Source organism: Phragmites australis, chromosome 2 (genome assembly GCF_958298935.1).
Source record: "Phragmites australis chromosome 2, lpPhrAust1.1, whole genome shotgun sequence".
NCBI classification, from domain to species: Eukaryota; Viridiplantae; Streptophyta; class Magnoliopsida; order Poales; family Poaceae; genus Phragmites; species Phragmites australis.
Window position 1 is genome coordinate 44,651,970 of NC_084922.1, and position 69,582 is coordinate 44,721,551.

Here is a 69,582-nt window from a genome sequence, read left to right on the forward strand (position 1 = left end):
CGACGCCGATCTGCTCCCGCCGCCACCGGCCCGTCCCGGAGCTCGCCAACGGCCCGTCCCGGAGCTCGCCAACGGCACAACGCTGGCGGGCATACGGGTTTGCCCGCGGGTGTGCCCGCGGGCAGCGGGCACGGGCGGCATTTCCTGCCCGTGGCGGGTGGCGGGCACGGGCGCGGGCACATGAATTAACTCGCGGGCGCGGGCGTGTGTAGCCTCTGCCCACGGGCATTTTACCTATTGCCAACTTTAACTACACTACTGGGACTCCTCTCTAGTGTGGGACCCTAAGGGGGAGGAATCAACTGATCCATCCTCAGAGGTGGTGGGGGTGTTGAAGCAGATCCTCTTGCGCGGGGGCTAGTGGATAGACAAGTCTTTTTCGTCATCTTCAGATTCCTCTTGATTTGCATTTTGTTCATCCTCAAGGGAAGCGGAGACGAAGGCAAGGTGCTGGTGAACTTCTCCCAACTCCCATAAAGCACAGTTGAGCTCATCCTCCAAGGCCATGGTAAGGGCAACTTGCTCTCGTAGCTTGGGGTTTTCTCCAAAGGTGCTCTTCACGAACGGTTCGTCACTTCCCCGAGTTCTGCGGGGACAATAAGTATACGGAGAGTTGTCCATCTTGTTGTTGTATTGATCACGAACACGGGATATGGCTTGACGAGCCGCATCTCGAACTCCAGCGGTGAAGGTTGCTCTCGGGACCATTGCTGAGTGAATGCCCACCACTCTCCGAACTTCCATACCCTCGTCTTGACTTCGCTCGTAGTCATAGATAGCGACTTCAACCTTCCATTCCACATATCCAGGGTATAGTTTCTTCACTCCCCTGTAGACTGGCTTCTGAGTATGTCCAAGTCCAGAAAGTATCCCCCAAAGAAGGCGCGGAAGATGTCCAGCATGAAGACCATCACTCTCATAAATGTCAGGAACGGGATCCATATTCCGGAAGGTGGGGTCATCAATCTCCTCTTCAGTTGGCACACGTGGTAGAATGGGTGGACGTCCTCCGGTTGACTTGCGGGTAGTAAGTAGCTGGCGAACCATCTAAAAAGGAAGAGATAGGATGTAAGAAATAGTCTTATGGATAGCAAGAGACAAGTTTGAGAACTATGGGAAGGCTTGGATGGGTTTAGACGACTAGGCAATTCCTTAGGACGACCATGCTAACTAGGCTTGCGATCCTACAGTCAGTATGGCTCTGATACCACCTCTGTCACACCCGGTTTTAACGGCCAAAACCAAGTGCGGCTTATGTGTGCCCAGAAAGTTTAACACACATAAGGACGTCATAGGTGAAGTAACAAAAGCAATACTTTATTCAATTAAACGTTCACCTCTTACAATAAAAGACTTCACCTAAGCAACTTCAAAATTAACATAAGCGACATCATCTAAACGACGGCAGCGGAACGAAAGCATTGGCGACCAAAACTCCACAGGCACCGACTGGAAGACACGCTCCTTAGAACACCAGGTCGTCGTCTTGGAAATCCTCAAAGTCTTCCACTAAGCAGCATATGTTTTTGGTAGGAGAAAGCAAGGGTGAGCACATAATGTACTCAGCAAGTGTGAAAAAATAATGACATGAAGGCTTATATCAAGGATAGGCTGACACAAGGTATTATTTGCGTAAATGCGAGTAATGAAAACACATTTGGACTCAAAAGCATTAGACATGTATTAAATGAATGTAACTCAACAATCCATCATCTAGCATACAAGGTTTCCCCACGCTGCATACCACAACCGTCTAGTACTCCCCGTACTAAGACCAAACCACAACATCTAGTACTCCCTGTACCAGAACCAAAACCAACCCACCATCTAATCATGTGAGGATCCAAGTCTCTCATATCCGTGAGCACGGCTGTTATAATAGTTTTACACTCTGCAGAGGTTGTCCAACTTTACCCACGAGTCAGTGAATTTCATGTTGCCGTGTTTGCAAGACACTTAACACACGCTAGTGGTGTGCCGCCAAGAATCACTGTATGACACTTTCCACTAACCAGAGACTAATCCAGTGCATGTCTGCCCACTAGGTTTCACCGCCAGGCTTTACGCAAGCAAAGCTCCTACCCAGAAGCCTATTTTTGTGCTGACCCAACGCACACTGGACAGACTCTAATCAGTATATCACCTTACCCATATCAGCCTCGTGGTTGGTACGTTACTTCTTGGGTGGTCGCTCCACGAACCGGTCCTTACTTAGGTTACTTGAGCAAACACTAAACCAACGTCATAACCATGACAACTATCACCAACATCCATATGCTCAAGACCTAAGGTTCCATGTTGCTAAAACATTATCATATTAACCATCATTACTGTATTTGTTCATTAGTCAAAATTATGACACTTCCCAATATCCCAAAAGCAAGGCTAAGCAATCTACCCATAAAAGACTCCTAACCATAAACCATCTAGGTTCCAAGGGATGATAAGGAAATATCAAGGGAAAAAACCCTAACATAGGTGACTACCCATCATATTGACAGATATTGCATGCAGTTTTGTAAAACAAAATATTTAAAAATGTAGGTTCAATATGATCAAGGACACTTTCCTTCTCCTTGCTACTGCTCAGTGTATTCTTGCTCCTGGTCTTGATGTTCTTCAAATTGATCCGGGACGTTATCGGCTAATCGCATAATTACCAGCAAACAAACAAACAAGGTACACTAAGAATATAGCACAAAACAAAAGAACAACGAGATAAAAAAAAAACTGGCTAAAAAGAAAGAGCATTGAAAAACGAATCCATCGACGCAAGAATCGCTTAAATCGGAGTTACGATGGAAAAGTTAGGGCTAAAACAAGTCTAGGGTTAAATCTGGAAAAAGAAAAAGACTTAAATTGAATTATCAGAAAATCCAGGGACCTTTTTGTAAAAATAGAGGGACCAAAATGTAATTATGAAAAAGTATAGGGACCTAACTGTAAAAAGATAGGGCTATTTTTGTTATTTTAGAAAAGTTTAGGGGCTAAATTGCAAAATTAGCAATTAAAGGAATTATCAAATTTATTTTTATACTGAAAAATGTTTGAATTACTGACTGGGTAGCTCAGGCTGACGTGGCATGGTGACAAGGGTGACACATCAGCAGAAAGGTTGAGGTGGCGGCTGAGGTGGATGGGTGACATGGCATGGCAGCTGACTGGGATAAGTGGCAACACGTGGCAGCTTCTGATTGGTTGACCGAAGGGGTAAGAACAGATCTAATCTAGGCCAAGGGCTTCGGATCCGACGGCTGGGGAAGGTTTGGGCGGTCGGCAGGGTGTTCTTCGGCGGAGCCGAGCTCGGGCACGGCAGCAACTCGCCGGAGACAAGCGCAAACCTCGTCGCCGGCCTCGGTTCACGACGACAAGCGGAGGAAAAGCATCAGGAGGGAACGGCGATCTCGTTTTGGGGCTTACCGGAGGCGGCGCGTCACGGGAAGGTGGTCGGCGACGGAAGGGGGCTGCGGCTGCTTCGGGAGCTCGTCGGAGAAGGCTCTCCAGCGGCGCAGAGATCAAATCGACGACGGAAAAAGCTTCTGTGGTGGCAGGCACTCGCGATAGTGGGCTCAGGATGCTCTGTGTTGCTCTGGAACGGCGTGGCGGCGAGCTCGGCGGAAGCGGCGGCAGGGCGGCGCGGCGAGCTCTAAACTCAGCGTCTAAGGCTCGGGTTTTGGCGAATTCTGGTTTAGATGCGTTCGGGGAGGGAGGCTCTACCTATATAGGCAGCTTGGGGTGTCCAGGGCGACGGCGCAACGCATTTGACTCGGACACGGCGGCGGAGGACCAAATCCGAGCTCGGTTTCCCCGTTTAAACGCGGAATCCTTAGAGATATGGTAGGTTAGAGATAGAGGGGATCCCGGGGGTTTGATTTGGCATCTCTCTATAAGCTCTCGGGTTCGGTTTGGCCTCGGATTCGAACGGAAATCAGCGGCCGACGTGTTCCCGTCTCTGAGTCGGAGTCCGACTGAAGGAGGAAGATGGTCCTGACATGCGGGACCCGCATGTCAACGACTCGGGTGGGTGGTTCGGCGCGCGGGGATGGCGCGCGGAGATGGGCCGAGGCAGGCGGCCTAGGTGGGAGAGAAGATCGGCGGCGGCTGGGCCAAAACCGAGGAGTTGGGCCGAAAAGGAGAAAGGCAGCCTAGGAGAAGTTTTATTCTTTTTTTCTTTTTCCTATGAATTCAAATCCAAATTCAAATTCAAAATCCAGGCAAAAACTCTTCAATAAATTCATCAAAAATCAAATAAAAATCTTATTTGCCTAATTCAGCATGAATGCAAGATATTCACTTATATCCTATGTCATTTTCTTTTTCTTTCATATAAAATAGGGTTTTCTTCTCTTTTTAAAATAAAATAATTAAACTCATTTGAACTTTAACAAATATTGAGAACAATTTGAAATTAGAAAAATTAGGGTGTTACATCAGGTGCGAAGGCTACGCAACCTCCATCAAACTCTTTCGGAGGCGGAGGATGAGGATTGTCACGCCTGTTCCTTCGAACAGGGGAGTCACGTCAACCGTCCCGTCCTAGAGATCTGCGCTCATTATAGTGTCGGTTGTCCTCACGGCATTCCTCACGACAGTTGTCTATCACTCTCCGTAGATCATGTCGATTGTGAGGGATGCAATTTCTTAGGTCTTCCTGATTCATGCGCCTATGAATAGGGCAGTTACAGTCGAGCCCGCAAGACTACGCTCGACCCTAACCGCATGAGCTTCCCATCTGCAATTCTTCAACTCGGCGATGTCCGCATCATTGGCTCCTCGAACCGACGCCTTGCCAACTCGGGTGCTTAGAACTGTCAGGGTTGTTTACTTAAGTAGCCTAGATCTGAGCCGCATCGAGTAGCATCCTCACTTGATTAAGCATCGGGAAAGATTCACCGGATCCAACTCAGGGAAGGATCTTATAATCAGATGAGCGTCCTGGATGTTAGCCTCTAGAGTACTAAAGACACCACTGCCGAGGCTTGGCTGCGGTTGAGTCGATGAAGCCCCATGACAGTTGTCCAGAGAGCATCTGTTCCTCGACCTCGGGACCGGTGCTGATGGAGGGGTACCTACAGGAAGTCGTCATTGAAGATCAAAGGGCATCTGACCTCCTTGGTTCATCGATGATTAGTAGTATTATGAGCTAATTAGGCACTAGCTACAAATGTTCCTGGTGGTATATCTCCGGTGATGCCGGTACCGTGGGCGGCGGTTGCCGCTGCTAGGTTCGCAGGGACCCTGACGCCATTATTCTCTGCGGTGTTTTGATCTACCGCCATAGGGTCATCAGGCGGGGTTCCGACTCCTCAAGCCATGAACACGAATCGATTCTTTCGGCTGCTCTGGCTATTGATCGAGTTGTCGTTGCCACTCTCTCGATCTTCGTCCACGCTGTCGGTGTCTATACACTGGAGAACGTTAGGCTCCTTGCGATCCCAGTCGAGATGTCCTACCTCACGGTATGCGTCCAATGGGCTGGACTCGAGGATACTACTATGGATCAGTCTGCCTTGATTGTCCCAACAGAAAATCATAGCTCCGAAGAGGATCTCAGATCCGACAGGAGGTGATGAGTAGATGGCTTCCGCCGACTTGAAGTGGTCGTAGAAACCATCGTCAGAGAAACCAGTACGAATGTGAACTCAAGACATGATCAATCCTGAAAAGCAGAAGAATGCCTCTACCTAGCACGTCAACTGTCGAATATTAGTTCTTGACAATATGTCTATAATTGATTGAGGTACATTCAAGATTAGGGATTGAACACGAAATGAGACACACGATGTGAACAGGTTTATGCTCCCGGTTGGAGTAATACCATACGTCATGATTAGATGATGATGTATATGTATTCTCTCAAGTACAAGCAATATAGCTAGACCTATTACAAGGAGCAAATTGGATCTAAGCTAATCTAGAACTGAAGTTGCCGAGTATTTCCTATGATCTTGGTGTTTACGTCGAATTGCAAATGCATGAGTTCTCTCCTCCTCTCACTTTTTCTCCAGGGGTTTAGGTTCTCACTTTATATAGGACTGATATGTTATCTTCTATCCAGCCGTAGTCGATAGTAAGTCCTCATCTTGTCTACCAAGATAAAACAGATTAATCTGATTTGAATGCTAGTCGTTCTCGAGTTGAGCAACCAATCAAAACATTACTAGTATACATCTTCTAGATTTCCGAGCGTATCAGGTACCGCAGATTCGGTTTTGTAGTATCTAGAATTATTATACATGTGCATGATATACCTATCCATATCCTTATACGTATATACTCCATATTTAGATATTCGACACCGGTGACTATGGATGTAACCCTAGAGCCTACCAGAGAGAACAATAAGAGGATACCACATTGATGCAGATAATGCTCATGCAATAGGAGATAAGATTAAACGACAAAAGGCCTTACAAATAGCAAGTGTTTCCCATCCCATAGAAGGAATGCAATTAGAGGGAAGCACCACAGCAGGACTACAAAGGATGAAGGGAAATGGCCACCAGACATGGAACAAACCTTAGTCATGAGAAAGCAAGGTTATACCAGCATTTATGAATGAGAATGGTCACAGAGGGCAAAAGATGGTCCCAAATAGAAACTTGAAAGCAAGATAACTTCTGGTCTATCCTGATAATTGCAAAGCAGAATATACAATCTAATGAAAGTAAGATTAACCAACTCCCAGCCTACCGATTATTGTACTAACCGATTATAACACGCAGATGACAAACACATTTTCATGTTCATAGAATACGTAGCTGCTATAAAGACAAGTAATATTCTGGATGTCTTCAACAATATCAAAGTGCCATTTGGAAGACAGGAATCTAGCCGTACACAAGCCTGTTGGACAGACAACAGCAGCAAAGGTGACCTAGAAAGACTGATCTCTGGTAAGGATGACTTGTACAGGAACCCAAAAAGACATGAAGCTACAGTAGCTTCTGCCACCATCGTTTAGGATTTATATGCTTTCTAGAAGATATCTGAAGCGAGAGATAAAATGCCACAGGATTTAACATGCTACACCAAAGCAATGCAAATACATGATAACACTTCCAGATAAGATACAGTGGGGGATTCCCCTGCTGCTTTCCTTTCAAAAAACACTACCAGATAAGAAATTATGTCATGTGCCCATAGAACAGGCAAACTGCTTATTCTGTTTCAATTCAACTTAAAAAGGGAACATTCATGTTTCCAGAGAAAGAAAACTGCATCGTGACAAACTCGCACACCACCAGAAGTATATAGCACATAAGTCATATTTCCAGAGTACATCACCTTTTAGTGATCATACCCCAATCAAAAGGGAAATAAGACAGAACATACGTGTTCACCAAAGAGGCAAAGAGATAGGCATTAGCCAGAACAAGCAAGAGAGAGAGAGAAAACAGTTCCGCACAATTACACCCCTCCCATTCACGAATTGTGCAACTGAATACAGTTAGGGAATAAGTAACACAATGCTGAAACTTTTTCAATACTATGCATTTGTTCAAACCAAATTGGGTAATGCTACCAAAAGATGTACATCAAACATTACACAGACACATATAGCAAGTTAAACTTTTTAAAGAAAGAAGATGAATCTGCAGACTTGTGAATGCAGATATTAAAATATCTTTGAGACTTCCTTTGCATAGTACCTTTCAAAAGTGTTTTAAATTTATTCCAATCAAAATATAGCAAAAGGTATGAATGACATATATTTACATCGGGTCCTCAGTTAAGGAAAAGTACTACATCTCCATTGGCAAAGAACATAAGATTTGTGAGCACAGTTTGTTTCTACTTCAGAAGCTTTATGGATTGTAATTATCCAATTGTTTTTCAGAGAATGTCGTCAGACACAAATACCGATGTAAGGTGTGTTGTTGCTTTTAACTATAGCATGTGCTGCAAATGATAGCTGGGACTAAGGTAAATATGTATGACATGCAAGAAAATGTATTCAAGCAAACCATATGTAGCATGCAAACTTGAAGTGTCATCCATGACAATCATAACCTACTGGGCAATCATAACATAGTGGACAATGTAACAAATGATCAATAAAATAACATGCAAATGAAATCAAATCACTACCCCATAGCTACTGCATCATTACAATGTTCTATTGTTAGCTAAGTAATGGAGACTCATTTGAAATAACTCAAAGAAGCGGCCATAAGTTAGCAATTTACTTTAGTTTGAAATATATTCTCTTAAATGATCAATCCCTTGTCAAAATATTTTCGGTGCTTACTTATTTTAATTTGAATGCCCCGTGATGAATTGACAATAACTACAAACAACAAATAAATGGCATGTAACTGGAATATCTCAGATTATTTTTTCTATAGCGCAATATACAAGTACAATAACTTAAGCAGAACCTCCACGTGCAACACAGTAGAATTCCTATTATAGACTAACACGGTAAAATACTATGGTGGAAGCAGCGGAAATAAATATGCACCAAAGCCAGTACAAGCAAATGCATCGTCACCAAAGCCAGTGAAGCACAGGATTATAATCACTGACTTGACCTCATTATGTCTGAATATAACGAACAACTGCAAAATATTCCGACATGCTAGTTCACATGATTCCTACTTTGTCAGGCTGGCGGAAACGACTGCAATAAGCTACTGGCGTCACTGCTTTGCATACCACTTATCATCCAGGCAATGCTGCTAATTTCTGATACCAATGAAGCAAAACTACTATTTAAAATTCGTGGATGATCTTCAAACTCTTTGAACTCAGGACCCAGCAATGAATTGTTTCGAGGCTGCTCCTGAGCATTGCAGCAACCATGTCCACATTTGTTTGGCACGTCAGCAGCAAAGCATGTAGGGTCAACAAACTTGAATACCTCACTTTCAGGATTCAAAGCTTTAAGGGTTGAGTCAAACTTGAAGACAGACCTTGGCATTTCCTGTTGGGTTGATTCCGCATGTCCTAGATTGTATGGTCTGAAAGCTCCGATCTTTGCAGCTGGTCGGGCCAGGTAAGGTGGATCAACAGCTTCTGTAATACAATTCTGACCTCCGATGTGCCATGCCCCAGCAGAACTTTCAGGCACTGTTTGTGCAGGAGCATCCCTAACATCCATAGCGTTGAAGGAACTAAGATCCCCTAAAGGCCAAGGTTCTTCTGAAACTTCCCTGGACACTTCCGGGATACTTTGCTCCACAGCAGCACCATGTGTGCATCGGCCACTGTTGCAGTATCGACGCCTCAGGGTAGAATTCCAGTGGTTCTTGATTGCATTGTCGGTTCTCCCAACCAAAAGCTTCGCGATAGATGCCCACTTGTTCCCATGGACTGCATGAGCGGCTATTATAATGCGGTCCTCCTCTTCTGCAGCCAAAGATCACATATTTAACAAGCAACTATGACAGATATGCACACAACATTCACACGAACTGAGTGCACAATGTATCATGTTCATGACGCTAACTAAAAACCAGCATAGCTACTAACTGCAATTTCGAAACGGATAATATTTCAGGCCAAGGTTAGGTCTCGGTACATTCCCCATGATTGGGCTAAAAATAGCAACACATAGATTAAAAGAGGGTGTACCAGTGAAGGGCTTGCGCTTGACTTGGGGGTCGAGCTGGTTGCACCAGCGCAGGCGGCAGGACTTGCCGGAGCGCCCCGGGATGCCGCGCGCGATCAGCGTCCAGTTCCGCGCTCCGAGCTTCTCCACCAGGTTGCTCAGAACCGCGTCCTCCTCCGGAGACCACGGCCCCCTCACCCTCTCCTCCATCGCCGCGGACGCCGCCGCCGCAGCGTCCCCTCCAGCGAAAGCGCCGGAGATAGCCGCCCCCGCCCCGTCGTCATCCTCCACCGAAGCAGGCGGCGACGAGCAGTGCGGTTGGGGCTGGGGCTGAGCATCGGTCGGATTTTGCACCTCGTAGGCCATGGGGGTGGAGTTGGAAGAGTCGGCGGCGGCGGGTGGATCCGGCGGCGGCGGCGAAACGGCGGTTTCGGCGGCCGACATGGTGGATGCAGCGAGTGTTCCGGGGGAGTGCCGCTTTGTCTCCGCGTTACTGACACGTGGGTCCCACTTGTCAATCTCTACTCTCTCCTGCTTAGTGTTTCACGTTGGGCCGTTTTAAGGCCCTGCAATTAGTATATGGGCTTGTCGAGATAGTCTGCATTTTTGTTGTTGAGCCCAGTATTGTAAAAGGATTCAAAGCCTGAGTTTTAACCCATCTCCCTCTTCCTCTCAAAAAATAAATAAATAAATCATCTAAAACAATAAATAATAATAATGCGTCCCTCTAAAAGTCAGTCAAACAGCTCTGTGCTGCTACGCTACGTAGACACGTAGTACGTACACGAGGTGATGCACGACATTACGTGCTCGTGAAAATGGAATATGCATTGTGTTTTAGAGTTACTAAAAAATGAATGAACTCGTATTCCTGAATAATCTAAAAAATGAATGAACTCGTATTCCTGAGTAATCAATAAAGCACTCACTTTCAGCACAAAAAAAAAAGGAATATGCATGTACATGTGCAATTGTGGTTGCTTTCTTGTACCAAAAAAATGACACGAAGACAGTTGCTACTGATTGACAAGTCGGTAAATAAAACAACGAGACATTTCTCTCCACCAGCCTGTCTGCTACGTACGTTTCTTTCACTTCGCTTTCACCCCGGGTACTGCTCGTAGCAAAATCCATCCCTGATGTCTGATCACTGCTGGTTCTTTCATGGACTTGTAAACGAATGCACGGTAGCATGCAACACGAAGTTCTCCACCAGCTTGCGACAATCTCACAACCTTGAGCACAGGAAAAAACACACGTACTTCGCAATCACTGATTCATGATGGCCAAGTCACGGAGAAGGTTGGTGAGGAGCTATCGACAAATTGCTGGAAAGCATGAAGCTAGTGGCAACTGGGCAACCAACGAATCCTGATTCTCGCAAAAAGACGTCTTGTTGTGTATTGTTTTTACTGTGATTCTGAATAACCGACTTTCGATGCATTTTCTCAACCTTTAATGCAATGTCATGGTTGGTTGTCTATTCTCATAGGTTGAATTTTTTTAGTGGCAACTAGGCAAATCAGACATAGACGAAGTAAATTACAAATTGAAGGCGTGTGAGTTTTTTTTTTTTTTTGAAAAATAAGTAGCTAGAAGACAAAACTTGCAAGACTTCTAGGGCATGTGCTTAATGCCTAATTAAGATGCATAAGAACACGTACAAAATGCTACTGAACCATATAGAGTTGTGACTTAGTAAATAAGCTTCAGATAAAATTTGGGTCCATCAGGTACCACAAAAGAATATATCTTTGCAAGTTGACAACTGTTGGCAAACATATATTACCTACGGATGATGCATGCTCTTGGATCGAGTTCGTTCAAACTGAACGCAAAAGATTCTACGAGTATACGGTATATCTTATGTATAGAAAAGTTAAACGACACTGGATGCGCGCCTGATGAATGGATTCGCCAATCTCAGTCATCTGTTAAGTGACAGCCAAGAGGTAGAAATTAAACTCCGTAGTAGGTAGTCTGTAGAAATGTCTTAATTGTACTCACTCCAGGACTCTGTTCCAGGTCGTCATGCACTCACTGGCTTTAAAAATTAAAAGCGTTCAGGAATACTAAACACTGCATGCGTAGGCATTTCTTTGAAAAAGCTTGTTTATATTTTCTGTTCTGCTAATTTTCAGGGTAGCAAGTCCCCTGGAGAGTTTCGAAGATGTTTCCTTGTCGAAAGCATAGTGCAAGATTACGCTGCACGAGGATATATCCAACGCTACTGCTTCTTGGAAAATGACAGTACAGATAAGGAGTGGCAGCAATGGAGATGCTCTTTGCACTGCATATATTTTTGTTTATTTATTTAAGCCCCTTTATAAGGTCAAGCAAATATTCTGTTCAAACTGAAGAAAGTTTAGAAAGGCCATTCAACAGAAAGGTTCTTCCAGAACAAGGTTGAATCGGCCCAATCATAGCGGATATTTCTGGTAAAGGTTAATTGGCTTTACATATATGATCAATCATCAAGACATTGAAACTTTTGTGTTTATTTTGAATTGTTCTTTAATATATTTAAATATCTGTGATAAAATTATAATACAAGTTGGACACAATTGGCTAATGTATTCTTCCTAAGCAAGCTCTCAACTACAAGTCTAAGGCTGTGTTTGTTTGCTGCTTCTGAAACTGCTTCTGCTACTGACAGAAGCCAGAAGCCAGAACAAACGAGGTTCTGGAGAAGTGGCTTCTGGAGAAGTCAGAAGCCTGTTTCTGAGGAAAATGAACTAAAGCTGAGAAGCTCGCTGAGATGTGCTTCTCTGAGAAGCTATGTGCTGAGAAGCCAAAAATTTATTGTAGAAGCCAACAACCTATTTCCAAAAGCAGCTTTTCAGAAAAGCCAAAAGCACTGCTTTTCAGAGAAGCTCAAACAAACACGGCCTTAGTTCATTTTCCTCAGAAACAGGCTTCTGGCTTCTCCAGAAGCCACTTCTCCAGAACCTCGTTTGTTCTGGCTTCTGGCTTCTGGCTTCTGCCAGTAGCAGAAGCAGTTTCAGAAGCAGCAAACAAACAGGCCGTGTTTGAGCCCCAACTTACATCGTTATTTTTGTTTGAAACTAACAGACCCTGAAAAAAACATAGTGGAAAATCCACATATAGCAATTGCATTGATGATTGATCATTCTACAATAACTATAAATACCTTTATTTTGATTTATATAGGATGTCGCAATAATCAAACACTTTCTTTTTGAAACAAGAAAAGAAAGCATTGCCATTCATTTCAAGGAAAGAGTACATTGGCCCTAGGCAATCATCAAACTTTTACAAAGGGATGCCGATGGTTACCATGGTCATCCATGATCTTTACCATGATCAAAGATTTCAATTTCGTTTTACAATCTTTTTTTTACTGGCGAAAGGATCGAAATAATTTTTTGTCTTCTGCTATGTGAGTTCTACGTGTTAGTGAGAGAAAATTCTGAAATTAGGTATTTCATTCCCATTCAAAATTCCCGAAATTTTGAATTTCAAAGAAATTTTAATCCCTTACCACGGCAGCCTCTTATGCACAAAAAAATGAGAAAGAACAGTGCAATGAGTAGGGGAAGCAAGCAAGCGCAAGGCATCTCATGCAGGTCAAGTCAACGAAGTAGTTGGTAGAGTAGTTGTTCAGAATTAGAACAATCTAATGCTACGATCATCACGTGGAAAATTGTTCACAGTTGTGGTTGTGGAGGCCGTAGTTAGTCACTTGAACATCTCTCGGTCCTGAGAGATACCGAGAGAGTTACCATGCTAACTATTTTTAATCAGGGGCCGAGGTATTTCAGTCGGGGCATCAATTGACTCGAAGAGCAGTCTAGCCAGGACCTTGAGTGTTACAGTTAAACTAATTAGATAATTAAATAAATAGCTAGGAGAGTCAACCTATTGGAAAGAAATTAGCGACTAGAGTGGATGAAATCAATAGCTGTCTCTTATTTGGATCACCTAATGCACTAAAACTCAAATGAAAGTAAAAAAAATTAAGATACATTTTAACAAGAGAAAATCGAGGCAACACGATTCTACAGATAGTATATGAATCATAGGTTCAATTTAAGATTAATCTATATATTTTAGCACTTGAAATATCACAACTTGCAAAAAAAAACAAGAAAAAATAAATACTGATTAATGAAACTCTCCAAATTGATTATCTAGAGGCAAACGAAGAATGACCTCGTAAGGTGCTAAAATTTCAGTCCAAAAATCAAAACGAAAATCAAATCCGAAAAAAAAAACTTACAAACTTGCAATGGAACCAATAGAGTGAAACTAGACAGAGGTGAGCACAACATGAAGAAAAATAAATTTTATTGCAGCAGAGGTCAATCCTATTTTAGATATGCAAAGCTCCCATCTAATACATAGGATAAACACTCTTCTTCCTCACCTCAAAAATTCTAGCACAACGCTCTCATATGGATGACACAAGGGACTCAAAATGGCTTATTCCTCCTCCTATAACCCTACCCTTTTGTTTATAAAGCTAGAAAACTTGGCCCCTAAATTTTATAGTTTTTTCACTAAATATCTCTCTCTTGTAATACACTCATACCTACCATTGAGAATATTTTGGCTCACTTTCTTCTTGATTTATCAGACAGCCGCAGCGCCTTCATGACTTAGCTTCACCTCGACGCAAGCTTCGTGATGGTGCTACATACTCCTCCAGTCCTCCTACGGTTTTGAGCCCAAGCCGCGAAACCTTGGCACGCTTCTCAAAGCGTGATTCCCCACTTGCTTACACCTTAAGTAAATGCTCCGATGTCGACGTGTGTACTCCGTCTTGCGATTCTAACTACTGGCAAGTCTTTCTCGCTCTCGATCCCTCGGGCCACTTCATCACTTGCATCGACACCCCTTTCGCTTGACTTTATCAATATGCCATCTTCATTCGTCTTCCATGCTTTACTTGACCTCTACGTGTTCAGCTAGGATCACCCTTGACTCCGTCTAGCCTCCTTAATCGTCCAGCATCAAGCACTCCGCTTGGCCCCGATCATCCTATTATCAATCGTCAAATTGTATTTATTACCTGCACACTATGAGGCAATCAAACACATATCTCCAATTCTAATTCCAATTAATATATAATCAATATGCTCAAATAAAATCACAAATCAGTTCAAATCACATTAAAACTCATACAAAACTCAAAATCATCAAACTAAATAAATATAAATATCAATCACTTATCATAAATAAGCTAAAATACATTTCAACTTAATTTCTCGTACCATATACTCACAGTGTTTGACTACGTCGTCGGCGCAAACATGTATAAAAGGCACCATCATCGTAGGTTGAATCACCGCTAGTAGCTGCTAGTCTGTTGATGCCTTGCATTTTAGTGAGGTCCACAGGAAGCTCAGTTCAGGGTATCGTCATCACAAGCTGCGGTCTTGCAAAACTAAGTCGAGTCGCATGCCGCGTTCTTGGCTGATCCTAGTGTTTGCTCTGTCTGCTGCTGCAGCCGTTGCTCGATCTGCTACCGTGGAGCATACCTTCAATGTACTCTCTCTCATCATAGTTAGTTTTGTCGATGTTTGGTAGTAGTTCTAGTATCTAAGTGGATGCTGATTTGCCTTTTTAGGTTGTTGTTTTGGTGTGGTTGTCTGTTGTGCAGGATTATGTCGGTTTTTTCTCTAATTAATTGTATGATTAAGAAGTTTTTGGACTCGATTTTTCTTATCAATTAAGCTAACTTTCTTTTTCTATAAAACAAATTAGTAATACTCTTACCGTCGTTTTGAGAGAAAAAAACTATCAAACATCCAAATTTATAATTTATACCCAGACAAAACTCTGTTTCAAAGATTTCGGCCATCTTTGATTTTCATGCCCATTCATACACGGTATCCTTAAATTTTCAGGTTAGGACATTATCACTGCCCCGTGTTTGCCAGCCGGGGAATATAAGCATCACTGCCGTGAATGGACGAGTACCCGGTCCCAAGATCGAAGCTAACGAAGGCGACACCGTGGTGGTCCACGTCATCAACGACTGTCCATACAACGTGACAGTCCACTGGTACGTACGTAATAACTAATCTACCATCACCAGGGCCACGATTTCAGCCAAAACGATCGATCGAGCCGGTGCCCGATCCGCTGATCATCAGCCGCTGACTGATAGGGAGCGATGCAAGTTTTATACTTTTAGAGTTATTATGTTAATCTAAAATAAAAATAATAAACTAAAGATTCACTCCCACCTAATTAAATTAGGTAAAAATAAATTAAATAATGATCTAAACCATCTATTAAATACCCACATGCATGCATCTATTAAATTAGGTAAAATTCTGATCTCACCATGATCTAAACCATCTATTAAATTGCGTGACGTTGAACCGGTACGTACTGACCAAGCTACGTTGTCGCTGCTTCGGCGTCATGGATGCAGGCACGGCGTGTTCCAGCGGGGCACGCCGTGGGCGGACGGCCCGTCGATGGTCACGCAATGCCCCATCCGGCCGGGCCACGCCTACACGTACCGGTTCAACGTCACGGGGCAGGACGGCACGCTGTGGTGGCACGCGCACAGCTTGTTCCTGCGCGCCACCGTGCATGGCGCCCTCATCATCCGCCCGAGGCGGGGTGCCGGTGCGTACCCGTACCCCAAGCCCGACGAGGAGAAGACTGTACTGCTTGGCGAGTGGTGGGACGCCAGGAACGGTGATTTCTTCATCGGCAGCTCCCTGGGAAGCGCCGACGCGTACACCATCAACGGAAAACCGGGGGATTTCTACGACTGCCACACCACGCCGAACAGTAAGCCGAGTTGATCGATGTAATCATGAACACTCGGACATGACTGATTAGTACGTTGCTCACTTGGAAGTTGCGACTGCGTGCATGCTTCGGCTGCAGGGATCGCAAAGTTCGAGGTGCGCCGCGGCTCGACCTACTTGCTGCGGATCATCAACGCTGCACTCAACACGGCGTTCTTCTTCAAGGTGGCGAGCCACACGTTCACCGTCGTCGCGGCGGACGCGAGCTACACCACGCCGTACGAGACGGACGTGATCGTCATCGCGCCGGGGCAGACCGTCGACGCGCTCATGGTGGCCAACGCCTCCCAAGGCTGCTACTACATGGTGATCTCCTCGTACCAGAGCGCGTTCCCCCTGCGACCGGGGAGTTTCAACGCCAACGTCACCACGGCCGTCGTGGAGTACGTCGGAGCGGCGCCGAGCGAGCAGCACGCTCCGGCGCTGCCCGCCATGCCGGAACTGACCGACACGACCACGGCTAACCGGTTCTACACCAGCTTGACGTCACTCGTCCGGCCTGACAAGCCGACCGTGCCACTCGACGTCGACACCCGTATGTTCGTCACTGTCGGGCTCGGTTTCTCCTCCTGCGATCCCGCGCAGAAGTCGTGCCGCGGGACCGCCGGCGGGGTCGCGGCCAGCATGAATAACGAGTCTTTCGCACTCCCAACAGCCATCTCGATGCTCGACGCGCGGTACCGGAACACACCGGCCGGCGTGTACACCAGGGACTTCCCCGACCAGCCGCCCGTGGTGTTCGACTACGCAAACGTGACGAAAAATGTGGTTGGCAGCAGCGCCGCGACGCTGTCATCCACGGGGAGCCCGTCGACGAAGGTCAGGGCGCTTCGGTACAACGCGACGGTGGAGATGGTGCTACAGAATACGGCGCTGGTCGGGCGCGAGAGCCACCCGATGCACCTGCACGGGTTCAACTTCTTCGTGCTGGCGCAGGGGTTCGGCAACTACGACGGTGCCACGGCCGCGGAGCAGTTCAACCTCGTCAACCCGCAGGAGCGGAACACCGTCGCGGTGCCGACCGGCGGGTGGGCCGTCATCCGCTTCGTCGCCAATAACCCAGGTAAATTCTATCTAGATCGACAAACTTTCAACGCGGGCTTGTACGTACTTCAGTGCCGGATATTTTAAACTTGACTTACGATGGCGTTGCATGCCCGCAAACGAATCTATGGAACAGTTGTACAGACCAAAGTCGTGTAGTGGTTGGACTTTTTAGCACCTCATGGTGAGATCAAAAATTTTCAAGTCAAACTCCAGGTAAAGTTTAAACTTTATGAAAATTGTGATGAAATACAAAAATATGCTCAAATTTCATTCTAAAAAAAATAAAAAGGAAGGCTCCTGCAATTGTTGGATCGGGTTGGGTCAGGTTGAGCTGGTCATTCTGCCCCAGCCCAGTAACCTAAGGCGTCAGAAAAGGAGTTGGGCCTAGAGCTAGACTGGTCCATGTACAATACGTAATTATTTCGAGTAGTCTACTGGAGTAGTATGCTTTTGTCAGTGAAGGACTTGTTTTCTCGAGAAGCTTATCATGATATGGTTTGGACTTTGGAGCGACGAAATACATGTATGCTGACAAGATAGAAAACTCGGTGTGTACGTGTAGGAATGTGGTTCATGCACTGCCACATCGACGCGCACCTCGCGATCGGCTTGGCGATGGTTTTCGAGGTGGAGGATGGGCCGACTCCGGACACGGCGCTGCCGCCGCCGCCGCCGGACCTCCCGAAGTGCTAAGGGTGCTTCGGCCATGGAACCCGGCGGGACATGGATGTCAACAAAAATAATGTTTTGGACGAGAAGCAGAAGGCGAGCTGTGTACAGGCGCGGAGCTAAAAATAATACAAGGAAAGGGCCAACTGGTAACAATTTCAATGTAAAGAGGACAAATATTAACTTGCTACCTTATTTTCATAGCAAAAACATGTATATATAAGGGTGTACATGAAGCATGAGGGGGCCATGGCTCCCCTAGCCCCCTGCTAGCTCCGTCCCAGGCTGTGTACTTCGATAGTTCGATTTCACGATTGATTGTATGATTTTTTTGGAAAAAAAGGGACGATTGATTGGATGATGAAGTGTATCTATACCTAGTACTATGATATATTTTGTAGTGTTTTTTTCTTCTTTAATGTAACTAGAAAGATGGTCCATACTAATAGCGTTGTTAGCCTCGTTGTAATATTTTATCATCATAAACTTTAATTAAAAATTAATCTTTTATTATTAAGTTTATTTTATTTAGACTCTTTGTTTAGATATTTTTCGTTTCAAATCGAACTGCTAATCTTTCATATCTTTTTAATTATAAAAGTACTTAATCATCTATTATATTATTATTTGAGAAGAAAAAGAAGCCACTACATTCGCTCTCAAAGTTACGAAATTACCACATTAATTGGAAAAAAAAAGATCTAAGACACATATCAAATACGATTAATAAATAGCTAAATTCAAAAACTAAAGAGTCCATATCAAATACGATTAATAATACCTAATTTTGAAATTAAAATTATGAAAAGAGCAATTCGATTTCCATACAGTTTGAGAAATAAAATATCTAAATAAAGAGTCCAAATAAAATAAAATAAATAATACTTAAAATTAGGGTTATAATAGAATTATTATAAAAATCAAATAGCAAAATAAGAGTTCATGTAAAATACAATTAATCAATAGCTAAAATTCATAATAAAAAATAAATAATAATATATTTTTCCAAAATTCTTACTAAGATAATAAATTAAGAAGCACCGTGTAGCTCAAGTTCGTTACATAAAGTAGACAACAGACAAGGTACTGCCCGTAGGTAAGACAAACATATTCCGATTTTGGTTAGTTTGTCTACACCTAACACACGATTTTTGCAGATGGTTAAAATATATATGAATCATATCAATACATGTATATGATTTAGGTACAAGTTTAGAGAATAAATAATTTAATTTTTTACTAACATAATTTTTATTTCTTCTTTTAATTTTATGTGTTTTGTAATTAAATGACACTAACCTCATAAAAAACTAAAGAGACTAATTTTTAATCAAAAATTATCGTGATAAAATATTGCGGCGTGGCGAGCCACGTTATTAGTGTAAACCATTTTGCTAGTTAATCATATTTAATATAGATTCTTTAGTTAAATCTAGACCGCTAGCTGTTAATAACAATGAGTAGTTTGGATTTTTTTTCTTTTTTAACATTAATGTGGTAATTTAATAATCTTGAGGACGATTGGACAGATATGGTATCTCTTTTTTCTTCTCAAATATTAAGATAATAGATCCTTAATTGTTAGCTGTTCGTAAAGAAATTGTGAATTGTACTCCATACTGATGTCGCACATTTCTAAATTGGCCATCCAAGTCCCCAAGTGTTGAGAGCTTGCTTGAATTGTGTAGTGAAAGGAATCAGGCAGATGTCTTGAAAACACATGCATGTCTAATTAATGCAGGGATTAAACCGAAAAATCAAGCAACGCTCTTGCTTGATTTTGACAAGGATAATTCTGAAAGGGACAGGGACATATATTGTGATAAACTCAAAGATTGCCCATACCGGATGGCCAGCAAAGCACACGTCTCAGATGAGCAAATACATATCCTGCTTCTCTCCCGTTCAGGCAACCGTACGTGCTGACCCCTGAGCGTAGCCGTCAGTTAAGTGCACGAGAGGCTGCCGTCGTGCCATCGGTCCATTCAGAATTCAATCGTTTCTTCAGCTGGCTGGCACTCTCTGGATGCTCTCGGACGCATATGCAAGGGAAAATTGAGACCTCCATAAGATGAACTCTACATGTCCTACATGATTTCTCGCCCGTATGTATAAACATCAAAGCGTTATCCCGTCAAGATAGGCTTCTGTGATCAACTGCCACATGATTATTTCAGGCCCTTTTTCCTCTTTACATGTTATCTTATGCGATATATGCAACTCGACTTTGCTACTGTCCCGGCTGCAATGTATCTTGGGCAATTATTCAGCAGGTGATTATTTGGTTCAGAAGGCTAAGTTAATAAGCTCTCTTGATCTGCCTTTTGTTCACCTACTGCATAGTCCATACATACCTTCTGTCAAGCACAAGCAGAGTGTATTAACTACATCTTTGACAGCACATCGATGCCAATGTCCACTAAATTCCACTCCGTGAGAACAAATTTGGGGGGATAATTTAATTTGTTTGGAGTTAACTATTGTCTAGTAGCTGAGCTTCACGTTTAGGAATTCAAATCACTGTCTAGGGCTACTTGGTGGTCCAGGTGCGAACATTTTTTAAATAATATTATTTTTTTGGAAATTGCAAAAATTATACTCAAAATCTGATATTTGTATAAATAGTACATGTCCGCACTCCGCGCGTCAAAATACTACGTGGCAAATTGGTAGTGGACCCTAGGACGTGTCGGCACTCCACACGCCGACCAGATAATATTTAAATAAAAATTCATAACTTTTTAATATGATCTCGGATGGAGATAATTTTATATAAAAATTGTATCTATCGATGATATATACAACTTTATAATTGAACACTTTTCCATTTTAATTTGCTTAGATACCCTAAAAGTGACTAGAAATTCTAGATCTAGTTTTTTAATTTGAAATTTATAACCATTGTTTGTGTATTTAAACGGATTCAAATAGATAAGTATTAAACTACAAAGTTGTAGATATTATCGATAGGTATAATTTTCATATAAAGACCATCTCTATCAAAATCATATAAAAAAATTATAATTTTTTTAATATCGTCTCAAGACACATGACATGTCAGTACACGGAATGTCGACAGGCCCTAAGGCACACTAACATGTAGCATGTCAGTACGCAGAGTGTCGACAAGTCCCTAATCGGCATTCTGCTTACTGATAGGTATCTATTTATATAAATATTAGATTTTAGATATTATTTTTACAATTTCCAATAAAATGATATTATTTAAAAAAATCGTCCAGGTGCAACCTTTAGGTACACCTCAGCTTGATTGCTGCTTTTCTTAACCCGGAAGGTGTTTAGGGACACTGAGAGACATGCGATTAGTTATTCCTGCAATGATCATTTCCCCCTAGTAGTTGTTTTTTCAGGAATCCCTGATTGCAGACCTAGCCTGTACGTTAACCATGATAGTTCGTCAGAAAACTAGCTATATCTGTTGTGTACAAAAGTAAAACTCCTGATTGCCTCTAATGAAAACGGCATTGCGGACGTGTCGGCAATTCCAGCCGGAAAAGAGAAACTGACACTGTTCTATTGGATTTGCCAAGAATTTGATACTGCAATCATAGCTAGACATGAGCAGGTTAACAGTCAGACAGTGGACGAGGTGGCATTAATTTCTCTATCATTTAATCAGGCCGCATAAACTAATTTGGAGCACTAACACCTGGACTAAAACTGTGTGAAAGCTAGGAGAAGCTTTATGTCGTGATCACGAGAAAATGGACATACATACGGCAGTCCTATCCAAGCGATTCCTCGAGATGTTGCCAAAAGCATTCCGTAGTATATATACTTATCGTGTTCCTATAGATTGAGCTACCCGAGTTGCCCAAGAAGACCAAGCTAGCTTTGCCTCTTCGTTCTCCCATCTCCGCTTAGTGCTGAATTCTGCTCGACCTTCCATCCATGGCGCGGCTTCTGCTGGCGTTTGCGCTTCTTCTTGTGGGACCGGTGGTGGATGCGGCGACCGCAAACTACAAGTTCACAGTACTTCCATCTCTCATCCTCTCAGTGCTTTCATTTAGTACAACTTAGAAGCTGAAGCTTTTAACAAGACGACGAGCTTATCTCAGTTCGTCTGTTGCATTTCCAAAAAGAAGAAGAAGGTGTTATGCGTGAAGTACACTAGCAATCACTTTTTTTCCTTTTTCTTTTTCACGAACAAGACCCATACCTCAGCTTCAAAGGGCTGGGGCCGCTTCGGGGGTGAGCGATGCCCACCAGAGACAGAGATGCGCCACGAAGGGGCAGCGCTTCCGTATGCAAAATCTGGGTTCGAATCCACGGCAGCAGACAAGGCTTCACCGAGCCTTACCGCTGGGCTACGAGCCCGTTTGCAGTACACTAGCAATCATGAATTCAGGATCAGCTTATGTCTTATGCGTGATAAAAGAGGAGAAATCATACAACGAACACTCTGAACTTGCTGGTTGTTAGGAGAGTTCAGTTGCTTACATTTGGTGGCGCATCCTTATCTCTGCAATCCATGGCCAGTGGTCCCTAGCTTGCGAAATGACATGCTTATCTGTAATGCTGATTTTCTGTATCTGTAATGCTGATATTAGGTGGGGAGTATGCGAATCAGTCAGCTATGCAGCAGCACTAACATTATTGCGGTGAATGGCCAACTGCCAGGCCCGGCGATAGAAGTGAACGAAGGAGACGCGGTTGCCGTCAAAGTCATCAACGCTTCACCGTACAACTTAACCATCCACTGGTAACCCCTACTACTACTTAAACTTGAGGCTTCGCAGTCGTAGTAAGACGGGAGGGCAGGGTTCTACCTGAATTTCATTTGAGAACATAGGGTTCTGTCACAAAAAATAATAACGGGATTGAATTTATTGTAAACTTCTCTATATTTCTTAGAAGCATCAAGTGGTTTGTGACATCAAGTCATTTAAGATGGCCTAAGTGACCTGCCATCCCAGTGTTTTGTTGGATTCTTGGATGCGATAGTCTTGATAGGTTTATCTGATTTTGTTCTGAAAGCCGAAAATGAAAGCTCCGAAAAGGACACCTTACCTGTCGAAACACAGCCTCTAACGGTTGAGAAGCTCACCGTTACTTGACAAACGTAGAGATGATAAGGCGTATCTTTACAACTTTACAACAGAGTATAGCCAAAAAGCGCACAAAAGGTGAGGCATATAAACTCCACTTAGGACAGTCAATAGTGGGATATAACAAAAATCCCTCATAAAGATTAACTGACCACTTGAAAAATACAACAATGGTTCAGACTTCAGTGCGCTTGCCACTAACTGACCACTTGTCCACTTCACTTTGCCGGAGTTGGCCTAACTGACTACCACCGCTGGTGCCGGAGAATGGACAGGCATGGTGTGCTCCAGCTAATGACACCGTGGGCGGACGGGCCGAGCATGGTGACGCAGTGCCCGATCCAGCCGAACAGCTCGTACACGTACCGGTTCAACGTTCCCGGGCAGGAAGGCACGCTGTGGTGGCACGCGCACTCCTCCTTCCTGCGCGCGACGGTGTACGGCGCCTTCATCATCAGGCCAAGGAGCGGCAACTCCTACCCCTTCCCGGCGCCGGACAAAGAAGTCCCCATCGTACTAGGTAACCGGTGCTGCGCTGTACTGCATTTGGCCATTTGGCAGCCGCGCCGCATACATATCTTCTTGGTGTGGACAGCAAGAAGAATCTGACGTTTTTTTTGGGGTCTCTGGATGAGGATGCCAACAGGTGAGTGGTGGAACCGGAATGTGGTCAATGTCGAGAGCGACGCCATCTTGGCCGGTCAGCTTCCCACACAGTCCGACGCGTTCACCGTTAACGGCAAAACTGGCCAGCTCTACCAGTGCGCAAGTTCGTACTCATTTCATCATCAGTTGGTAAATTGTGCTTAAGTGTAGTAACAGAGTTACCTGCGAGTGAAATCTACATCTGGTGATTAGTTGATTGAGGTTTGATTTTGTAGATGAGACGTTTACGGTGGACGTGGCACCCAACACGAGGGTGCTGCTCCGGGTCATCAACGCCGGCCTCAACTCGCACCTCTTCCTCAAGCTGGCCGGGCACAACTTCACCGTCGTCGCCGTGGACGCGGGCTACACCTCCAACTTCAACACGGACACGCTCGTGCTCGCGCCGGGGCAAACCGTGGACGCGCTCGTGTCCACCAACGCCGCGCCGGGGAGCTACTACATGGCGGTGCAGGCGCACGACACCCTGACCCCGTCGACGATGGCCGCCTCCGACGCCACCACCGCCACGGCGATCCTGCGATACAACGGCACGTCGACCAACCCGCCCGCGATGCCCACCATGCCGGTTAGCTCGGACTCCTCAACGGCCAACGCATTCTACTTCGGGCTGAGGGGCCTGGCCACGCCCGGAGCGCCGGCCGTGCCGTCGAAGGTGGACGTGAGCATGACCATCGAGCTGGGGCTCGGCCAGATGCCGTGCGACCCGTCACAGACAAAATGCAACGGGAGCGCCGCGGCGGCGGCGATGAACGGCGTGTCGTTCCGCCTCCCGCCGCCGCAGACGTCCCTCCTGGGGGCACACGTCAACGGCATGTCGGGTGTCTACACGGCCGACTTCCCGGACGGCCCGCCGCCGAGCGGCACGCCGATGGCTGTGGGGACCAAGGTGAAGAAGCTCAAGTACAACTCGGTGGTAGAGATCGTGCTGCAGAACCCGACCGCCGTCCCGACGGAGAACCACCCGATCCACCTCCACGGCTTCAACTTCTTCGTGCTGGCGCAGGGGATCGGCAATTTCACCCCGGGCGCCGGCTACAACCTGGTCGACCCGGTGGCGCGCAACACCATCGCCGTGCCGGGCGGCGGGTGGGCCGTGATCCGCTTCGTCGCCAACAATCCAGGTACTGTGTGCACTATCACTTCTCTTGTAGATTCGGTCCAAATATTTTATGGGCCCATATTATTACTGTGCTGATTTGGACTTCACGCAGGCATGTGGTTCTTTCACTGCCACCTGGACCCGCACGTGCCCATGGGCCTCGGCATGGTGTTTCAAGTGGAGAGCGGGAGGATGCGCGGCTCGACCCTGCCTCCGCCGCCTGCTGATTGGGTAGGAGTATGTGACCCGCAGCACTACGCAGCCGCGGTGGAAGCGGCGGCGCCGGCGCCGGCTCCGGCGCCAGCGCCAGCACCAGCACCAGCAGAATCGCCGCGGGCGGTGGAACCACCGCGCACGGTGGATCGCAAACCGTCGCCCACTCTTCCCCAGCGCAGGGAGCACACGCTTCCCTCTGCTAATTCCGCTGCTGGACCGAAAGCTATTGGGCATCTCACTTGTTTCTTCTGTTTTATTCTTCTTTTCTTTGTTCTTCGTGAGCAGAAGGCCTAGTGCATGTTAAGCTTATACTTATACCCGCCCAAAGATTTGCAGTTTGTTTACATGTAAGTAAAAGTGAGCATTGTTTTTGTTTTTAAACTTTTGTCAATGTGTATATGAATTTGATTTGATGTAATTGTGCTCTTCATTCTCCTCCCCAACCAAGGGAAGATGTGCATAACAAAGTTCGAAGTTCAGATCGTTTGACTATGTATTCATGATTACGCAGTGATATAGTACTGTACTATGATTTGGGTGCCTGATGTTGCCATCTTTGAAAATCTTTTACGCTCAAAGGACTGAAATTGCCGCGTTGAGATAAGCTGCTGAACATGCATAGGCTATTTGGCCTAGCTGAAGGCAACTTCCGAAAAGGTCGTCGCCGCCGATGGACGTAGTCATCTCACGGCACTCTTGCCCATCGTCAATGCTGCAACGCTCATATAAATATTGATCGCCGCGGATTTCATAGCTGCCTTGGTCTTCTGGGCACAAGATTGCAGAGGCAAGCGAACTTCAAACCCTTTCGAGGATAATCTGTCTTCTGTTTTAATTAATACGTAAGAAACATACACCGTGGATTGGCGCAGCTTGGGCACGACAACCGCCTGCGAACCGGGACACCGGTTCAGCCCCGGCCGGCCAGCGGCGCTCGTTGCCTCACGCCGCCGGCCCACCGCCGCTGCTCGCAAACCAACCAAACCATGCTTCCGCCTTCGTCGCGTGTACGCGCGTTACACCGTGTCGTTTTCCGCATGCAGGCACGGCATATTTCGGCTGCTGAGCGGGTGGGCCGACGGGGCGAACATGATCACACAGTGCCCCATGCAGCCTTCCGGCGAGTTCACGTACCAGCTCAACGTCACCGGGCAGGAGAGGACGCTGTGGTGGCACGCGCACTCCTCGGTCCTCCGGGCCACCATCTACGGCGCGCTCATCATCAAACAAAGGAACGGCCCCAGTGGTTACCCGTTCCCGAAACCATACGCCGAGATCCCCATCCTGCTAGGTATGCAACACAACGAGCATACGTGTGAATGTGATACATGTGAGTATGTGACGCTAACTCTACAGTATTACACCTTAATGTGCAATTCTTTGGCAGGCGAGTGGTGGAACAAGAATGTGGACGATGTGGAGATCGACGGGCTCTTGACCGGGCCCGGAGATATCTGACGCGTTCACCATCAACGGCTTGCCGGGAGACCAGACCTCCTGCAAAGGTACGACACACGTACGAGCCTTGTTACGAAATGCAATTCGTGTCAATCCGCAATCATGTGTGTATGAGGCGTGTGTATGTGTTTGGTTTCTTGGCAAAATCCAGGTGCCGGCATGTACCAATTGGGGTTTTTTTTTAGAACGTGTTAGTACGTTATTTCATTAAGAGGAAAGTTATAAGCAATCGCGTCTAGCGAATTGGAGCGACTGATTATATAATTGGGGATTATACCATGAAACAATGATGACCTATAGAAAACTAGAGAAGTGACGATCACAACAACAATGCTAAAAAGGCAACAACAACAGGGCTAAGATGGCTATAGAACCACCAGCAGTCACCTATTGCTGGCCTGCACCCAACAGTGTCCTTCGTCCAGGATATCCCTGCTCAAATCACCTGCCAAGGTTGCGATATGATTGAAGACTCTTTAATTCGTCTCCTTCTAGATACACAAGCTAGCTAGAATGAGAAGGGAGTCGAATACGCGCCTGAGATCCTTTAGAAGTCATTTGCGTGTCAGTAACCACTAGTCCACCAAGTCCATGTCCGCTTACAGGGTGAAACGATGGAGTCCTGCCGGCCTCAGTAGATGGAACCAAACTTCACGGCTATAGACACAACTGAGGAGCAGGTGTTGAATAGTTTCAGACGCCTGAAAACATAGGAAGCAAGGTCTGCCATTTCTCCAGTTGTGCCTCTGTAGTCGGTCATTCGTCCAGCAGCAACCATAGAGCGCCAACCAAAAGAAGAACTTGCATTTCGCCGACGCCTTTGTCTTCCATAGTTGTTTCGCTCCAGGGAGCTCCGTTTGTCCATGGGAAAAAGCCATGCATGCCGATGCTGACGAGTATTGCTGGTTTGCTGACCATTTCCAAATGAATTTATATAGAGTCTCTGTCAGTTTGACCTGTTACCAAGTGGAGGTGGATTCCGCCAAGACATATCTCATCTGCATCATCAACGTTGCAGTCAATGTCGAGCTCTTCTACAAGGTGGCTGGCCACGCCTTCACCGTGGTCGCTGTTGATGCCAACTACACCAAGCAATACGCCACTGACATCATCATAGTTGCGCCAGGTCAGACCATGGATGCCCTCATGACCACCTCGGCCATGTCGGGATGGTACTACATGGCAGCCCACGCGTTTGAGAGAAAGACCGTGCTGCAGTCATTCGACCGCGTTGTGGCCACAAGCATCATCAAGTACAAGGGTGTGTCGGACTACGTCCCCACATCCATGCCAACGTTGCCCTCCCACACCGACGTCGTCTGTAAGGAACGGTGACGTCCTAAGTGGGGGGTGAATTAAGATGCTTAGAAACTAATGGCTCCAAAAATTTCACAAGACAAACATATCTCAATCTCTATCTAAATATGCTCTAAGTTTATCTAGTATACCTACTCTACTGCTCAAAAGGATTACAATCTACTCTATCAAAGTAAATTGTAAGTATGTAAATACGGAAATGTAAATAAGGTAGAGAGACAAACTCGACATAAGATATACTCCTCTATCTCATAGTATCGGTAACATACAAACCACCCCTAATTCAAGTTGGAGCTCCACAAAGGATATGCTCTCGGTCGCTAAGTTTCTTCCAATCATAACTCTTAAAATACCAAGTCAGCAAGATAAGACATCAAGCACAATGAGCCATCAAGCCACCAAAATGAGATCTCATCACTAATATCTTTTCTGGTCACTTATGCGTCTTCTTTACTTCAGAGCTTTAGTCACAAAGACAAGGTCTCTGCATCCCTGCACCATCCTATTGCTGCCATTTCACACCAAATTGGAAGGTCAATAAGTTACCGACGAGTCACCAAGACTGTAAAGCGTCGGCATACCTCTCGGTACATGATTGGATCCACTCTCTAGGTTGCAACACCTAGCAACACTTCTCTCTAGGCCTAATAGCATTAATCACTCTTCTAATGGTGTGCTAATTGCCTTGGATGATCATGTTTAGCATTTTGATGGTTTGGATGTCTTTTCAAGTGTATAAGAGGTTCTCTGTACTCAGCACTTTCAACTGATTGGGTGGAGGAGTATTTATAGCATCAACCTCACAGATTAGCCGTTGCCCCAACGGCTCAAATTTACTGTGAACCTCTGTGAATACTGGATATTCTGGTGTACCTTCATCTCTAACACCGAACCATCTGACGTGTACACTTCTTCTGCCATCCGAGCCACTTCATCTTCTCGGTACAAAATACTCCGACGTTGTCTTTCTTTATCGCTGGACCATCCGGTGTGTTGTTTGATTTCTTCTTCTATGGAGAAACACTCCGGTGTGATGATCTTCATTACGTCGGACCATCCAGTGTGTTGATCTTTATTTTTCTATAGCTGCAACCCCTCTCTGCAAAAATTGGTCCGGCGTACTGTCTGGCATGTTCATCTCAGAGGGTCAAACTATCCAGTCTATTGCATTGCAAAACATCTTCCTTTAGAAATACTCATGCGTGCACATCTTCATATTGCCGGACTATCTGACGTGCACAAGTGTCGTGAAACTGAAATGCTCCGGCGTGTACAAAGCTCTCTGCGTTGGATCATCTGGCATAGTCATTTTTTACATGACTTATCCAATTCAATCAAACTTTATCCCGACTATGGTGACTTCTCTGTATATTATATCCATAAGATCTACTAACATATATTTTCGATAAATATATTAATTCTAATGATTATATTATCATTAATCATTAATATCATAATTATAATTTAATAGTCATTTTCGCTACAGTGGTGGTGCCAAGAACCGAGGACCACATCATTGTCGTCGCTTTCGGGCTGGACCAGGCGCCGTGCGCGCCGGACCAGACCAAGTGCCAGGGGTTCGCGATCGTGGCATCCGTGAACAGAGATACTCGTTCAGGTTCCCGGAGAAGTTGTCGCTCCTCGAGGCTCTCTTCAAGGGCGTGCCGAACATGTACTCCGAGGACTTCCCGGGCACGCCGCCGCCGGTGCGGGTACCCAGGAAGGTCACGTCGGAGAGGAAGGTAAAATACAACGACGTGGTGGAGGTTGTGCTGCAGAACGAAGGGTACAGCAGCGTCCTTGGCACCGAGAACCACCCGATCCACCTGCACGGGTTCAACTTCTTCGTTCTGGTGCAGAGGATTGGGCGCTTCGACACGATCCTGAAGAGCACGTACAATCTTGTGAACCCGCGGGTGCGCAACATCGTCGCCGTGCCGGCCGGCGGCTGGGGCGTCATCCACATCACGGCAGACAATCCAGGTGAGGGTTCGTAATAGATTGATTGTTTCAAACTTTGAAATAATATAAGCCGTAAAGTTGAACATAATTGTGATCAAATTGCAGGTATGTGATTCATGCATCGTCACTTGGACGCGCACCTGCTGTTGGGGTTGGCAATGGTTTTCGAGGTGCTGAACGGCCCGGCGCCGAATCTGGTAACTCTACCGCCCCCCGACTATCCCAAGTGCCACTGAACGTGACCTACAGACAGACTGCGTGTGTGCTTGAGAAGTACGTGAAACCAGAAATGAGATAAGAGCGCGGGAGGCACCGTGTATTTGTTGTCGCGCAGTTGTGTTTATTGTTTGTTCTCGTCTATCGCTGCCTGATTTGAATGCATGTTCCAGGTTAAATGTTCCTTATTATTCAAGCTTCTGTCATTAATAAAGCTATTGTTTAGGTGTTCATGTTAACGGTTTCTTATTATCCAGTCTCAGTATTAATTACTAATCCAAATCATCACCTGTAAAGTGTAAACTTTGACAAATGTGACAGATGCGCAAATACTGCCTACCAGCATATAAACAACAGCGATCACAAGAAAACTGTAAGTAGAAATGCATAGTGTAGAACTCGGTGCATAGTGTAGAACTCGGGAATTAGAGAATGAACTCGTGTATTCTAATTCATTGTTCTTGATGTGCATCTATACAAAGTGAATGAATCCCGTCGGTTAGGAGACATGCCTTCCCAATGACGGGCGCAATTGCCGTTGGCAGTTTCTTTGATCGTTAGGTTCGTAACAAAAGCCAGTGTGAAAAATACTCACACAGTTACACTTTCAGGAACTTCTACTGACACCATTACAGAAAATAATGTGCACCATCTTATATCAAAATATCGATCCAGCGCATACCACAAACCTGAGTCGTACACTACAATGAATTCATAAATGCAACAAGACACTGCCAAATTACAAAACACTTATAGCCATTTATTAGTAGGCATGAATTTACGTACACTGCCAATACATTAATTTATTTACATAGGTTTGGTACATTAAATAGTAGGCATACACCGCTGGAAGTAACACGTTTATTTTACATTGAAGATCTCAGTTGCTGGCTTCGTCTCAGTATCTGACGCAGGCAGAAAATGAGCCAAAGCATTGTCATTCCAACAATCACCGGATGATTGTACCAATATACGTCTAGCGAGCAAATCCACCAAGAATCCCCCCAATAGTTGCTACAACAATCCCAAACGGATGCAAAAGAAAAATACACATTTCACATCATACCAGCATGCCAAGTACGCACTAAAACTATAGCAATCTCCCCAGTTGCTAATTGCTACCATATAGAAATGTCGTACAGGTTATCATTGTAGCAATAACCCCATTGATAATGCTATCAAACCAAGACAACTTAACCAAGAAGTTGTGTTGCTGTACTAAAACATAAATTTTGTGTGCAAATGACGGCACTCAATGCCACCATCACCGGCCATTCTGCTGTTGAAATAAAATATTAGAGAGTGAACCCAAGGTTCAAGAAACCCGTGGTAATCGGCTGGTATTTGGCCAAGACGGCAGGGTGATTTGTAGCCGGTACCCACCATCCCACTTCATGCCTCTAAACCCCCCTCTAGGTCATATAGTACCAAAATTCTTGTATTCACTTCAATTTTTTCCCCAAGAATCAAATCTGTGGAAGCTTCAAACTATAAATTGCTAAAAAAGACCAGTTTTTATGTCCAAATCTAGGTGGAAACCAAGCTTCTTACCCACCAGCTGGTATACTCAACCAATGACAAACCCACATCTACAAAAAAGTTTAATCCACTGGGGTTTGGTATGGCAATTGCTGCCCCATTACGAAACGTAATATGATGTGATTGCTTACTACGTCTCTAGATAATACATTTGCATGGAACCGGACTAAATAAGAACACAGACAGAGGGGACGGGTAGGATTTTCAAAAGTTTGACGATAATCCAAACCAACACATGATAACTACAAATCAAGTGTAGTAGACAAAACTGCGTTCAGTAGTTTCCATATCTACAGGATCTCCTTGCTAAATAACCAATAGACTATGCCTAAAATTCTCCTAGAAATTGAACCATTAAACTAAGGTGTCAAGACTCTAGAGAAGTAAACACATCAATAGATTAATGTCATCTTGATCACCATGATGCTGATATTAACGAGTCCAAAGACATTTGTTAGTCAAACAAAAGATACTAGTAAAAATGCACATATGTGGCTATTGAGCCTATTTTAATATGTGGGATCAAATTCATGAGCAGGTGGAGAAGATTTTCAACACAAGTACAATCCCAAGCAACTTGTATTTGGGAGGATATCTTAAATGCAATACCCAAGCAGCTTTTGTTTGGGAGAAAATTCTTCTATGTAGTTCATCTGATAAACTGACTAAAGACTGGAAGGTAATCAAACATTTCACTAGGACACAGTACAACAAATCAGTGATCTTGCTGTGTTAATATAACTATATAAGCAAGTCCTAGTGGCAGTCCTCGTAACATGGAATGAGTATACATACGAAATCACTTAGTGAAGCCAGGAGATATTGCAGTTTCTGATCGGCAACCATCAAGTTCAAGAAATTTACAAACAAAAGATAAAAATAAGCAGTTTAGCCCAGATCTAATTAGGCAGCATGTTTGTCAACAAGTTAATAATAAAATCTCAATCGTATCTTTCCTTACCATCATTAGGAAAGCATGTCATCCTTACCATCATTAGGAAAGCATGCAAGAATGACAGTAGATCCCTCAGCAGGAAATTTTCCTAAACTTTTCAGTTTCTGCTTAGCAAACAAACAACAAAAAAATCCAAATGATTGTATGATCACCGTGGAACAAACACATCTAGAAAGGCTACTGCCATCAAAACAAATCATATGCTAGTAACAGCATTGAACATAACGGACGAAGCCATATGTCCAACTATTGTGAATTATAAATCAAAATACTTCATCCACAACATTTAGGGCCTGTTTGGAAGAGGGGGTCACTGTAGGAATTTTTAGGATTTAGTTCAATTTGGATCCCAAAGCACCGCTTCCAAACAGGCCTTATAGTGTCCAGGTTCTAATGATGTCCAATTCTCGACCTCAAACCAGTGGCAAAACCAAATAATCATACATCACTATCTGAAATAACAATACCAAACTAGAAGTGAACAATACAAGTCCTGTATAGTATCAACAGTGATGCATACATGATGCACATGCACCAGCAACCATCTCAAAACAGAGTAGACATCTTTATTTTTCTTTTCTTTTAAGCATATGAGCGCTCTCTCGCCATGCAATGTCCTTTGGGTCTGAATCCTCCTTCGATTAGACTCAACCAATTTGTCTCTTAATGCATGCACTCACACAAGTATTAAGGCTACAAGTCCCTTCTCAAATCTTTTCACATTTTTTGTGTTTTCTACCATCCTACTAGGCCTCTCCTTCTTTAACACTTAAAATCATCCTCATGAGCTCAAATAAACAACCATTGCAGTAAGTAGGCATGTGAACACCTCTAGTACATACTTCAATCGGGAACGCAGCAGATCCTGTCCCCTTTTTTGACAGGAATGCAGCTGATCACTGGTAAGTAATTCAATAAAAGATAATAAGGCATCACATCTGTAAAATAACTATCGTGTGGGCCTAGTGATGTGGCAAACCACCATGTACAGGAAGCATTTTCTAGACATTCTATTTGGGATCTAATCTACGCAGAACTGGTAAAGCTGTCAGGCATTGGAAGTGCCAGAAACAATTTTCCATTAGCCCCTTACAAAAAATTCCATTGAACTATTTTTTCATATTAGTTACTACATTTTTACCCCTGCAATTTCAATGTGTTCTTAGGTTCCCAGCAGCCACAGTACCCCCGTACGTGTCATATAAAAAGTTTCCCCAATCCATATATTATCAAATATAGAAGATTTAAAGGGTCGAGGTTCAGCAAGTTAAGCATTCCCGGAATAACTTCTGCAACTTAATATCCAAAATAGTAGTGATAGAAACCATAAAAGCATGTGACGTCTGCAAACCAACACGGTAACAAAAGTTTGAGACCATTACAAGTTCCATTTCAGATATGCTGATCTGCATTAACCCAGACATATGAACAGATCATAATTTTCAATTCTCTTGCAAACGTCCATAAGCATTAGTAGCAACCTGACAAAAGATATGGAAGTAACCAATTGAACCCTAGGGGCAAAACGGCTGTACTTGAGGAAAACTGTGAAACCACCGTAACCCACCTTCAAAATCTCACCAAGTGCTGAGCTAGATAACAAGAGTTCTAACGCCTATTTCCACGGAAGTGGCCCTTGCCAGCCACCATCTTTTTGTTGTGAAACGACTTGAGGCCTCCAAAATTCCTGGTAAGAGGTGAATGTTCAGAGGTTAAGAACAGAGAGATGCTTAACCTAGAATATTCAAAATCAAATCAGCTAAAAAATTATCGCTCACAGCTTTTGCCTCTTTGCAACATCATGTTTCATTTTCAGAACAATGTCCATTGCACATTGCTGGTGTTCCCTTGTCTGTACATGTAGATCCAGGTTCTCTGCACTCCCACAGTTGAACATGCAAATTCGGCACCAACCAAAATCTCCATTTCTAAAGACTCCGCCCTAGACAGAACACCGAACAACAGCTCAATAACAACAGCACTTGGAAAGTCATAATGCATCAGAAAATGATAGTGCATCATAAAGAAACAAAATAAGAAATTAATTAATGTATTAGGATTGATAACCCACCAAACAGAAGTGGTCTGATTCTTTTGGAAATCCATGCCGGGAATAATCAGCAACAAGATTAGGATCATCTGGATGCATGTGACCTGCATAGTGGTTGCTAGAAGGTTCAATTAAGTGCAGTTGGCCATTTCCATGGGGTTCTCAACCACCCAACCAACAATTGGTAGACTTGTGTTAGGAAAATAATCACCAGGGTGGAAGCGAGTATGAGGGAACCCTGGACCATCAAAAGCATGCTGTACATCCCCAGGAAGGTTACCAGAGCCAAGCTGGTCTGTACGGAGACTACCAGGAGCACCACTCTTCCCTTGGAAAAATGGAACTAAAAACATTTGATTCCATTAGAGGACCATCATCAACAAATTATGAAAGGCGTAAGGAGTCAAGCTTTCATACAGGAGCCCATGAACACCTGCTAAAACTGAAGTCCTGGAGAACTACTAAAACCGAAGTCCTGGAGAACTACTGTTAACAGCTACAAAATCAAACGTAAATTATTCACACCATTTTAAAATCCTTACCTGAGTTTCTCAAATTAGGCATTCCATCTGCCCTATGATGACCAAATTCTGTACCAGGTGACATAAAGTCAGTGCGACCAGCTGCATTGGGCTTCCTTGAAAAATCTTCATGGAAGCCTACGGGAAATGGACCTTGCTGGTTTGGAAATGGAGGCCTTCCGGGTAATGAATCAGGGAAACCGTCAGGTCTACCTAAGCCTCTCTCGAAAGGTCTAAGGCCCCTTTGCAAGCCCTGACCATCCAGATGGGCTGACCCTGGAAATTGCTTCAGATCATCTTCAATATCTTTATGGTTGACATTATGTCTACCACCGACAAATGACCTGAGATGTTCCCCTGAAGCAGTGAAGCCCTCTTCATGGAAAGTCATTCCACTTCCAAGAGGTCCACCACCAACACCATTGCTCTTCGACATTCCTGAGTGAATGGAAGCTTTGTCAGCATGCCTGTAATGAAAAAGAAAAGAAAAACTAAAGTATTTGCTTCTGATTTCAGAGTATATTTACCAAGAGGAGGTGGCCGACCCAAATGTTCAGGGGCAAAAGGAGGCACCATAGTGTCGTGTCGTCCTGGTAATGGAGCGACCATGGGTGGTCGAATCATACCATCACCAGGTTTGATGCCCACAGGCTGTGGCATTGGCATCTGAATTTGGTTCTCTCCGAACACCCTTGGTGCCGTTTCAGAATGAACTGGGCCATATGGCTGCTGCCTTGGAGGCCGAATACTTTCAGAGAAACTAGTTGGCCTCATTTGATTTGATTGCTCTTGCATATTATACGGCATAGGACCAGAATGCATCATATGCTGAGGAAGCATCCTATCTTGTCCAGCTGGATGTTGTGCTACCGTGCCTGGGTTCACATAGGACCCCAATGCCCCTGCATTTTGCCATGATGCCTGCCGTAATGATCCTCCTTTCTCAAGACTATTTGATGCTTCTGAAACTTTATGCTCTTGGCCACCCTGTACACCTGGACCATGTGACTTACCTGTCCGGCCAGCAATTTCATCCTTCACAATTGAACCATCTTTGCTGTCCAAAACAGTGCCAGTTTGTACCGCATCTTTTCTAACACTACCAAAATCATTCTGTTCTCTGTTCATGTTTTCATCACCCAATGACTGTGACATTGTAGTAGGCCTCATGACAGCAGATTCAGCACCACCATTTTTATTTTCATTTACTGTGGTATTATCAGCAGCATTTTTTACAATTTCTGACTTCCCCAATTTTGAAGCATGGGTTTCCGAAGTTAAAGAACTCTGCCCAGTAGGTTGTCCACCACCATACGATTGAGATATTAATCCGACATTATCAGATGTTCTAGGCATTGGTGGCTGTTGATTCATAACACTTGACTGTAAATCGCTAACTGAACCACCAGGTGGATGTTGAAATTGCTGTGGTGGTGCAACATGACTCATAGGTCTAACAGCTGAAGTTGGAACATGATGCCCAGCATAGCCATGGCCAGGAACATGCTGTTGTGTATATGGTGGACCGTGAGGCTGAGAAAGTTGGGAATGCACCTGTTGTTGTGATGAAGGCACTCCTTGATGATATGATTGACCTGCTTGTGAGGAAACAGATGAGTGGGGAGGCAATCCTTGTTGCGGTGTCTGGGAAGGGATGCTGGAATGCATTGGTGCTCGCTGAGCATGATACCCAATATGTTGTTGTTGTTGTTGTGTATACTGAACTGCTTGAGGAGGTAGCATGGCTGGTTGTTGGCCTGGCATTGGAGGACGCATCGGTGCAGGATGCTGTGGGGCAAGTCCTTGTTGGTGAGATACATGTACAGGGTGTTGCAATGGAGCACCTTGTGGCATCTGCTGCTGCAGATACGGAGTATTCTGAGGCTGAGCATAGGCCTGAGGCTGTGGGTAAGATTGTTGCTGGATTTGAGAATTTAGCTGCATCTGAGGTTGATGATTTTGTTGTGGAGGTACAGTTTGAAGTTGCACATGTTGCTGGGCAACAATCTGTTGTTGTTGTGGATGTTGAGCATGTATATGTGGCTGCACTTGAAGAGGTGTGGACTGAGTAGAAGGAATAGCAAGTTGCTGATTACCAACTTGAGTAGAGGCTGGTGGATGTGTTATAGGTTGCGCTTGGGAGCCAGGCATCTGGAGAGGTATGCGACTTTGTGGCTGCAGCTGTGGAACTTGAGAGGCTGATTGCATTGATGGAGGCTGCTGAGGCTGCGACTGACCTGCAGGTGCTTGAAGATGGGGAGGGTAGGGCTGATTTTGGGGTTGGAATTGCACTGGATACTGCTGATGTTGTGGATGACCTGTCGGTGGTTGGAGTTGAGGCTGATTTTCGGGTTGGGATTGCATCATGTATTGGGGCTGAGAGAGCTGTCCTTGAGGCTGAACATGTGAAGCAGGTTGCGCAGATCCTTGAACAACATTCTGGGATGCTACTTGCATTTGAGGTTGTGTGTACTGCTGGTACACCTGCTGGTATTGGCCATACTGTTGATACTGCTGCATGTAAGGGTTGTATCCAGGGTACTGCTGCTGGTAGTACTGTGAGTATTGGAGCTGCTGCTGCTGCTGGTACCACTGCTCAGCTGTTGGAGTTTGGGTAGCAGCAGCTGATGCAGCAACCGAAGGAGGCACTGCTGCCGTGCTTGCTGTGGTTGCACCAGCTGGCCCTCCAGTTGCTGCTGCAGAAGCTGTGGCTGCACTTGCAGATGGCAATGTTGTTGATGCAGCTGCTGCAGATCCTTCTGAGGCAACAAGTGATGGATCATGGGTGACTGCCTGAGTTGATGCCACCGATGACTGTGCCTGACTACCATCGGTTTGTTGTGTTTGAGATTGCAAGCCCTGCAAATAATGAACAGGTAAAAATAAATAATCAATAGCGATACAGTTCTAGACATACATAAGAAGTTACTGAAGACATGGACATACAGGGCAGAGTTGAGCATGTTCTTGCACTTGACGGTGTACAATCTGTGTACCACAACGGTTACAAACAACGGGGGAGTTCCCATATGCACAAGTAGTGCCATGGGTGATACAGGCAGATAGCGTTCCTTGCCATTGGCAACCACTCTTATGATACAGGCAATGGACTGTGACTTTGCCAATTGTCTCAGCAAGGGATTTATTTGATTCCATAAGAGGCTGCATATTGCAAATCAGGTTGTAAGGGGAGAGCCACTACATCAAATGGATTAAATTACCAAATATACATACCTTGGAATCAGTTTCCGTCACCAGGTAGCCATCATAAGGGCAAGCTTTTGTGGTTGCCACTACATAAGCCAAGCAGGGTTTGCAGTAGAGATGTGTGCACTGAGTTTGCAGAGCTTCATTGGGATAGATGAGTGTCCGACAAACAGGACAGAAATATTCACCAGGAAGGGATTGAATGCTCAAAATACATTCATTATCAAAACCCATTGTCGAAACTAGCTAATTTTTGCCCAATCAAGTATTAATCCTGCATTCCTGCATGAATACTTGGATAAGATTATGCATTGAATATGTGCAGAGTGTTGAAAGCAGAAATCCACCAAAGATAAAAACAACAAACAAAATTAGCATGTCTTTCCCTCGAAAAGGAAAGGCAAGTAAACCATCCAGGAAATAACAAAATAAAGCAACTATTCATTCTCATAGAATTCATGATGAGAAAACAAGTTATCAGCAGGCAATCAATCTACATGCACAACATCAACACATAATAAGCAAAAGTTCGAAGCAATGATGCACTACGGTACAAAACATTATAAACTATTCAACCAGCTTGTATAATGTGGTTCCAAATAATAATAATAATCAGCACAAAAATTGAAAACTAATGAACCTGGGGAAATATTGGGATCCTAAGTCCTAACCAAATAGAGAAGTAGTGTTTCCAGCTATAAAGGGTCAGAGCAAAGAATCTAAAGAATGTCTTGTCAGTCGCAACACCATCCACAGGACTGCTTAATTAGCAACCACGAAAAATGTGCGGCGAAAAATGCCGCAAGAGCTGTGATATGTGGCAAGTTTTCTGTCACCACAGTGAAATAGTCAGCTTATGAACCAAATTGCCAAAACAGTCCCTTTTAATGTGCTAATGAAAAAGAAAAGAAAAACTAAAGTGCTTGCTAAACGATAGAAGATTTGACATACAGAGCATGTGCCTCCACCATTCAGAGTTGAAACAATTTAGAGAGAGAAACACTTATAAGTACAACGGAAAGACATATGGAATCTATTAAATGCAGCAAAAGTAAGTGAATTACATCACTAAACTGATACAAAACCACTATTCCAAAAGGTCACCACCTAGCCTGCCTAGGCACTAGATGCAACCCTCCCGTCTAGCGCCCAATTGCCGCCTAGCCCGTTTAGTGGCGATTAGGCTCTAGTCACCACCCCACCCCCGCCTAGCGCTTTTAGAACGTACAAAATAATATACTGTGCAACCGAAGAATCAATAGTAGTCAAATATATCATTAAAGCTGACATTGCCAAGTTAGCCATTACCAACAAGAAATGGGGCAGGGTATTAAGCTAATAAAACTAGACAAATGTGTCACTGAGCTAAAAAGAAATGATATACACAGAAATCAGTATAACATTAGTAACAAAATTCATTAATAGAACTGAAGATTGCCTTGTTTACCATTTCCAATGGGAAACGCTATGGCCGGTAATCAAGGTAGTGAAGCTAGCCAACCACGTTACTAAACTGAGTAGAAATGGCATGCAAACCGAACCAAAAGTAGCAATAGCGACTGCATAATTAAAGCTGGAATTGCCAAATTAATTATTAAGAATAAGAATTATGGCGGGTAATTTAGATAGGGAAGCTACCCAACACAACTACTACCAGTGGAACAAAAGAAGTAATATTAACGGACTACACTATTGAATCTGAAATTGGCATGCTACTAACGACCATCAACAGAAAAGTTTCATACAATAAATACTTACGCAAAGTAATAGCATGCAACAAGAAAAATGTCACGCCACGTAACAAAGAATTACCCAAAACAATGATACGTGCGCAAGACACGATATAAACAAACAAGAGAATCAAGCGAGTAGACATCAATGCTGATCTGGACGACAAAAATGTTTTACAAAAATGGGCATGAATCATACCTGTAGCAAGCTATAAAATCATCATCAATTAAATAACCTTGAAAAGAAATCAAATAAACCACTGCAGATTATGATTTATGTGTCATCAACAAGTGGAATGGAATCTTTATCGCCAGAATGATGAATCACTACGCCACTAAAAGGCTTAGCGATCACAAAAGCGCCACATACATTGACACAAACTAGTGCAGTATCATGACAAACATAACCAAGAAATCAATTATATAACGACCGCTCCTTCCAAACCAGTGATAGAAGGAAGCTCGTAAAGCAACTAAATACCGTAAAAAGGAACCAACGTGAAACTTGTTTTAGGGCATGGCCAACAAGAACTAATCAGCGGCAATCCTCCATAGGAAATCTAAGCAGGCAACGTCTCCCTACTTCAAACGAGCTAATCAACGAACAAACAACCACAAACGGCGCGAAATCGCAGCAACCAACTCATCCGCGCGACCAAAGGATACCGTGTACCGCACGAACCAACCTGACACGAAACCCTAAATTCCCGATCACACCACCGCCATCGCGACCAAGCAGATATGTTATAGGAATGTGGAGCAAGGGGTTCGTACCTCCACGATCTCGTAGTTCACCAGCTCCAAAACCTTACCCCGCGATGGAGGAACTAAACCCCAACCCTAGACCGAAGGCGACCCGGCGACCCGGATCTCCGTTGGGGCGAGGAGAAGGAATGGGTGTAGAACGAACCTCGGAGCCGACTCCGGTGGCCTGGAAAGCCGGCGGCGCGAGGTGGAAGCCAGACAAGGCGGAGCACGGCGACTGACAAGGGTTTTGTCCTTCTCGCTGCCGCCTCTCTCTCTCTCTCTCTCTCGTGTAAGTGTTGCGCGAACTGCCGAACGACACCGAGGACTGGAGGACCGACCGAGATGCGAGGCAGGATTTTCAGTGTTCCAACGGGGATAGGGGCCCTAAATACTAGCGGACGGGCCATGTCCGCGCGGCCTTTCGCACTCTAGGCTTTTTGCGCCACCTACGTAACTGCTCTATCTAGGCCGGCTCGGCCGTAGTTTTGGCCCGTCTCAAAAACCACCTGCAATACCATGCGCCAGCCGTCCAGTCGAAGGTCCAATACGTATCGAAATTGAACGTTGCCGAACTTGTCCTCCAAGCTGAAACAAAACGCAGGCGTGGAGCAGCTCGCGCCACGACTCAGACATCAGCTCGTCCACGCATCCGGCTCCCTCGCCGCTTCTTAAAAACCCCAAGCCCAGCGCGGTGCCAGCCAAAGTGCGAATCACACATCCAGAGAACCCGACCGCTCAAAGACCATTCTTTTGACCTGCACCTAGCTCGCCGCCTGCCGCTTCCTCGCGACGCCGCCGCCGACCATGGGGATGGTGCTGGGCAAGATCACGGTGGAGACGCCCAAGCACGAGGTCCTCCACACCGGCGCCGGCTACGAGATCCGCAGGTACCCGCCCTGCATCGCCGCCGAGGTGACATACGACCCGAAGGAGATGAGAGGCGGCGACCCCGACGGCGGGTTCACCATCCTCGCCAACTACATCGGCGCCCTCGGCAAGCCGCAGAACACCAAGCCCGAGAAGATCGCTATGACGGCCCCGGTCATCACCGCCGGCGGCGAGGGCGAGTCGTCCGAGAACATCGCCATGACGGCGCCGGTCATCACCACCACCGGCGCCGCCGCCGCCGCCGCCGCCGCCGAGCCCGAGCCGGTCGCGATGACCGCGCCGGTCATCACAGAAGCCCAGCAGACGCCGGGCAAGGTGACAATGCAGTTCCTGCTGCCGTCCAAGTACACAAAGGTGGAGGAGGCGCCGCGGCCGACGGACGAGCGGGTGGTGATACGCGAGGTGGCGGAGAGGAAGTACGGGGTGGTGCGGTTCAGCGGGGTGGCCGGTGACAAGACGGTGAAGGAGAAGGCGGAGGGGCTAAAGGCCGCGCTGGAGAAGGACGGGTACACCGTCAAAGGCCCGTTCTTGCTGGCGCGGTACAACCCGCCGTTCACGCTCCCACCGCTGCGCACCAACGAGGTCATGATCCCCGTCGAGTGATCCGGCCACCGCCCACCGGCGGCGGCTGTTCAGTGTACGTTCTTTGCCGTTCAGGGGCGCGCGCTCAGCGAGTCAGTGTTATAAATACCTGTATTTCCTTTAGAAGCTGTTGTCTTACTGGTCTTATCTTGTGTAATGGTTGTAACATATGTTTGCTGCAACGAATAATGGAGAAATTCAGTACTCGAAACCTTGGATCGATGCTTACATATCGACATGATCGGGAAACGAGATCAATCATCGGTGAAGTACTGGACCCTATCGTGGCTCTGTATTTTAGACAGGTTTTTCGGTACAAACACCTGAACAATCAAACTTCGTTTGTTCTGGTCGGCGAGTTACTGCTTGTTTGGACGAACCAGATCGAATCCAGCCCAGCCCAGGCCGCCCAAATTCAATAGCTCCATGTTATGCTTTCACAGCACAGCCCAGCCCGTAACCTGCTCCATTGAATTCTTTATTTTTATATTTCGATTTTTTAAACAAAATAGGCGTCCGTTTGAAAAAATTGCAGAATTATTCCACTATCGTCCCTTGGAAGCGCAACAGGTTTAAAAAATAAACACGCCGCCCTTCCAACGACCAACAAGTTCAAAAAAATGCAGCATTCTAATACTCTCAAAATTCAAAACACTATCGAAATAATTATCAAAAAATCTAAAAATATGGTGTAGAAGATACTATAATATAGCTCTAAAAAAAATTCAACTTAAACAATTACTTATACACTAAGAAACAAAAAGGACAAACTTCATTAACTCTATACAATGAAATGTTTATTTTTTGTTTCTCATTGTACATTTCATATTTTTGTCTGAAATATTTTTGAGAGCTAGATCATAATATCGTATACACCACCAAATTTTTTCAGATTTTTTTCATGACTATTTTGATAGTGTATTGAATTTTGAGAGTAATAGAAGGAATTTTATTTTATTTTTAAACACGTTGCCGGTTGAAAAGACAACAGTAGTCTAGTTCTGCAATCTCTACTACTTAAAAAATATATAATGTTTCCTACACCTCCTGTGTCATGCCTTCACATCCTATCCTCCCCACATTTTGCCCTCTCTGCCAACATGTGGGCCCTACGCCGCTGCCTCTCCCTTTTCCCATCCACGGCAGTTCTCTCCCTAAATCACGTAATCACAACTACTCTCACCTCCTTCCTCACCAACCACCCACACACCTCCGCAAAATCATAGGCTCCATCTTCTATGCAATCCCGTCGCACAATCACAAATTGAGCCCTCCTGTGCCGACCTGCCGACCCGACCGCAAGCTTGAGGTGCTCCGGTGCTCTACCAGTTGGCCTTCATCCCGATCTTCCACCACGACACCACTGCTCTGGTCCTCTACCACTTCGTTGCCGTCACCACCGTGCCGTCGCCTCGGTCCTCCACCAGCACGCCGCCGTCCAGTTTGCCCATACGGCCCTGCCTCCGGTTCCAACCAACGTTGTGAGGACGTCATGCCTCCCCCTTCTCCACTCTCCTCTCCCACTCTGCTCTCGTGAGCCATGTCTTCCTGTACGCCTCCCCAAAGGTTCGTTTTGCCCATTGGTCATTGCCGCTCTGTTGCTCGTACCCCTCTGACCACTCAGCATGGTTGCTTGCAAGGTGTTTGATGAAATGTGCATCACCAATCAGCAATCGAAAGAGTTGTGCTCCAAGTTCGGCAATGACCACCATGACCCCAATCTGCTCAAGAGCTTCAGTCGCATGGAGCCTTGCATATTCAGTGAGTTGTTGTGCTAATCGATGAGTTAACAAGCATGTTGAGGCCACCAATGAATTGACGACTGTCTGTTCCTTCTCTCATTTCAATCAGATTTAGAGAGCAAGGATGAGGTGCTACAGAAGATAAGATTTTCACTTTTAGGGTCAGGTAAATCATAGAATCAAGCTAGCAACAATTATTTGAAGCTCGTGGTTCCTTTTTCTTCTCCTTTTTTCAATTACTTTGATTCTTCCTTCTAGAATTGAGCTATGGATTCCGGTAGGACCTAGATCGAGACCAGCGGCCTGACAAGACTAGCGGCAGGGTAGGAAGAAGGGATCACAAGATGGGATCATGAAATGGGATCAAGCTCCAACTATTAGCTAGCACATCATTTTTGCTTGGGATTCACAGGAAAATCAAGTGCATGGAGAGCTTGCTTCGATCTGCATGGAGAATACAAAGCGTGATCTACTCATTTGTGCTCTTTTTCCTTTTTAGTTTTATGATTGTGCGAAGAGCATGAGTATTAGATCAATATGATTATTCTTGTTTTTGTTTGGGATTCACGGAAAATCAAGTACATGGAGACCTTGCTTCGATCTGCTTGGAGAAAATAAAGCGCGATCTACTCATTTGTGCTCTTTTCCTTTTTTTTAGTTTATGATTGTACAAGGAGTAGGAGTATCATATTACACTAGCAAATTCATTTTTCTTAGATCCTATGCAAAGAATCTTCCTTTTTCATTTGAGCTTCAACTCATGGTACATGTATGCTACTCGAAGAACCTTGATTTCTCATTTAAAGTGCACACATGAATCGTTCATCTAGATTGTGTCAGCTTGCTTCTCTGAAATCAAAGTCAAGTAGAATAAATGAATGAGATATTTTTTGGTTTCCAGTAGAACTGGATGAATAGTTGAAAGTGCCTAGAGGGGGGTGAATAGGCTTTTCTGAAAATTAAAACTAAAACAGCGGATTAAATCTGCCGGATACTCCGGTGAAGGTCGGATACTCCGGTCTGGTCCGGAGTCTCCGGTGTATACAGGAAATCAAGAACAACTACAAATTAAGGCAAGTAGCTAGAATCTATAGTTGAAGCTAGGTCTACTAGATATCACAGAGCTAAAATAACAATTACTAGTAGTAAGATGATCACTAGGGTAGTTTATATGAAGAATCACAAATTCACACGATTAAGCAAAAATGCACAAATAAGAACGCGAGAGATTATCCCAGAGTTCGGTCACCTCACAAAGAAGTGCATACGCCTCCGTTGAGGAGCTCACAAAGAGCCGGGTCTTTTCCAACCCTATCCTCTTCTAGCGACCACAAAGATCAAGTTAGAATTTCCTTACTCAATTCGAAAATGATTACAAACTTTCCGTGGCACTCTACAAAGTTTGGGTGCTCTACGGGCGACGCCTTACTGTCTAGAAGCACGAAGCTTCAAGAGTAATGATCACAGCGAATGCTCGAGGAATAACTCAATGCTCAAGTGGCTTAAACCCTCTCCAAACACAAACTCACTAAATTTTGTAAACTTTGCACTAGAGGTGATTGGAGGGACTTTAAATGCTCTTAAAGTGCTCAAAGAGTCTAAAGTTCACCAGTAATAGCAAGCCTTAAATGCCATGGGTGTGGGAGTATTTATAGCCCTCTCTCAAAAACTAGCCGTTACTGTTCTGTCAGACCTGACCGGAGTATCCGGTGAACACCAGAGTATCCAGCTCCAAATCCAAAAACGGCGTCGGAACGGTCTCAGAATATGTCAGAACTAGCCGTTACAATTCTATTAAGTTACCGGAGTCTCCGGTCCTGACAGGGCTTTCAAAAAGACTAAGTCCGGAGATTTGCCGGACCCTCTGGCCTCTCCAGGTACCGGAGTATCCGGTGAACACCGGAGACTCCGGTCTTTTTATCAAAAAGATTAAATGCTAACTGAGACACCCCTACCGGAGTCTCTCTCGGAAACTCCGGTTAAAACTTATTCTCCTACCGGAGTATCCGGTGAACACCGGAGACTCCAGTCTTTTTCAATAAAAATAAAGACTTAACCAAGACTCTCTGGCGGAGTCTCCCTCGGAGACTCCGGCCTCAAAACCCACAAACTACCGGAGTATCCGGTGAACACCGGAGACTCCGGTCTTTTTCCAATAAAAAATAAATCGAAACCGAGACTCTCTGCCAGAGTCTACCTCGGAGACTCCGGACTAAACACTGAGTACCGGAGTATCCGGACTCAGTGAACTTTTGCAGAACTAACCCGGTGTCCGTGGGTGAGTGTGTCTCTCAACTTGTTGGTTCTAAATGATATCTTGAGCATTGAGACACTAATCAAGCAATCAAATGTAACCCTCTTAATAGAGTGGTTATCCTAGACTCAATTTCAAAAATAAAACGAGCGGAAGGCCTCACGAAACTCCGCCCATGACACGCGGTGATCGGCGGGGTGCATCGCCAAAAAGCCAGACCACCACGCACCCGTCGGGCCCTGAAGCTAATGGGCGGCGAAGAGCGCCTTCTCGTGATCCTCACAGCGAAGAAGGGCGAGCTTCTGCTCGATCGTCCGGAGCCAGTGATCAGCATCCAGAGGATCCTCAGCTCGCGAGAAGACCGGCGGCTGAGTTCGCAAAAAGTCCGAGAAGTCATCTCGGCGCACGGCCCCACCTCCTCCATGAGGAGCCGCATTGCGCACGAGAGCCTCCAGGAGCGCTTGGTTCATCTGGAGGAGAGCGTGATTCACTTGGCGGTTCTGCTCGATTTGCATGAGCACATCCGCCATGGTTGGCGGTGGAGGAGGGTTGTTCTGACCGGAACCCTCCGGAACCTCCCCACCACGCCGAGTGACCACCATTCTGAAATGTAAAACAAAAGGGGGAAACGTCAAATTCCGACTTAGCACAATGCATTCGCCGGATATACTGTTAGAATCCCGTAATACATGAACAAGTATGAATGCATGCATGAATGCCATGAAATGATGCATGCTCGAACCTAGCTACCACTTCTTTCTCAAAATAAGAACCGCACCTGCAAGCATCAAAATCACAGGCAGTATATAACATCCAGAACGTACCCTTCGCGCTAGAAAGGGTAAGAGCGCGAACGGCCCTTGTACCACATGCCGTACAAGCGACAATCCATACGTCGACAACGACGTATTCACTTCCCGTATACCCTACGGGACATCTCGTGTAATCGCCACACGAGTAGACGACCATGTCTCCCATCGCATGGTGGATGTTCATACGCTATCGCTAGCGTATTCACTTCCCGTACGGATCGCCGTACGGAACACGCCGGGCCCCTGCCTCGCATCCGGCTGAGCCCTCGGTGATTAACCGCCACCGAGCGTCGTACCTTACCTTCCGACGATGCAAGGCCGAATATGCAATGCTCAACATGAATCAATGCAGGGTCGAAAGCGAAACAATATGGTATAAGACATATAAACGCCACTCATAATACGTATTTTAACTTAGAGGCATAAACGATAGCAGTTTAATACATATTAAACATGAAGAGGCATAAACATAAATTGTGGGTTGTTTAGGTGGAGTTGTCGACTTACTAAACAACGCACTAATTATGTTTAGGCTACTAAATTAAACCAGGCTCTGATACCAAGCTGTGAGAAACCATCTAAATAGTATTCTAATTAATCATCAGGAGGATCATTATTCATAATCACAACCTCGACAATTAACCAGAGTACCATTCCGGTAGTCCCGGCACGTGTTTTATGCCCAGGATCGGAACACATGACTTCCAACTCAAATATCACAACACAGTTTAATAGAGAGCAAGTAATTAAACTGGATTACAATTCTTAAACATGCAACTGCTTCCACAATTTACAACAAAAGAGGAACAACAACAACTACGCAGCGGAAGAAAAACCTATATAACAAAAGAGTATGGAGCCGTATGCCCTTAGGCTCCATACAAAAAGCGCCGGAGTTCGGAGTAGAAGGTGCTACTCCTGCCCGTCACCCTGATCGGTAGGCACAAAATAGCCGAACACTGCCTCTTCCTCGCCAACCTGCGAACCTGAAAACAACTTAAGGGCAGCACCCCTTAGTACGAAGGTACTAGCAAGTCTTACACAGTATGAGTATATATATTCTCGACTCCAAAGATCATGCATTTAAAGTTGTAGCAAGGATTAAGACATGTTTAAGTTCATTAAGCGGTAAGCAACCTAGACTCTAGGTGTAAGCAACTGACTTAACCAACCACCGACTCAAACCCTGCCAACCAACTGATCAGAACAGATATATAAACAACAAGTGTATAAAAGTAAACCATTACCACCAAACCACCGACCACATACCGACCAAACCACCCAAACCAACCATGCCACAACCCACATCGAAACTCTACGACCAAACATGGTCGCTCGATGGAGATAAGCGATAACAATGCTCATGACCGAGAGCGCGGCAGTTCGAACTGATTATACACCCTGCAGGGGGATACTCCTGGACCCACACGACACAGGGATCATACGACTTGTGCCACCCGCTAAGATGCACACAAGGGGTACCCGTGACAACCTTTCCCAACCAGACCCAACCATGTGGATCAACCATAGCTCGGCGCGGCGGTATTAGAACTACTCCATGAGCAAACCAATACCGCTAAAAGCCCGGACTCAAACCGGACTCACACCGTCTATGAAGAGGCCCACATGACCACGTCTGCGAATGTAATCAGCTTGCCTACCATTATATCAGCATGTGGTGAGTAAGGTAAGTGCTAAAGCCGACTACACCGACGGTCGGTGCTTAACCAGTACAAGCGGTCTACGGTGTCCGGGTTCCCTCTCCGAACTGCCTGAGGACTCCTCATGAGCAGATGACACCCCTAACACCGCCCATACCTCGTCTCAACTCACCACTCACCAAACCGACTCATCATCAACACAACCACAAATGTGAACAGGTAATAAGCCCTAGGCTCGCGACAACGGTGGACGCCGTCGTCGACTTCTACCGGAAAGCCTAAGTACCACTAAGCATAGCGAACTATAATTAGACATCGATGACACCACTAGGCTCCTAGGAATAACACATGACACGTGACCGAAATGGGATAATGCATCGGCATAGGTTCTACCCAACTCGGTACCCGACACATGCAATGTATACATAAGCGTAGATAACATATTAGATTTCGAATTGACACGGTGCAATATGATAGATGCTTGCCTTACTGCCCTAGCTGCTGCTCACAGCTACCCGAGTCATGATCACCACTGCGGGAACCTCCGGGGACAGCCTCGTTCGCCGAGTCGAAGTTCCCTAAAAGAATCACGCGTGCAATGTAATGAATATGAATGTTATGAAATAAAGGATGCTCCATAGAATGCGATAACAGTGCAAATCATCAGGGCACGAGTTCTAAAGCATCGAAGATTTTTTTCTTAAGTGGGATTACTGTTAAACGTTTGAACACTTCTAGGATTAATTAAGCTTAACCCTATATAGAATTGTAACAACATCTAACATGTGGGTGATTATTTTTGATGAGCAGGGAATCAATTAACAAGATTTACAAAATTGATTTCATCAATTTTGGAGTTACCAGCATTTAGTTATGAATTAATGAGGCTTTAAGCACATTACATTAATTAAGGAAATTCCAGCATAAATTTCATGGTCACTAATAATTTTAACATGTAGAGCATGAGCATATAAAGCTAACAAAATTTGCTTCACAAATTTTGGAGCCACATTCCATTTCTTATGCATTTTACAATGTTTCAGCCGATTTATTAGTTAAACAAACATCCAATTTCGCATTTTTCGATTTTTCCGAATACTTAAACACCCTAAAACCTTTTCCTACTCGAGTTCGGCCAGCCGCTGTGATTGACAGTGGGGTCGGCATATTTTGACTCGAGTCAAAATTGACTCGCGCCCAGAACACAGCGCGCCGGCGGCTAGATGGTGGCGTAATAAGCCCGGCCGAGCACACCTACGCGTTCTACGCGAGCGCGTGGACCTAACGGCGTGCTTCCCGGCCGCCGAGCTCGACGGCGGCACGGCTGGCGGCATGCGCGGGGAGGCGGCGGCGGTTCGACCATCGTGGACCACCGCGCCGGCGACGCGACGGAGGGAAGACGGCGCGCGCATAAGGTGTACAGGAGCATGGGGAAGCTCACCGTGCAGCGGGTTGGGCTGGTGAGGCTGTAGAATAGCAGGGCGACGGAGAGGGGCGGAGAGGAGGCTGCCGGCGTTGAGGGAGAAGACTCGGCCGAGCTCAATCCGCACGGGAAACGCCGGGAAAGGAGGGGAAACGGTGGGGAAGAGCTTCGGCGACCCTCCTCTGCGCTTCTCCTGGCCCGGGCTCGATGGAGGCCGTCGGTGGCGCGGTGATTCGAGCGGCGGCCAGTGCGTGTGTGTGTGCTCTGCGCTCTGCTTTCCGACCGTGCGAGAGGAGGAGCAGCGAGAGAGAGAGAGAGAGAAAGCAGAGGGCGGGGAGGGGAGGATAAGGACACGGTGTCGTATCCTGGTTTTCCGGCAACGTGGCCTGGCCACCGCAGTCAACAAGGGCGGCGCCGCTTGCTCTGTGAGAGGAGACGACAAAGAGAGCAGAGAAACCGGAGGGGGGATGACAAGTGGGCCCGATGAACAATAACCGGCCGGCAAAATATCCCCACTACTTTAACCATCCATTTGAATGCCTTCCCAAGGTCCAAAATTGGTAAAACAAATTTTGTTTGAAACTAAAATTCATAAGGAACCCATTTGAACTTGTTTGACCCAGAATGCTTGGGCCAATTTTGAATAAAAATTGTTCAAAGATGCTATCTTTTCCAACTTGTGATAATTTTTATGCCTTCTAAATATTTCCCAAAAATTTGGGAAAATTCATTTATATTCTCCTCCTAGCATCTACTAATTTCTAAAATTGTCACCAGCCCTATGTTCCATAGAAGTTTTGGGAGATGCTTTACAACGCATCAGTTAAACCTGGTTCAACTAAATTTGGTTTAATCCACACTGCAAGTCTATACTGCTCAAAACAAAAACAAATGATGCTAATAATGCTCATTAGCACTTAATTACGTGTTTAGAAACTCTGGGTCGTGACACGAGGGAATTGATGAATTTTTAGTAGCATAAAAGAAATTGTTCTCATATTCTTCAGCTTCATCCCGTGTGCATGTTCTCACATGTTTTTCATTGTTAGCTTGTAGAGGGGATCCTGTTTGCCATTTGCACTATTGTCCATCACAATTGAGGTGAGGATTATATAGTTTCTCATGCTTGTTTCTCATTTCCACTATTTGTCCTGGCTTTAGTTAATCTTGATGTGCATAAATTTTATCTCATCTCTCTTCCTTTATGTATTTCTCATTGAGACATGACATTGGTGTGTAATCCATTATTTTAATTCCCTTGCATCATCTACTCATAAGACAAGCAAGGAGAAATGGTCAAAATGCGCAATGGGCATTGCGACACAAACCCTATGTAAGAAGTTCGTTGCGATGGTAAACTTTTTATAGCAAGATTAATATGAAGGGGATTGATCGTTTTCGAGGAGAGAATATGGTGTATCATAGCTTTGATTATGCGGAAGATGACCTCATAACTTCTCCGTAATAGGTGTTGAACTTGATGTTGTTTGTTTGTGTGGTGTTGTTTTGCTAGTTAGTTGTATGGTATTATTTTGTATTAGTTTCACTCAATCAATTATATTATCTTATAATTTTTTTATTTTTGTTACAACACACGAATATTTAACTAATTTTTTGAAACGGACGTTTATTTTTGTAATTTTTTAGGTTCAAAATAAAAAATAAAAACTCCTGCTCGATTACCCCGTTACGGGGGGCAAACCCAGCATTCTTAACGGTCGCTAAATCCCTTATCGGATCACACTACAGGCATTGGATAGAGTCTGACTGAGTCGAACGCTCGTCGCCCCCTTCCTCAGCTCGAACAAAGAGGAGCGGCAATGACCATGGCCGCCTCCGCCTTCCTCCTACCATCGTTTTTCCCCAAGCTCACTCTCCTCGCCGCGCCCCTCCACCGCAGTTCCTCAAGAGGGCTCCACCTCCGCTGCTCTCCCAATGGCGCCGCCGTGCCAGAATCCCCCAAACCCGCCTCTCGCCGCGGCCGCAAGAAGTCCCCGTCCCCGTCGACGCCAAAGGCGAAGGCGACAAGGCGTCGAACCAAGAAGGCAGACCAGGAGTCGGATTCTGAGGGTGAGGAGGAGCCGGCGAAGCGGACCATCCGCCGGACAAGGAAGTCCAAGCAAGAGACCAAGCAGGAGGAAGTGGAGGCCCAGGCGGCGATCCACGGAACGGAGAAGACGAATCGAGAGGCCGAAGAGGAGGATGGGGTGGATCTGGAGAGCGACAACGACGACGGGGTGGATTTCTCGAACGAATGGCCGCCGCTGGTGTGCTGCTTCGGCGCGCCGCGGTGGGAGTTCGTGCCCACGGTGCGGGTGTCGGACAGACAGATGCACCCCGACCAGTACTCCACGTGGCGGCACCTGCAGTGGGAGCCCCCGGAGTTCGCGCGCGCGCCTGGGAGCGCGGCGAGCAACGTGGCCATCGCGATCTCCCGGCTCGGCGGGCGAGCCGCGGTGCTGGGTAAGGTCGGCGACGACGACTTCGGCCGCGAGCTTGTCTACCGCATGAACTGCGAGCGGGTGCAGACACGCGCCATCAGATTCGACGGCAAAGCGGCCACGGCCACCGCGCGCATGAAGGTGGGCTTCCGGGACCGGGAGGACGGCAATGGCGGCACGAAACTTGTGGCCGAGACAGTGAAGTGCTCTGCCGAGGACTCGCTCCGCAAGACCGAGGTCAATTTAGATGTGTTGAAAGAGGTGAGTTGGTGATCCTTTGGTAAAATATTGGATACCGATGCAGACTTTATGCTCGCCTTGTCATTTCACGGCAAACTATGTCTCTATGTGGATAGCCACTGTGCACTGTTGAGCAATTGCATCAGATCAATTCCTGGTTAAAAACAAAATTAATGTGCTCTAGCAGCATAACATGATTGCCAGTTGTCTTTTCTTGGGATGCCGTGGAAGATCAATTCTTCTAATAAAATGATTTAACCTTGATGCTAAAGTTTCTACTCAGCTTGTTTGAGTTCAGTGCAGTAAGAGATGAATGGATATTTGAATCCCTCTTCTGCTTTATATAATCTAAGGTAGCAAGGGATGATGAATTGATATGTTTCAGTATATTGCTGCATTTTATAGATAAATTAGTTATAGCAGTCCATGAAATAAACCTGAAGATTCTGCACAATAGGTTCGTCTTTAAGACTTTTTTCTGTACAACTTTATTATTATTTTTAATCATGACAACTTTCATGATCATGATAGAGAACATCTGACCGATATACGGTTGAAATGAACAACTTTGCAGTTAAAAAGACAGTAGTGCAGAAGCGTGTTGTTCAGGTTCACATGCTGGCAAAAAAAGTATAAAATTAAAAAGGACACACTTTTATGTTGTTGCTTACAAGATGAGTTTTTGATGTGGTCATGTTACTGCATTGTGAACCATTTTTTCTTTTCTCAAATCTAATCTGTGTTAATTACACAGGCCAGAATGTTCCATTTCAATTCAGAAGTCCTATTAACTCCCTCAATGCACGACACACTATTCAGAGCCATTGAGCTGTCCAAGAAATTTGGAAGTAAAGTATTCTTTGATCTCAATTTGCCATTGCCATTGTGGACTTCAAGAGACGAGACGAAGGAGGTGATAAAGAGGGCATGGAAAGAGGCTGATATCATAGAGGTGTCAAGGGATGAGCTGGAATTCCTCCTTGATCATGAGTACTATGAATACAAGAGGAACACTCCACCTCAGTATTATTTGGAAGGTTTTCATTTCACAAGAAACTGGCCACAGTACTACCACTACACCCCTGAAGAGATCGCTCCTATCTGGCATGATGGGATAAAGATCTTGCTTGTGACCTATGGGACACTTCGGATCCACTACTACACGCCCAAATTTCATGGCTGTGTGGTTGGGACAGAGGACGCGCTCATAACTCCATACACAACTGACCGAACAGGCTCTGGGGATGCTGTTGTTGCTGCTGCTATTAGGAAGTTGACAAGTTGTCCTGAGATGTATGAGGATCAGGATATATTGGAGAGGCAACTAAGGTTTGCTGTTGCTGCTGGAATCATATCACAGTGGACAATTGGTGCCGTGCGAGGGTTTCCTACTGAGAGTGCCGCCCAGAACTTGAAGGAACAGGTCTATGTGCCTTCTATGTGGTGAAATGGTAAACCATTTGTGATGGAACAACGACATATACAATACAAGCATACTTCATGAATGGTTTAACAGAACTGAACGAGATAACTTTTTTTTTTTTTACCACGAGTCAAGAGCTAACAGGTGCCACTTATATGCGCCAATTGCTCAGGTATCATCTTATCATCTGTTCTGTAATCATTTCAATTCTGAGCTTAAGGGGCAGTATGCATGTCATGAAATGCATTGAAAGTTTGACTGCTACTGAAATGCCTCTATTGTGCCAAAAAAACGTTAAATAATTGCATCTTGACCGTAAATGATACCATTTTACATTTTAGTTTTGCTCATGATTTCTAAACCTTAACAGGGACCCTGTGCTGAAAAAGTACACCAGTACTATGAGGAACTGGAAAGATGAATGGTATTAATGAATATATTCATTAAGCTAATATGGAATGGGGGAAGACACATAAACAGAATATTTAGTGGACTGAACTAAGCTACAAAATATTTGATGATGCCAAAAATGCGATAACAACATCCACTTATTTCAATAGCAGCTAAATGTAATAACTATGCTACAATAGGATGTAATTCATCGCTTGTCAGTATTCAGTAACAACTTGATCTATAGCTGACAATTATTGCGCATACACATGATTTGCACAAATTCGTGCATAATAAAATGAATAAATTTGTCATAAGGAGGTAAGAATGTACATTTGGACTATGGAGTAAGTACAAACATACATTGAAACTGTTCGGTTTTAGCTAATTATATCCTCTGTTGTACTGTACATACATATATCCTCTTGGAATTTCTTTGCTTCTATTTTTTGACTTGAATAAATAATTCTTTGAAAATGCACATCTCGGACAATAAGTGAGCGCCCCCTCCCATATCCTTGTGTAAGAATCAAAACTACATAAATTCTATCCGTGTGTAGGAAAATAATGTGGGGTTTTGCTGTCAGTTTACCAGGAGTTGCACTGTTTGGTGTATATTGATGAGTCGGAGGAAATTCTATCTATGTCCATGTTACATGCAGTTAAGCTCGCAGTGTGTTTGAAGACCGAAGTATCCATTCCTCTTTAGAGTAAGTTCATGTCACTTAATCCTGTGTCTTTTTTGCACAAGCACCCTGGAAGAGGATTTGCATAAAAGTACTCCTCTTGCCTTGGACTTCGACCAGAAAACCTCTGATATGGACCTCCAAGTCTGTTTTCATGATGCATCTTCACTTCACTTTCAAATTCATTCCAATTTATTGTACCTTCATCAAGCTTGTCAATGAGCTCCACAATCTTCTTCCTATAGAAATAAAAAAATTCAGCACTTTGAATTGAGTTCTAAGTACTCAAAACAACATTCCCAGAAATTTACCTGTCAGGTTTAATGGTTTTTCGGAATCCTTCATATCTTCTGTGACCCTGGACTGCTTTGGCCATATTCCCATCATATGTATACATAAAAACATCACTCTGGAGGGCTACATTGTAGTCCACAGCCGCTAGTCTGTTTTGGTACAGCTTGAGAGACTCTAATTCATTTACTGTTGCCAGACTATAATGTGTATACACGTTTGGATACTCAGCCTTCAATGCATCCATGCTATGTACACCATATATTTCACCTGCTACAATGTAGATCTTCGTGCTGGAAGGATAACCCATAGCTTTAAGGAAAAGAGCTGCTTCACGAGGAGTCATAGGGCAGCCACCATGGAGTCGCTTCTCTTTACTGTTGATTTCCTTCTCTTTCCAGTGCCGCACCTTGAGTCGCATCTCTCTCAGTTCCTCTGTCTCTTGATGTGTTAGGTTGTGGCTGCAGCCGGTAAATGAGAGCATGTCCTTCTCGTATCTGTCAGTTTATAAGAAAACAAAAGGTATTACTGATCTGCAAATTCCTCTGCAGCAAAATGCTGTCAGCCTTTTATTAGATAATTGCAGTGTCAGTCACCTTAAGTGAAGTGCGATATAATGGTTGGACCCATTCCTCAGTCTATCGACTAGAGTATTACCTAGCTCTTCAATTTCTTGCTTGTATCTTAGTGCCTCGTAATTTGCTCGGCAACGGAGTCGTTGGATAGAAGGAGGGAGACCATTGTTAACAATCCGTGAATCTGTATGTGTGAATTTCACAACTTTGGCCTTCTTCAATGTCCTTGCAAAAGCTCTGTAATAAGAAGCCTGCAAAAACTAGTAATTTTTTTTCAGCCCACTCAAATTTCGTGATCTTTATGTAACCGTGATGTCCGCTTGATTAGCTCCTAAAGTAGTTGGTTCATACCCTGGCCCAGGATGTGGGTGCTCTAATATAGGGTTTCAATCTTTTGTAAGCTGGTGGCAAGGAATCCACAATCATGATGTCATCTGCTAAAGTTTCCTTGAAGTGATCCACATCAAATATATCTTTGAAATCACTACACATCAAGATAAAACATCATTATACCAAAAAATATAGGGTGCTCATTGTATTAGTTGCAAAGAGAAGGACCTTGGATCAGTCCAGAATGATTTATGATCCAGAGTAGGGATTACTAGGGTGGCATTCATGAGCTTAGCAACTGCAACCATATCGCTTATCTGCAAGAATGATTTTGAAGGAATGCATGTCAGCTGAAAGGCATTTTCCTATGTTCAAGTTTTTTAACACAATTGTGTACATACTCCCATTCTCATCTGGTTCAGTCCACCATTGGCATCAACAATGATATAACCAGCTGTTGCACTGTTTGTTCCTAAAAAAGCAGAGCAAATGTGCCCAGATGTAGGTCCTCAGTTTATAGTTGAGACTAGTTGATTATTAACTTGAAGATGGAAGGGAGTTACTTAGAACTAATGTTGACTTGAAAGATGGGGAAGATGAGCTTACTGTAATGTTTTTTTGGGCGTTCAATGCATTTTGTGTAGCCCTCGCTATCCGGATTCATCCATATCTGGGTTATCTGTTGAATTTCAAAGCGAATTTTCAGTACAAAACTAGCAGATCATAGCACTCGAATACTACTTCACTTTCATGAATAAAAAAATCTGAAATCAATAAAAGTAGAAGCTATCAAGAATGTAAATTAGGAACATTAGTATCTAATAAATTCTTTCTGCCACTTTATTTGCAGGTAGATGGATGCTTTAGTTAGGCGGCAGACAGGCAAGAGCTCAGGCTTCATATTGTCCAATCAACAAAGAGCTCTTTCTTGCCCGTATTCTAGTCATAGAAGCACTATTGTAGCACTTCGTGAGGATAGGATCGATTGATGTAAACTCTCACTTTATGTCCTTTCCTGTTTTTAGCTCTCCTTTTCTTTTATTTTCTTTTTTGGAAGGCTAAGGAACGCAACAGTCACATTTTCTTCCCTAGAAGCTCATGTAGATTTTTTTTTGTCTTAAGAATTAGACGGCGTGAGGAACCGCCAAAATTTTGTTCATGTGCAGGATTTGGTATTTGCTCTGGATATCTGTCTTGATTTTGAAATGGCAAACTTGTCTGTAGTCTCATGGTGCAACTGTTATCATTGTAGTTTGCCAGCTTGGTTATCATCTGGATGTTCTGCTAATGCGAATTTGTGTTAAACGCATTTCCATATTATATTTCACTTAAAGTTCGTAATTCTGCTATGTTTCCTGTGGCGGTGCACTCCAACTTCGCAAGTTGCTTAGTGGAGCCGTAGCTATTCTGGCTTTGAAAACATCGACGTCAACCCTTTGGAAGCATTTTGTTAAGGGCCCGCATCAATGACATTAACCGCAGGGTATATATCACTCTCCAAATTGAATTTTCCCTATGACTGGCCAGCAATAATAACTACGCGAAAAAAGGAAGAAATAGCGATGTGCAAAAAAGGCTCTTGTTCCTTTGACAAGGACACGGACGGATGGGCGGCCTTGAGCCCCTTCCTGAATTCTGGAGCTTCTGAAATGCCTTCTGTATCCAGTGTGATTCTACAGCAAAGATACAAGACGGCAACTACGACGTGAACGCCCGCCATGGAACTTCTCAAGCTCTCCTGCGCACGCCCGCCCAGACCCAGTCCACGAAGAGCAAATGATCCAACACGTCTCTGCTCTCTGTTTCTGGTCCTATGTCCAGTCGCCGAGCGCGATCCACGTTAACATGACACGTTCGGATGATTACTAGTTCATGCATAGTTTAGATTTTTAGTTTTAGCTTAGCTTGCATCAGTTAACTGTAATTAGCATGCTAAGAACTGGAAGGATTTTGTGCATGGTAAGAATTATACCTGAGCAGTCAACGGCGAGAGTACTTCGGTGCTTACCGGCGGGTCGGTCGGACGGCGAGCTACGACGGTCAGGTTCTCCTCCCTCCACCCCAGCACCTCGCCGTCGCCGGCGTCCACCCTCCACACAAGCCTCCCGCCGCCGTTGCCCACTCGGTGCGAGCTTAGGAGAGCGACGACCATGGCGAGGCCGAGCAGGCACGCCACCGCGCTCCTCACCCAGGCCCGGTCGACCACGGACGCCCGCTTGTTCCTCCTGAAGAAGAACAGCGCCCTGACACCCGCCACGCCGGCGCTGTGTCCGCGGGGCCCGCTGCCGCCGCCGTCGTCGTCGTCGCTGCCGTCGCACGGGCTCACGTCGTCGACCGCGTCCCGCTCGACGTCGGTGAGGCGGCGCCGGTACGTCCCGGACAGCACGGGGCTGGAGGACGCCGAGGAGGGTGCCATGGACGACGACGACGACGACGCGGCCATGGCGGAAGCGCGCGCGGTGCCTTGGCTTAGAAACACCGGTTTTGCTTAGCTCGCAATGGGCCCAATCACGGGAGCACGATCGCGGGGAGGGAGATGATGAAAAGAGAGAGAGAATTAAACAGGTGTCGCCCTGCCTTGGCTCGCCGCTTGGATCGCCAACCGGCAAACTGCCGCGCGGTGCGACTCGAGGAGGAGGACGAGGACGAGGCACGCGGCGACGTGCGTGCGCGCTCCCTGGCGTGGTGGTTCGGCTCCGACTCGCGTTGTTGCCAGTTGCGCCGGGCGCGGACGGGGAGAGGAGGAAGTTTTATTTAGCTGATGCGCTGGTACTGGTCTGGTTGGCGCCTCGGCCGCGCCATGCGCCCATGCCTCGATCGCACGGCTCGCTTTCGTGGCCGTCGTCGTTTATATAGGTCGCTTTTGCACATCTCTTTTACGGGTGCGACGCCTGCGGGTGTAGCCGTCTGGGCAATCGAGAGAGCAAGAAATCATCAGGCGTACTGCATTACGTGTCCGAATACCCACCTGGTGGGCCCATGAATTGTATTGAGATTTTTTTTTTAAGAAAGTATGAGTATCTATTATCTTACCCCTTGTTTGGCAACTTCATTTCAAATTTGATGTTGGTAAGTTAATATAAAATAATTTAAATATCTATTTTTAATTTATAATATAGATAAAATAACTTGTCTAAACATCCTAATATATCGTCAGTTTCAACTTCAGCTCACAAATTTATAAAATTAGAATTAGAAATCCGCTAAATAAACCTATATTATATGGCAAGAGAGCCTCCATGTTTAACGTTAAGTGCTATAAATTATTGATCGTAAAAAACAATTCAAGTAAGGTGAACAGACGGATCAGATCCGGACTCGTCATCGAGCCCTTGGTCAGATGCACACGTTAATGTAGCTAGCAACCAGTGCAAAGTGAAGCTGATCCGTGAAAGTAGCATGAGTTGGTAGTCGCGAAAGCATACAAAGAGAACAATGGCCCATACTGAAACCGAGCAGTGAGCAGAGCTATCGACTTGTGCAATCCTTAATGCGTACTGTAATTGTCGCCTTTCCACTAAGTGGACGTGGTCCTGCTGTTTATTAGTGCTAGCGTGCCTGATCTTCAACTGAAGATATTGGCACTTGGTAGGGACGTCTCGAGCGATGCCAATTCAACGTGTGCTGTAGAGATGTAACGAATCAGATTGGGTCAGATGGAGCAAAATCACATCTAACTTAACTCATGAATCACGAAATCCAACCCGCACACGAAGTGCTAATCGGGTTGAAACGTATTTCACACCCGAACCTGACGGGGATCCGAAACCCGATGGGGACCCATCAGATCTTATCAACACGGAGCATGCGGAGGGGCCAAAGGGCGCGGTGGGGCGAAGGCGGGGTGCAGGCACTGAAGGGCGGCGCGTAGGGGGCGAAGGCGCGGAAGGGTCGGAGGCATGACGTGAAGGGGTGGTGCCTGGCGCAGGTGAGGAGGGTCGGCGGTGTGGAGGTCGGGGAGGAGGGGCGACAATGGGGAGGAGGGGAGGTGGCGGGAAGGTCGGGGAGGAGGGGCGGCGGCAGGGAGGCCGAGGAGGCGGGGTCGGGCGTGGAGGCCAGGGAGGAGGCCCGACAGTGAGGAGACAGGGGGGTGGGGGCGATGGTAGGGAGACCGTGGAGGGGCAATGATCGAGCTGAGAGACCTTGGAGATGAGGTCGGGCGGGGAGGCCAGGGAGGGGCAACGCTGGGGAGGTGGATCGAGCCGCCATCACCTCTGGTAGAGAGAGAGAGAGAGAGCGCTCAAAGAGGAGAGAAAAGATGCAAGAGAGTGAGGGAGGCCAAGTGAGAGAGAAAGAAAGAAGGTGACGGAGAAGAGAGAGAGATAGAGCGGGTGCCCATTGATCATATATAGGGTTAAAAAAATCTGAACTTGATCTATTACAGTGTTAGATATTCGACCCGTTAGATCCGTGAGTAGAATTTTATACCCGAATCTATACCCGTTAGGTGTAAAACTAAGAGAACCCAAATCCGCTGATCTAGCTGTCATCCTGTGTTGGTTGCTCCCTAACTTGGTCCGATGATGTGCTGGCCAAATTTCCTTCCACTTTGACGTAGTTCCCGATTCCCGAATATATACTGGATACAATTTATATAGTGCTGCGTCAACGATTTGACACAGCCGCTTCAACAACAAAAAAAACGGTTTGACACAGCAAGACCAAGTACGTTTGAAAAGTCTACTCGGAAGCCAGGTACCGTGGCTCCCGTGGTCGTCCTGTAGCGAGCCACGTCCACGAGGGCAAGCCTACGCGTACGCGCGAGCCCCTGTATTCGCAGCCACAGGCCCACAGCCTACTCCTCCTTCGCCCGGTCTCGTCGTCCGCTCCTTCTATTATTCCGCTTGTTCACATCAGCCGAGTGGGCATCGTGAAATGCCGTGGAGGCCAGGGAACGCGGACCAGTGACTAGCGAATCGGGAAAGATAACTCTGCATGCATAAGCACGTATGATTTATTCCTTTCATCTATTTTTTCACTTAATATTTATTTATCCATTAATTCTTCTATCTACTTATGATTTTTTTTATCTATTGTTCAATATAAATTTCAATAAAAATAAATGATCATAATAATTTATTTGCACACAAGGACTAGTGAAACAGTGACTAGCTAATCCTATCGTTTCACTTATGCTTTGTTGGTTGGCTAGCATGTTGCATCTCGTCAAGCGTGATCCAACCGTAGTCCCCCCGGCGCCAAGGACGACTCCGATCACGGTGCGGATCAGATGGGCGCGACACGACGGGTCTCCACGGGCAGCAGGGTGGTTTGGTTTCCTGGGATGATATCGTGTGCCGAAACAATGGTTGCCAGTGTGGAGGAGGGAGCTGTTCTTGTTTCCATCGGTCAGGCCAAGCCCCGATGTGCCGACGGATGCCAACATCCGAGGTGGGAGTCCACCGAACGGAGGTGGTGGGTGGCCGCCGGGTCGTTGTGTAGTTAAGTAGACGCGCACTTGTACACTTAGTGGTCGTGAACAAACTTGCTTATCACATGGCACCACGAGTGCCAGTTGAGCACTAATTTCCTCTGCTCTTTTTCTTCTTTCCCACCGGCAAAGGATTTTATATTGTTGGTTTCCGGTTGAGCACTAATTTCCTGACTTATTTGAAGTGACATGTGACTAGATATGCTAAGAATCGTGAAGATGGTCCGTTCAATACGAGTGTTCTTAAATAAGGGACCCACCAAATCAGAGGCTTATGTGAGACGTGGATGGTCACACGCATTGCAATTTTGCGATACGGTTGGATGGTATCGGTAGCGGTACAATTTATTCGTCGTTCAATGGATCAATGAGACACTCTCTCCGCACCACACAAGTCAGCCAGCCCAAGATCAATGAATATACATTAGGACCATCTGTGAATAAACAGTAAGCTAATTCTTCCGCCTAAATATTACTGCAATCTGAAGAGCTACGGCAAGCCTGGCGGTACCAAACACCCCGTGACCGAACAATTCGATTTGCACGCCGGTCTCCGCGCACTCCATCCATCACCGGAAACGTGCCTCTGCCGGTACTCCTCAACGGCAGCGCTGGCCACGGGCACGACGCTAAGCAAAGCATCCGAGCCGGGCGAGAACGTGAGCTCTAGTATGCCTCGCACAAAAGCTGCTCGTGACCTCGCCCTGCGCGGCCTGCCCTGCACGACGGTTACACAGCCACACCACGCCACTGTTTAGAGGCACGGTCGGGCCCGCGGGCGCTCCACGGCTCGGTGGCGTTCGCTCTCTCCCAGCATGCGCCGAGGCTGAACTGCTGAAGCCCTGAGCAGTCAGCAGATCGGACAGGAGGACGCGCATGCACGCAGGTTGGTACGTGAGGACTGGGGTCTGGGGGAGCGTCAGCCTCAAATACAGCTTCGGCCACCGCCACCGGCTCATCATCACACACGCACACAGCGTGACACCCAACGGGATGGATTTCAGAGCAATGAACTGAACTCCAGCAGGGTACATGTGACGTATTGCGCACATGATCGGTCGTGTGTTGCTGCCAACTGGGCATGCCTCTGGAGGCAAGAGGTTCTGGATCAGCCGGCGTCGGAGCGTCAGCAACCATGGATCGAGGAGTGGGGGAACCGACGACGCAGAAGAATCGTAGATATCGTCGTGCTGACGCAATGCATACCAGGCGGCTGTTCGCGAGTCGGAACATCTTCAAGATAGGCCAGATCAGCTTAAGGTCTTGAACGTTCTTGGCTACAAGAACAAGAATTGCTCTGGCGCTATAGGACATTGCAGCTGTAATATACACGCATACCCTGATTGAGACAGATGCCAGAACTGTCGAGCGTTGAAAGACAAGTTAACTCTTTACTATAGGTCTTATTTGACACAATTTATTAATGACTTTTGCTTCTCAAAAGCTATAAACTAAAATAAACAGATTGATTTATTGCTGACTTTTGAAAAGCTAATTTCTGATAAAATGAACTAAAAATTAATAAGATAGCTGAGAGTGACTTTTTTGAAAAGCTGGTGTGCTAAGATCTTAAAAAATTCTTATAAAAACAAAAACTTTTTGACTTAAGTCATAAACAATTTTCAGCAAAAACCGTTTTTCAGTAAAAACTCATAAGTTTCAGCTGTGCTAAACAATACTATATCTATAAAACAAAAGATATGAGAACTTAACAAAGTTTTCGGCGAAGTTACAGTATTAGCTATCAACAGTGCTGCTTCTTTCCGATAACACATGTTCAACTCTTTGTTTTTTTGGTGGGGAAAAGATGAGCTATATTACTCATGAAAAGGGTTACAATCTGCAGCAGTCAATGCTGAAATTCAAACCGAGGTGTGAAGATGCAGGACATCTGAACCTTCACATTCCCTAGAAAATTTTGCAAGCAAATCTGCAGTCCTATTTTGATGACGAGTTACTTTCCTAAGTAATAGCTCACGTTCTCCGTTGATTAGTCTTTTAAGCTCCTGAACGATCCGTGGCATTATTCCTCAGAGATTGCAACAACACCTCGCAGTCCGATTGCAGGATGATCGGCCTGTTTGAATGCTGCAGAGCAAGTTTGATGGCTTCAGTTGTAGCCAACACTTCTGCTTCAAAGGCTTTAGTACAATGTGAAATAAACCTCCAATCTGACAACAGCACCCCACCCAAATTATTTCTGATCACAATACCCAACCAAGCAACCCCATTCAGAAAAGAGGCATAAGAAGAAACCGCAATCCAACCAAGGTCGGGAGGCGGCCATGGATGTGGGTTTAAAGACTGTGATCTCCTTCCATGCATAGTATTCCTGCTCCCTTCAAAAACACTATGCTTGCCCTTTAAGATATCATGGTCATCGTTATGTCGAAGCAAGAACAGAGTATCGAAGTAGCTACATAAGTATCTCTTTGTTACCTGGATCAGAGGATTCAGTTTTCCATGAGTGGTGTCATTTCTCAGTTGCCAAATTCTCCATAAGAGCAAGAGCACTCTAGCTCTTTCCTTTTGTGTAAGCACTCTCAAAACGTCAAAAAGCCATTCAGGGCCTGTATAAAGGATATCATCAATGGCTGGCAAAGGCCAGACATCGGTCATTACTTGCCACAAAACATACGAATTCGGGCAGATTATCTTAGCATGAAAAGTATCCTCATCGCACATTTCACATCTTGGGCAGTTTGCATTCCTTTCAATATGATGCTTCTTCATATTTTCCATAGTCAGTAGACCATCGACTACCATTCTCCAGGCACATATCTTCATTTTTTGGGGAACAGGTGTTTGCCAAATAAACTTCCAGTCTGGTCTATGACCAGAAGGTCGAGAACTAGAAGCCCCAACCGACCGGCTCTGAAAAGCTTCATCAACTGCAAGATGGTAAGCACTTCTGACAGTGAGAAATCCAGATTTGTCCAGGTGCCAGGCCAAGAAGTCATTTTCATCTTTTCTTGATGCTTTGATCTCCAGAATTAGATCAATATCCTCAGACAGGAAGTACTCCCTCAACAAATCTTCCTTCCAAGCACCATGTACATCCAAGAAGCTTGACACTCTCGTATAGCGGCATGTACCCTGATCAGAGATAGGTCGCCGAGAGGCTCCCCTAGGGATCCAGGGATCCCTCGAGGTACATATAGCTCTGACATTACCTACGCGCCATATAATTCCTTTCTTCAGCAAATATAGGCCATGTTCGATTCCCTTCCAAACAGCAGAGGGACTGCCTCTGAAAACAATGTCGACAAGATTTCCTCTTCTATAATATTTTGCCTTGATTAATCTAGCACAAAGGCTGTCTGGCCTTTCAATTAACCTCCACATCTTACGGGCCAAAAGATCTTAATTGATGAGACCCATATCTAGGAAGCCAAGACCACCGCGATTCTTTGGGAGGATCATTTTATCCCATGCAACCCAGTGCATCTTGCGCTTGCCATTCTCTGCACCCCACCAATAACTCCTGGTTAGAGCCGAGGAAGCCGGGGTTGTTGATCCAATTGGACATGCCTGCATCAAGCACCGGTGCTCTCTCTACGCGGACGACGTTGTGCTCTTCTTATCGCCGTCTCGGCGAGATATTCTGGGCCATCTCGCCGTCCTCCGCTTCTTTGGGGAAGCTTCTGGACTCCGAACTAATTTGAACAAAAGCACGGCGGCCTCGCTTAACTGCTCTGAAGAGGAGACCAGCCGTGCCCGGGAACTCCTTCCTTGCGGGCTTTCTGATTTTCCGCTGCAGTACTTGGGTGTCCCGCTGTCTCCCGGCCGCCTCCGTAGGTGTGATCTTCAACCTTTAATCGACAGGGTGGCGGCCAGGTTGCCGACTTGGCAGGCTAAGCTGATTTCAAGACCCGGCAGAGCGGCTCTGGTGCGTTCTGTGCTGTCCTCTACGCCCCTGCACATCATGCTGTCCATTACCGTGCCGCTTTGGGCGATTAAGGAGGTTGACAGGATAAGAAAATCCTTCTTATGGGCCGGAGAGAGGACCTCTTCCGGGGGCTGCAACGCCGTCGCTTGGTCCAAGGTTTGTCGGCCCCTGGACTATGGTGGTCTCGGAATTCTTGATCTCCGACGTGCCGGGGTGGCCCTCCGCTTGCGCTGGCTGTGGTGGCAGAGGACAGACCCGGATAGGCCGTGGGGCTCTCTTCCTTTGCAGCATGAGCGCCAGGTTCTCGCTCTCTTCGACGCTTCGACGACCGTGGAGGTCGGCAATGGTAGAAGAGCGCTGTTCTGGCGAGACGCTTGGTTGGACGGGAAGTCTATTCGCTCTCTGGCTCCTGCTCTCCTCCCTTGCGTTGCGCCGTCGGTGCTCAACTCAAGAACGGTGGCTGACGCTCTGTGTGGGCGGCGTTGGACCAGGGACTTGTCAGGGCCGCTCCATCTGGACATGCTTGCCCAGTACATGTGGCTTTGGGTTCGGCTGGATTCTGTCCATCTCTCTTCTGGTGTAGACCGGCCGGTGTGGAGGTGGACCGCAACTGGCGAGTACTCGGCCCGCTCCGCCTATAGGATGCTTTTTCAGGGTTCCGAGTTCTTCGTTGGGGCGAAGTTGATCTGGAAGTCTTGGGCGCCCAGAAAGGTGAAATTCTTTGCCTGGCAGGGTTTGATAGGGAGGTTGTGGACGGCTGATCGACGGCGGTGCCACGGGCTGCAGGCGGATGGCTCCTGTGCGTTCTGTTCCCAGCTCCCGGAGACGACGGACCACTTGCTTCTCCACTGTGTCTGGGCGAGGGAAATCTGGTGGCGACTGCTAGGAGTTCATCCTCCTTTGGATCAACCGTCTTTCGGTGATTGGTGGCTCAACTTGCGTGGTGGCGTTGTTAAGGACCTGCGCCGTGGATTGGACTCTCTTATTCTCCTTGCTGCCTGGACAATTTGGGTGACGCGTAACAGCATCGTGTTCAGTAACAGTCGTTCTTCTACCGCATCGTTGTTGGCTTCCATCTGGAGTGCGGCGGAGCAATGGTGCGTAGCCGGAGCAGTTCACCTAGCTACGCTTTTGGCTCACTTGCGTAGCTCTCGGTCTATCCATTAAGCTGTGCATCTCGCGGTAGTTGGTTTCTGCCTGTTGCTTTCCTCCGTGTTCTTCTTCCTTCCCTCTTCCTTTCTTTCTTTCTTTCTTTCTCTCTTTCTTTTTTCGTCCGTGGTCCCTTGGGTCCATTGTATTTAACTTCTTTTTTTGGCCTCCGGACCTATCTCCTCCGGGTCCTTCTTAATGCAATGATACGCACGTCTCCTGCGTATTCTAGAAAAAAAAAATTTTTGTCAGCTCATCACACACAGTTAGCGACAGCTTGAAAACACTCGTCACAAAAGTCGGCAACAATTGAGCTATAGACTTTATCAAGACTTCTTTCGCTCCACTTGACATGTATTTTTCACCCCAATCCACTAGCCTTTTACTCATCTTAGCTTGCAAGGTCTGGAATTTACCTCTGTTCATCCTTCCCTTGGGCACATGGATGCCCAAGTACTTAGCTTCAAAACCTGCTTGCAAAACTTGTAGAATGTTCTTTACTTCCTCTTTGACTTCAGCCAGACATGAATCACCAAACAACATCGAACACTTTTCAGGATTAATAAGTTGGCCAGTGCTTAGAGCATATTGGTTTGTGACATCCCGAATCAACGTCGCTTGATCCGCTGCTGCTCGACAGAACAACAAGGTGTCGTCTACGAACAGCGGGTGGGAAACTGTAGGTGCAGTCGGGCAAATTACGAGAGGATAGGAACCCCTCGTCACAACAACATCTTGGAACAAAGCTGATAAAGAATCTGCAATGAAAAGGAAAAGAAAGGGCGACAAAGGGTCACCTTGACGTAAACCTCTCGAAAGTGAGAAAGAGTGCAGCAAGCGACCATTCAATTTAACTGAACATGATACTGTAGTGACACATTGCATGATCCAACCAATCCACTTCTCTAAAAACCCCAATTTCTTCATGGCCCCCCTCCAAGAACCCCCAATCCACATAGTCGTATGCCTTGGAAAGATCCAACTTATACGCACAATGTGGCTCCTGATCATCATCAGCTTGCTGGATAAAGTGTACGCATTCAAACGCAACAACTGCATTATCAGAGATCAAGCGACCCGGCACAAACACACATTGATTTTCTGAAATTATCTCCTCTAGCAAAGGACGAAGTCGACACGATCTTATACAGGACATTACACAAACCGATGGGTCTAAAGTCCTTCAAACTTTATGGCTGCACCACATTTGGAATAAGCACTGTAGCTGTTTCATTGACATTCATCTGCATTACTCCTTATCTAAAGGAAGCAAGTACAACGGCTAACACTTCCTTCTTCAAAGTAGCCCAATTTTGTTGAAAAAACATCGACAGGATCCCGTCCGGCCCCGGAGCCTTTAAAGGGCCAATCTGGAAAAGGGCATCCGACACTTCCTGTTCTGTAAACTCTTTGCATAGCAATGCATTCATCTCCTCCATGACTTGGACACCCATCAATTCAAAGGACTGACTCCGGCTGCAAGCAGCCGAGTCCTTGGTGTAAACCTCCTGAAATAGGACGTCACCATTCTTTCCATGTCCATTGGTACATCACACCATGCCACATCTGTCTTCTTTAATTTTCTGATGTGGTTCTTCTTTGTCCGCTACACCGCCTTCTGATGGAAGTGTTTTGTGTTTTTATCTCCTTCACTCAGCCAACTTATTCTTGATATAAAAGTTCATTCATGTGATCACATTTCTGTTTTATGATCATTCTTTCTGCTCCAGCAGATTACAGAGTCTCAAGGTTTGTCCTCAGTATTTGTAGCTCCTTTAAAACATTGCCAAATTTACTCGAGCTCCAAGCCATCAAATCCTTCATAACTGATTTCAACGAACAAGCGACAGAGGCAAGGTCCTCCGTCTTTGTTTGTTTCTCACAAGTATTACTAATGATCTCCAGTAGGGCCGGCTCCCTTTCCACATTATTTCATACCTCTGTATTCTACCTTGTGGTCGGGTATCATCCTCTCCCCTGAGTCACAGCAATAAAGGGCAATGGTCAGACCTGGGGGATGTGAGGTGTGTTACCGATGCATTACTGTATAGCTCCTGCCACTCCACGTCTGCACATGCACGGTCTAGCCTGACCCGTACTGGTTAACCTGACAGTTCAACTATGAAATTTTCAACATACTGGTTAACCAAAAGCTCTTGAAAGAGGAATTATATTTTGTAAAGGGATAACAAGATAAAAGAACCGCCGATTCGAATGCTCATACAGTCATATCCGCAGCTGGGTTGCTGATCCAGCGGAGACAACAAAAACAGTCATAGAACATAACCACGCAAAGAAAATGACCATTTGGTCTGGCACTATAGAACATTGCAGCTCCAAGGCTACCGTGTCATATAGATAGACCAAGATTGTGATAGATGTCAAAAGTCAAAACTGTTTAGCTTTGAAAGACAAGCTAATTCACAAGGCAATTTTTTTTCTGGCGAATTTACATTGACATCAACACAGCTTCGTCTTTTCCGATATCCCGTTCTTCACCTTGGGTTTACATTCTTCGCACGCTCGCCAACATGCCTGAACATATATCGAAGCTTTCTTG

The 69,582-nt window shown here is 45.6% G+C and overlaps 8 protein-coding genes and 1 pseudogene across 13 annotated transcripts in view; 5 read left to right on the plus strand and 4 right to left on the minus strand.

Moving 5' to 3' along the window:
* Positions 1-8,449: 8,449 nt before the first annotated feature.
* Positions 8,450-10,067, minus strand: LOC133909158 (transcription factor MYB25-like). The gene is given in 3 exon segments (XM_062351463.1): positions 8,450-8,611; positions 8,613-9,351; positions 9,577-10,067. Coding segments are annotated over 3 exon segments (1,185 nt in total). The 5' UTR covers positions 9,998-10,067; the 3' UTR covers positions 8,450-8,586.
* A 4,792-nt stretch (positions 10,068-14,859) lies between these two features.
* LOC133909160 (laccase-6-like) lies at positions 14,860-18,421 on the plus strand. Of its 2 annotated transcripts, XR_009908309.1 has the most exons (6): positions 14,860-15,061; positions 15,424-15,581; positions 15,957-16,324; positions 16,424-17,407; positions 17,525-17,604; positions 17,954-18,091. XR_009908309.1 is itself a non-coding variant. In XM_062351466.1 (5 exons), exons 1-5 carry the CDS (start codon positions 14,975-14,977, stop codon positions 18,082-18,084), a joined length of 1,728 nt encoding a protein of 575 aa, XP_062207450.1. In that variant the 5' UTR covers positions 14,860-14,974; the 3' UTR covers positions 18,085-18,421. The 2 variants fall into 2 exon arrangements, 1 of the variants encoding a protein (XP_062207450.1); XM_062351466.1 differs by lacking the exon at positions 17,525-17,604 and having other exon boundaries at positions 17,954-18,421.
* A 3,445-nt stretch (positions 18,422-21,866) lies between these two features.
* LOC133909159 (laccase-7-like) lies at positions 21,867-25,605 on the plus strand. Its single transcript, XM_062351465.1, has 6 exons — positions 21,867-22,053; positions 22,632-22,783; positions 23,405-23,649; positions 23,776-23,898; positions 24,011-24,919; positions 25,010-25,605. Exons 1-6 carry the CDS (start codon positions 21,973-21,975, stop codon positions 25,405-25,407), a joined length of 1,908 nt encoding a protein of 635 aa, XP_062207449.1. The 5' UTR covers positions 21,867-21,972; the 3' UTR covers positions 25,408-25,605.
* Positions 25,411-30,155, plus strand: LOC133908048 (laccase-8-like; annotated as a pseudogene).
* A 3,688-nt stretch (positions 30,156-33,843) lies between these two features.
* On the minus strand, positions 33,844-41,165 carry LOC133909161 (uncharacterized). The gene is made up of 9 exons (XM_062351467.1): positions 40,979-41,165; positions 38,366-38,620; positions 38,078-38,293; positions 35,659-37,990; positions 35,153-35,569; positions 34,822-34,953; positions 34,632-34,714; positions 34,339-34,502; positions 33,844-34,247 (listed from the first exon to the last, which is right to left on the minus strand). The coding sequence occupies exons 2-9, from the start codon at positions 38,570-38,572 to the stop codon at positions 34,169-34,171; spliced, it is 3,630 nt and encodes a 1,209-aa protein (XP_062207451.1). The 5' UTR covers positions 38,573-38,620; positions 40,979-41,165; the 3' UTR covers positions 33,844-34,168.
* Positions 41,166-41,497: 332 nt separating this feature from the next.
* LOC133909162 (heme-binding-like protein At3g10130, chloroplastic) lies at positions 41,498-42,496 on the plus strand. Its single transcript, XM_062351468.1, has one exon. It carries the CDS (start codon positions 41,620-41,622, stop codon positions 42,304-42,306), a length of 687 nt encoding a protein of 228 aa, XP_062207452.1. The 5' UTR covers positions 41,498-41,619; the 3' UTR covers positions 42,307-42,496.
* A 9,412-nt stretch (positions 42,497-51,908) lies between these two features.
* LOC133909164 (fructokinase-like 1, chloroplastic) lies at positions 51,909-57,780 on the plus strand. Of its 4 annotated transcripts, XM_062351475.1 has the most exons (5): positions 51,909-52,879; positions 53,613-54,453; positions 54,652-54,705; positions 55,259-56,170; positions 57,404-57,780. In XM_062351475.1, the coding sequence occupies exons 1-2, from the start codon at positions 51,998-52,000 to the stop codon at positions 54,303-54,305; spliced, it is 1,575 nt and encodes a 524-aa protein (XP_062207459.1). In that variant the 5' UTR covers positions 51,909-51,997; the 3' UTR covers positions 54,306-54,453; positions 54,652-54,705; positions 55,259-56,170; positions 57,404-57,780. The 4 variants fall into 4 exon arrangements, with proteins under 4 accessions (XP_062207459.1, XP_062207460.1, XP_062207458.1 ...); XM_062351476.1 differs by lacking the exon at positions 55,259-56,170; XM_062351474.1 differs by lacking the exon at positions 54,652-54,705.
* Positions 54,942-59,385, minus strand: LOC133909163 (O-fucosyltransferase 19-like). 2 transcript variants are annotated; one of them, XM_062351470.1, is made up of 8 exons: positions 58,562-59,385; positions 57,160-57,232; positions 56,955-57,025; positions 56,782-56,870; positions 56,575-56,707; positions 56,245-56,474; positions 55,669-56,145; positions 54,942-55,596 (listed from the first exon to the last, which is right to left on the minus strand). In XM_062351470.1, the coding sequence occupies exons 1-8, from the start codon at positions 58,994-58,996 to the stop codon at positions 55,377-55,379; spliced, it is 1,728 nt and encodes a 575-aa protein (XP_062207454.1). In that variant the 5' UTR covers positions 58,997-59,385; the 3' UTR covers positions 54,942-55,376. The 2 variants fall into 2 exon arrangements, with proteins under 2 accessions (XP_062207454.1, XP_062207453.1); XM_062351469.1 differs by having other exon boundaries at positions 58,526-59,384.
* A 9,779-nt stretch (positions 59,386-69,164) lies between these two features.
* Positions 69,165-69,582, minus strand: part of LOC133909166 (reticulon-like protein B12) — a 4,827-nt gene continuing 4,409 nt past the window's right edge. The window contains exon 4 of the mRNA XM_062351478.1: positions 69,165-69,582. This exon is cut by the window's right edge and continues 67 nt beyond it. Coding sequence (XP_062207462.1) covers positions 69,483-69,582 — 100 coding nt within the window. The 3' untranslated portion in view covers positions 69,165-69,482.

Excerpts from the sequence above, each read along its gene's own strand:
- LOC133909160 (XM_062351466.1), top strand. The coding sequence starts at position 14,975 with ATGCCGCGTTCTTGGCTGATCCTAGTGTTTGCTCTGTCTGCTGCTGCA. Across the intron at positions 16,325-16,423 it reads CTGCCACACCACGCCGAACA|GGATCGCAAAGTTCGAGGTG; the intron begins GTAAGCCGAGTT and ends CTTCGGCTGCAG. Across the intron at positions 17,408-17,953 it reads CTTCGTCGCCAATAACCCAG|GAATGTGGTTCATGCACTGC; the intron begins GTAAATTCTATC and ends GTGTACGTGTAG.
- LOC133909159 (XM_062351465.1), top strand. The coding sequence starts at position 21,973 with ATGGCGCGGCTTCTGCTGGCGTTTGCGCTTCTTCTTGTGGGACCGGTG. Across the intron at positions 22,054-22,631 it reads CCGCAAACTACAAGTTCACA|GTGGGGAGTATGCGAATCAG; the intron begins GTACTTCCATCT and ends TGCTGATATTAG. Across the intron at positions 22,784-23,404 it reads TACAACTTAACCATCCACTG|GCATGGTGTGCTCCAGCTAA; the intron begins GTAACCCCTACT and ends GAGAATGGACAG.
- LOC133909161 (XM_062351467.1), bottom strand. The coding sequence starts at position 38,572 with ATGGGTTTTGATAATGAATGTATTTTGAGCATTCAATCCCTTCCTGGT. Across the intron at positions 37,991-38,077 it reads AACATGCTCAACTCTGCCCT|GGCTTGCAATCTCAAACACA; the intron begins GTATGTCCATGT and ends CATTATTTGCAG. Across the intron at positions 34,248-34,338 it reads GTTGCAAAGAGGCAAAAGCT|GAATTTTGGAGGCCTCAAGT; the intron begins GTGAGCGATAAT and ends ACCTCTTACCAG.
- LOC133909162 (XM_062351468.1), top strand. The coding sequence starts at position 41,620 with ATGGGGATGGTGCTGGGCAAGATCACGGTGGAGACGCCCAAGCACGAG.
- LOC133909164 (XM_062351475.1), top strand. The coding sequence starts at position 51,998 with ATGACCATGGCCGCCTCCGCCTTCCTCCTACCATCGTTTTTCCCCAAG. Across the intron at positions 52,880-53,612 it reads ATTTAGATGTGTTGAAAGAG|GCCAGAATGTTCCATTTCAA; the intron begins GTGAGTTGGTGA and ends TTAATTACACAG.
- LOC133909163 (XM_062351469.1), bottom strand. The coding sequence starts at position 58,996 with ATGGCCGCGTCGTCGTCGTCGTCGTCCATGGCACCCTCCTCGGCGTCC. Across the intron at positions 57,233-58,525 it reads TCTCGCCGTTGACTGCTCAG|ATAACCCAGATATGGATGAA; the intron begins GTATAATTCTTA and ends GAAATTCAACAG. Across the intron at positions 56,146-56,244 it reads TATATCGCACTTCACTTAAG|ATACGAGAAGGACATGCTCT; the intron begins GTGACTGACACT and ends ATAAACTGACAG.